Source organism: Neltuma alba, unplaced genomic scaffold (assembly GCF_004799145.2).
Source record: "Neltuma alba isolate B1F8T4 unplaced genomic scaffold, ASM479914v2 tig00012046_pilon, whole genome shotgun sequence".
NCBI classification, from domain to species: domain Eukaryota; kingdom Viridiplantae; phylum Streptophyta; class Magnoliopsida; order Fabales; family Fabaceae; genus Neltuma; species Neltuma alba.
In genome coordinates this window covers 1-72,089 of record NW_021636611.1, presented here as the reverse complement: position 1 = coordinate 72,089, position 72,089 = coordinate 1, and the positions used below count along the sequence as shown (strand labels likewise).

The window sequence follows — 72,089 nt, the reverse complement described above, 5'->3', positions numbered from 1 at the left end:
TGGGAAGTTGCTATGGTGTTGGGAATTGATGAAGAATATGGACCTCGTCTTTATAAGTGTGATCCAGCTGGCCATTACTTTGGTCACAAGGTACATTTCAGATCATGTATTGATGTGATTTAAATCTTAAATTCATTGCCTTACCTTATTGAAAGAAAGGCCAATGCATGGAGACCGAAGTTAATTTAAGCATGGTTCTGGGCTTTAGTCTCTAGTCGATGAATGATGGTCCCATTGCTTCTTTATGATGTTATTCATTAACTGGTGAAGCGGGTTAAATTGTTGATGGATGTATTTGCTTATGCAATGCATGCAACGAGGTAATTTTTTTTTATTTTGAATGCATGATTATTCAGGCTACAAGTGCTGGTTTGAAAGATCAAGAGGCAATTAATTTCTTAGAGAAGAAGATGAAGAATGACCCTTCGTTCACCTTTGAAGAGACGGTGCAGGTATGTATTATTACCTTTCTGATGGCTTAGGTTGAGTCATGTAATGACCCTTGCTTATTCTGATGGAAACATTTCGTACCATAGCTATCTCATACGGTAGTGCATGAGATTTTAAATCTGCTGTTTGTTAATTGTAAGATCATATCATCCTAATCAAAAGCATTATTTAGAAAAACTAAAAGAAAAAAAGGAACTTTTGAAAAAAATAAAAAAGGAGAAATAACTTTGAATTCCCGCGTGACCCCTGGCTTGTTGGTAGCATGAATCGCCACCAAGGGTTAGGAATGCAGGTTTGGTTCTCCCCTCCCCAGTTTAGCAATGTGTAGCACATTCAGATTCGGCTGGTGTTTGGAGCGCATAAAATAAGTGCTTTTGCATTATGAGACAAAATTTCTCCAAGATATTTATTTCGTATAATGCCCAAAATCACTTAATAATGTCTACAATGATTCTTAAATTTCTCTGTTACTCTTCTCAGACTGCTATATCTGCACTGCAATCAGTTCTTCAGGAGGATTTCAAGGCCACTGAGATTGAGGTACCAATTATCTTTTTTTTTCACAGCTGCATTAATTTTATTGTATCATCGTATATGATTCCTTACTTGACTGTCTGAAACCGAAAATGGGTGTGTTTTAGGTCTTTGTGTGTGTGTGTGTGTGTGTGGTTATGATTTCATCTGTTCGAGAAGCATGCTCACTTCTCTTACATAATCATTCCCAGGATCGTGACCATTTCCACGTTACGATGATGCCACAAATGTTATTCTTAAACACATAAAATATGAGTGAAAATAAAATTATATTGTGCATTTTGCAGGTTGGGGTAGTGCAGAAGGACAATGCGAAGTTCAGAGTTCTATCCACCGAGGAGATTGATGAACACTTGACTGCCATAAGTGAGCGTGATTGAGTTCTAAGCCATTGTGAGAGATCTTGGGAAAAAATTCTTGAATTCAATATGATGAGGATGATTGTTTAATTTCATCAGTTTAGCTTAAATTATGGAGCTTGCGAATTCTTATCCCTGATTTTCTCTGATATCTGAATTGATATTTGCCAATTCTCATTCTCCCTCAAGTGTCATAGTTATACATGTCTAAGGAAGGGTCTATATTACGGCTCTTCAGAGTTTTTATAAACCATACAACTTACTAACCTTCTTGCCAGATTCATCTCTGTAGCCTTTGGCAGCCTTCATAAACTTGCATCAGGATCTCGATTCCTGGCAATACAAATTTCAAATTTAAAATTATAGATACAGTTTTAATTACTCTTCCAGTCCTTAGTATAAGATCTATTTAATTAATTTGATTAGATTAAGGAAGTTAAGTAAGTTAGTTAATTATAAGAAATATGATATGTTTTTCCTAAAACATCATAATCATTTTCCTTAATATCCTCTCTTTTTTTTCTATTTAATTACGGTTGGTTGAAGGAGTATCTATAGGGGTAATTTAAGAAAAACTGATAAATATGAGAAATAGGTATTATATTTAAGATTAAAATTAACTTAATAATTAGGTCTTATATTAAGAAAAGGACCGAGAGAGTATAAGAAGAGGTGTTTTTAATTATCCAGTAGTGCCTCCGTCTCTGTCTATGCAATATTTTAAAAATAGTTTCGTGAGTGTATAACTAAATAATTGTATTTTAAAAATAGGATATATAATCGTTTATAATTGAAAATTTTAGTATAATGGATATAAAAGATTTGATACGAGTACTATTCATTTTTGAAAGTTATACTCCTCCGGTCCTAATTATAAGACCCAATTGACTTATTTGAGAAGATTAAGGAAGTAAGTTAAGGTAGTTATTTATAATAAATAAGTGTTGTCATTCCTAAAATATCCTTGCTAATTAAGTATATTGGCTAAAACTATTATTATTAGAAGGATTATCTTGGAAAAAAATGCATAAATATAAGAGACAAAATAGATTGGGGTCTTATAATTGGGACCAAATAAAAAGTCAAATGGGGTCTTATAATAAGGACCGGAGGAGTACATATTTTTTAAATTCAAGTTTATAACTAAATTTAAATGAGTTTTATTAGTTTTCGTAATTTATTTAAGAAATATTTTACAAACTGAGGTTAATGAGTAGGATGCTCTACTTTAATATTACTTCTAGTTCTTAATATAAAATCTTATTTGAAGACTCTAATTTAATTTATTTCTCATATTTATTTATTTTTTTTAGAAATAGTTTTTTTAATAATGATAGTTCTACCTAATAAATTTGATTAACAAGGATATTTTAGAAAAACCAACACTTATTTATTATAAATAACTAACTTAATTTATTTTTTTAATATAGTTAAGTCAATCAACTAGTTCTTACGCGGAGATGCAGCTCAAAAGACTAAGATAGACAAAGAAATACAAGAACCGAATGGTTGGCAGTCGTCGTCACGTACGTTCTTAGTACCTTTTCAACTTGATCCATCTCCCATGCGCCACGTTACCGTTAAACTAACTGTTTCTGCTTTTGATTTGATGCTGCTACCTCCTACGTTCCCAACCTACAATCAACAACCGCTGTATCTTTCTGGTCAAGAAAACAAACGCTGTTTTTATTTCAATATTTTTTATGTATTGAAGCAAAATTGATAATCTCATTCGTTAAAATTAGATATGTATTGAAGTAAAATAGAGTATCTCATTCGTTAAAATTAGATGCTTCAGTGGAAACTTTTCATGCCTTTGGGACCAAACTATTTTTAGCCAAAATCTGATTTTCCAGCTTCTCTCAATTCTCTTTCTCCCATTTTCTATCTTTAGGGGGTTTGAGATTCTGCATCTCTTCATGTTCTTCAGGTTTTTTTTTTTTTTTTTTAATTTGAATTTTCCCTATGATGATTCTGTCTCTTCCTTTTTAATGTATTGTTTGTATTTTTTAAAGTCTTATTTTTTTTTTTAAACATCATTTTCAATTAGTGTGCTGATTGAATCTATCATCTCTCGCGCGCTCTATGTTTCTGCTGTTCGAACGCCTCTGAGATCGGGAAATGTCAGGCTCAATCTCTCTCAAGAACTCTGTTTCTGTAATTATGATTGATGATAATGCAGTTCCATTTATCTTAGTTTATTCATTCGTTCATAGGAAGGAAGATGAAGTATTTGAAGTTGGAAAATGACGAAACCATATGGATTTGTTTTTTCCCAATTTCTTTTGATCATATGATATACCATGTTTTGTCATCTTTTATCAATATATGTAATGGTGGATTGTTATTACAGGGATAATACAATCATGGCAACTGCAACCGTGGCTACGGCGGCCGGTGCGGCGGCTTTCTTATACTATACGTTGAATCGGAGATTACAGTGCTGCACAAGCAAGGGAGACAACGAAGAAAATTTTAGTGTCGATGACGCATCCACAAAGATGCCTATAGGAATTGACCGTGTTTCTCATAGATTAACACAAGCCCCTGCCACGTGGTTGGAGACAATATCAACACTGTCAGAGACTCTCCGTTTTACATATTCAGAGACTCTTGGGAAGTGGCCCATTGGGGATTTGGCATTTGGTATCAGCTTTCTATTGAAGAGACAGGTGAGTGAATTTTTCTTCTTTGCTGGTTCCCTCCTTTTGCTAACTACTTTAAATATTAATATGTCATGGTCAAACTTTGTAGGGAAACTTTCTTGTTGACAGTGTGTTCGCTGGCAGAGATAGTATACGGTTGAAAGGATCTGAGATTAATGCTCAACTTAAATATCTCTTAAATTTGCTGACACTCTGTTGGCATTTTTCAAAGAAGCCACTTCCTTTGTTTTTGGAAGAAACTGGCTACAGTGAAGAGAACGTTCTCCTTCAAGAGCCTAAAGCAGGAGTAAGTGCTTTTTTTTTTTTTTTTTTGGGGGGGGGGGTTTCCAGGGTACTCTCCGCCAATTATGTTATTGATATCATTGTTCACATTCCTTTCTTTTGTGGAAGGACGGATGACTGAAGAGTTCGATGCTTTTTTTTTCTTAAGGGGTAGTAAATGACTAATTGGTTTCAAAGAGTTGTACAATTGTACTGGGAATTCCGAGAGGTCCATATTTTCTAATATCTTTTGGATTCACAGGACTATATTTGTCTGAATTTTCTGGTTATTGTCATGCAGATTTTGAAGCCAGCATTTACAGTAATTGCTGATCATAAGACAAGATGTTTTCTCCTGTTGATTCGTGGCACACATAGTATCAAGGATACTCTAACAGCAGCTACAGGAGCTGTGGTACCATTTCATCACACTGTAGTGCATGAGGGTGGTGTTAGGGATTTAGTCTTAGGATATGCACATTGTGGAATGGTTGCAGCTGCACGGTGGATTGCAAAGCTCGCTACTCCTTGTCTTATTGAAGCACTTGGCAGAAACCCTGACTATAAAGTTAAGGTAAAGATCATTTCCCCTGTAATCATATTGACTTTAATTAATTACTAAGGGCTAATGTTGCAGATGGTCTCCGTGTTCTCGTCTTATCTGGCGATCAGTTGTGGATAGCTAGTGCTTGTGAAGATGTTATAGATTATAGTCACGATTAGTTTGAATTTGTCAATCATATGAAAGAACTGATGACAACGAAGTCTGACAAAAAAAAGAGTTATTTTATTTGAAGTTGAAATTGTTTTGGAGCATATAATATATTATGTGGCTATTTAATTCTAAAATGCTTTAGTTTGATGTTTCCAGGATTATTTTGTTTGAAGTTCTTCTTTTTAGATTGTAGGTCATTCTTTGGGTGGAGGCACAGCAGCACTTCTAACATATATATTAAGAGAGCAAAAGGAATTGTCAGAGACTTCATGCGTTACATTTGCTCCAGGTTTGTCTAAGATACTGAATGTACTGAAGTTATATTCCTTGATTCATAAATGACTCTGTTTATACTCAGATTATATGGATACTAGGCCAATACCCTGAATCATTTGGGCTTATATTGGTTCATCATCTATAACTGTGAAACTGAGTATTCATTCATTTCTTGGTGTTTACTGCATGTTACTCTTGCAGGTGCTTGTATGACGTGGGAGTTGGCAGAGTCAGGCAATGATTTTATTACTTCTGTTATAAATGGAGCTGATTTGGTGCCTACATTCTCCGCTGCTTCTGTGGATGACTTGCGTGCTGAGGTCATTTTTAAATTATACGTTTCATTTTATGCAGTTTTATATGAGATTTGAAAAATGTTGTAGACTTGGGTTATTGAGCAGTATGTCATACCTTGCAATGCTGGATTACTATTTCTATTTTATTGGGAAGACATGACCTTGGGCCGGCTCTTGGTCTGGTTTAAATTATAGTAGTTAATAAAATCCAGAACACTAAATTACTTATGTGATTGTAGTAGGAGATCATAAAGTTAGTGTTCTTGTAGCAATATCAACATCCTTAGGGGGAATAGTGCTGGGCTATGGGAAAACTCTCCAATTTAGTTTTTTAGTTTTGTTGTCAGTGACACATTGATCGTCATGAATTTCTTTAATTTCCCTTAGAACTGTGTGCGAAAGGAGTTGTGGAATATTTTGGAAAGAGTTCCTATGTCTGAAGTTTTAATCATCTCATGAAGTCAAATTCTTTAGCACAAAGTTATTTTGCAGCTGATTAGCAGCCTGAATAAAGTACCAGGCTGAGTATAGTCATCTGCAGGTGACAGCATCAGCATGGATAAATGACTTGAGGAATCAAATTGAGCAGACAAGAATCCTGAGTACCGTTTACCGTTCTGCTTCAGCATTGGGTTCGCACCTCCCATCCATTGCCACTGCTAGAGCAACGGTTGCTGGCGCTGGGGCAATTTTACGACCAGTTTCCAATGGCACCCAGGTATTTTTCTTCTTCTGATATGGATTGATCACTTTCTTACAGCCAGTTATTAATCCACAACGAATTATTACCAAAACAAGGACTCAATAGACTTTCCCTTCTGAAAAATTAAAAGCTTTAGTGTCTTCATTCATAAGCGCGTATGGGTTTGCTTGGCCTGGTTGTATCAGAAGTTTACTTCATCGTCCTCGTTGACTTGTATGCTTTCGGACTTTAACTTTGAGCAACTGTAGGTTGTGATGAGGAGGGCTCATAGTGTGGCTCAGGCAGCATGGAGACGTCCTGCCCTTGGCCTCTCATCTTTGTCGTGTATGGGTCCCCGCTGCCGTGTCATGGTGGATGCACACTCAAACTGCACAGAAGAGGTGAACTCTTCTAAATGTTCAGCCTTTGACATAGAGGAAACTTCTGAACCACTTCTATCTTCCAGGAAGGGCGTGCATGTGGCTGCCGTTCAGAACATAGAGTTGCCTGTTTCTTCACCTGTAGGTAAAATGAATTCAGATTCTGAGGGGGATGTTGATAACGACAGTGATGAAGACCATCACAGACCTGGGAATTCAATGAATGAAGTGGAGTCATGGCAACAACTAAAGCATGAGTTGTGTGACAGAACCGAAGCAGAGGAGGCTGATGTGACAAACGAGACAAGGGAAGAAGAAGTGGCAACCATGGAGGAGGAAACCAATAGCCAAGCCTTGAGTTTGGCACCCCAAGTGAAGGAAGTTCACAGATTCTTCCCCCCAGGAAGGATAATGCACATTGTTACGTTAAACTCTAGTCCCGCAAAGTGTGAAGAAAATGAAGCCAGCCCAACCTCTTCTAGTTCAGACAATAGCCAGCCAGATGAGACCAAGATAGGGATTTTCCTAACTTCAAGGTCTTTATACAGTAAGGTGAGGCTTTCACAGACCATGATAAGTGATCACTTCATGCCAGTTTATATAAGACAGATCGAAATGCTAATCAAAGAACTTGAGGCGGAATAGGATCATAGAACTCCAGAGGTAGCGTTGTGGGTGAATTCACAGCATCAATATTAAATTTAATTCGTAGCTGAGGTTGGGTGCCCCCCCCCCCCCCCAAATCCCAATAATCTCGGAACTAACTCTAGCAGAGGTAGCCTTTTTGAGTTTTTCTGAACCATCAATCTCGTAACTATACTAGAAGTAGGGATTTTTGGAAAGCTGCTCATCGAAGGATTATATTGAGGATGGCGTATGGTCAGGGAAGAGCAATTGTAAATGGTTTCCCAAAGCTCCGGTTCTGTAAAGAAACTGACTGGAAAAGTAAACTAAGAAGATGATTCCATTCTTATCTGAAAGAAATTGTCTGCTGTATCATTGATGTTATAATTGCATGTTTGATTACCTTCATGTCCACCATGAATCATTTGTTCTGAAAGTCCGTGAATTCTTCTGGTTTTTGTCATCATTATGAGGTTGGTGCAAGTTAGGTCATGCTCTTGCATGATTGAGTTTGTAACAAATTCATAATTATTAACTTCGGAAATGGACCCAGGTGAACAATTCTGTGCTGCTGTACCTTCAAAGTTTGTGGAGACCAAGGCTTCCCAAGAAAGATTGTTTCAAGTAGTTGTGACCACACTCAGCTCGAAAAAAAAAAAAAAAACACAAAAGTAGTTGTGACCACACTCTGCTTGTGGCTGTTTAAGAAATAAAATTGATTTCTTGATTGAAACTACCTTGATAATGATGGCAATTCAACAAAGAACCACAATCGGACTCGGGTTCATTCCCAGAACAAGATCTCTAATGAGCACTTAATAATGTCATCACTGAAAGTAATTCTCCATGGTGATTGTTGAAGGATTACAAGTTAGCAAAAATTATAGTCAGAAGCCATAACTTTAGGATTAGTGGCAAGAATTGTTTTTGTTTTGGTAAAGAACATTAGAAGTGAATAGAGAAAGGGAAACAACAGAGTATTGGCCGATATTCAAGCCAGTCGGCTGTAAAAGATTATGATAAAAATTAACTTAAAGCTTATTGAACACTTTGGAATTGGGTATCAAACTGTAAATACATTTGGAAATCATCATCAAGGTAGGAGTGGTTGTCGTATGATACAATGCTTGTCTGACACAGCATATAGGAAAAAGAAAGCAGAGAGCATTAAATATGCGAAAAATGCTGGTGAAAATTAATTATCGTATGGGTATTCAATTACCATCATTATCTTTATTCTCATTCTTAATCATGAACAGATAAGAGTAGTTATAGCAGGGAAGACTGAATTATATTTAAAAGGAAAAATAAAACTATTGACGATATTATTTAAGCAATGTTTCTGTGATACTCTGACCAGAGTTTTACAGATAAGATTCTCTCTCAACATAATATATATATATTCTGTTTCTCCTAATAATTTGTCTGAAATTATGAATTCACTATTTTCATCATTAATATTCTTACTCTGTGACCAGGTAATTGACGTCATAAAATTTTAAGAGTTAGGATTATTAGAGGAAACCTATATCCTGATTATTGCCATAAACACAAAACAGTTCACTGTTGAGTACGGTATCATCATCTTCAAGCTGCTAAGATGCCAAAATATGATCTGAAACAGAAAATTCAAACACAAGCGGTCACAACATATATATTAGTACTAAATGACACTCTCTTCACATTGTATAATTCAACATTCCCGTTAAGCTTCAACAAAATATCATCATAAGCACTCAATCTGAAAAGCCAGCTTTCTTAATAAAGGAAAAATACCATCTTGCGTTACAGAGAGCACAATACATACTCAACTAGAATTCAAATGAAAGAAAGATGTGTGTCTCTTTAGTAATTTTCTTTAACTTAATCCAAGTCTGAAATTTCATGAAATGAATAATCTACTCAAATGGAAGATATTACAACCAGCATATTTGAGTTCTCTTCAAATGAAATGGTCCTAACATGTCCAGACACATACAAAGTAAACCTACTTTGCATACACTTGTAGACAGACTATGATTATAAAACCAGAAGAGAAGCTTAACCATCAGAGATGTGAATTCAAAGATCAAAGTTTAGGTTGTACAAAATTTGGTTTGATTAATTGGTAAGAATGTCTACGTTTGGGCCTACATTGATATAATGATATAACACATGCAGAATAGCCTAAGAACAAAGTAATTAATGGAAGATTTTAAGAGCAGTGATGATATGATAATGCATAGCACGTTGTGTGGCCATGGCTTTGGTTTGATTTAGAGGTTAATGAGATAAGATTGATTTTACATTTGGAAAACAATATCCCAACAACTTTCTGGCCTTACCAAACAAGTCGTACTCCAATTATGCAATTTGCTATATATGCTTGAGGCCACCATTCAATTTATCCCTTTTCAGAATTTATTAGGCCCCAGTCACACTCTGACACACCCATCAACAATTTCTTTTATTAAGAAAAAAAATTAAATTACATAATTTTTTTAATTTTATCAAATTTTTACAAAACTCTTCTATTTTAAACTCATGCAAAATTTTCCTAGAAATAAAGAGTAAAAATATATAATCAATAGCAATGAATTGAGCGGAAAAAACTCGATATAGCTTAAATTGTGTTACAAATTCCCAAATCTCATTTTAATTTTCAAGGGAATCATATTTTATGTGTGTCTGTATATATTGAAATAAAAGAAATACATGTGTTATTTTGATTAAGAAAATTCAATTGACAGAAAAAAGAAGGAAATTAATTGATGGTACAATGTAGTATAGTGGACTAGCTAAGTAATGGTCAACACAAACAATTTAATGATTTAGCTTCTGGCAGGAGAAAATAAAATATCACCAAACTGTTATTCCCTATCGGTTCATAAATCCCCATCACACTACACACTAAATTTCTGTACTTCACTTCACATGCTTATAAATGAAACCACATATTCATATATTAAATGCTATCCGCCATCCCCACCACCACCACCTTCAGTAAGATTGTATAATTGAGATCGAGTTTATATCAAAAAAGAAGAAGAAGAAGAAGAAATGTATAATTGAATTATTGCCCCAAAAAATGTATAGTTGAAGTTGATAATCTTCTTCAGTTTTGGAGTTCGCCTTCTTTTCCCCTGCTCAAACTCTAGATTTGTGTTAGCTCTGCATAACGGAAAGATCGAGTCGGATTAAATACCTTTCTGAACAAGATGGGTTTGGCAGCTTATGATTCAGTCTAGTCCAGCAAGAACTCAAAATTAGGTTGACCTAGATTTGGAAGGTGTTTGAATATAAATGAAACTATAGTTTTAAAAATACTTTTATAGTATATAAAGTAAATATATAGAAGAATTTATCTTAATTTATAAAAATGTATTTTTAAAAAGTACTTTTTAGAGTTATCCAAACACCTAGTTGGTCTATTAGATTGCCTCATTGGTCCATGACCTCAATTTGCTTTTCTTTTTTTTCCCCCTCCTTATGTGAAACACAATTAAGACTATACAAAATACATATAATTATATAAGATTCATCCCAAAATATTAAAACTTAATCATGAATCCGTAAGAATCTCTAATAATACTGAATTCACTAATAAAAAGCAAAATTCAAATGGCAAAATATTTAAAAAAATCACTCATATCAAACCAAAACAAACCAAATGATCGAATCACTTAGTCTAGAACTTGTTGCAACCCAACCAATCAGTCTAGTTCAGTATGGTTCAATTTTATTATATGGCTTATTTGGATGGAATCAGACTGGACTATAGATCGGAGCAATACCATGCAATTTCATAAAATTATATGACATCATTAATTTAAGTATAGCAGGTTTTACATTAAAGAAATTTGACGATTTATTATAACTGCCACTAGTGTCATGGAGGTCAGCAATAATCACAATTACGCTTTAGATAATTTTTTTCCATTTTACTGAAAGCCAAAATATGTTGGGATATTGAAGTAATTATTAATAACCTTCTAAAAGTTGTAAAAAGAAAACCTAAGAGTATAATTAATTCTAAAGCACGTATTGAAGTCATTAAGAAACTACGGATGCGCATGATTATAAGGATATGACCAAATTAATCGCACATATTTTAGGTTTGTCTTTTGGTAAAATAAAAATAAGTGAGAACTTATTTGTCTAATTAAAGAATATGTGTGTGTGTGGAGGTTGACATAATGTCTCTCATACACCCACACGTGTAAGATCAATATATAATTAAACTTTTAGTACCCTCTATTTTCTTACTTTCATTGACTCATCAACTCTTTTTTTTATTTTAAAGAAATTTTTGAAAGATTTAATCAGATATACATTGTACGAAGGTGGAGAATATATTAATACAGGTAATTAAATTGAAGCCTCTAGAATCCTAAATTTGTCCCTTTTTTTGGTCAAACTATATCTTTAATCAACCATATATCAAACAACTAATACAATTAATTAGTTCATTTACACTGTATTAAATCGGCTAACTTCGCTCAATGCGTAAAAATGATATCGTCATTTCAATGCAATTTTTTATTGAATTTTTTAAGTATGATTCATTTTCAGTACGTCAAAAAATTGGATTAAAATCCATGGGAAAATATATAGATTAAGACGATCATTTTCAAAGAATATAAATTAACACGCGACAATATAATTCTTGTAATCCTTACGTTATGTAAATGAAACTTCCATTATTGACGTCAAAAGCATATACCCATACGTGTGGAAGAATATTAGAATTAAAAAAAATCAAAGAGAATTACATCGCTCTCTCTTTTGCTGTTACTGAATGGGATTAGTTTTAATTAATTAATTAATTATTAACCTGATAAGTGAGGGACACATAAGTCGTGATTATAATATTATTGCTATGAAATTAATATTTTTTTTAATGAAAAATTTCATCAGCCACTATGTCATCCCGCAGCAATCGTTACAATCTATACATAGACGAACATGCTAGGAAAATAATCAATCATGGTTTTTAGGTTGACCTAAACCTCCAAGCATTATCAACTAAACATGAAATGAGGAAAGGTTAAAAAAACAAAGATATATAGCAACATCAGTCCTCCTTCTTAATTGTTTCTTTTTGTTGAAAATTGTGGATTTGAAAGTGTTCATTGTATCTAATGCTAGGGCCTATTTAAACACAGCACATGGTTGTTGTAGTTATATAATCAATAATTTACTTCATTAATATGCATCAAAAGGAGGAGTTTCTCTTGTTATCTAGAAAGTCACAAACTTGGGACAACTAGATACATATTATTATAATAATATATATATCATTGTCAAATAAATAAACTTTGAATTTAGAATTAATTTGTGATACTTTTTGTCGTAGTTTTTATATATATATATATATATATATATATATCTCAACTCAGTGAAGAACTACTTTTAACCAAATAATATTAACCTTACATATAGCATATAGTTGAAGGATTTATTTGAATTTTTTCCCAAAATTTATAATTATTTTTTCAAACTATCCCTATTAATTATATGAGGAGAAGACGTTTTAATTTCATCAATCGTGGTGGTTTTAAATAAAAATGATGATTAGAGTAAATATTCTAAGAAACTTAACATACATTTTTTATAAATAATTAATTTAACTAATTTTTTTAATATCTATATGGGAGAAAAGTTCTTCTCTAGATAAAAAATGTAAAAATAGCCCTGTATAAAAACTCCTTTATGAGTACAAATAAGTATTCATATACTTGACACAGTATTTGACTGGACTTATCTACATTCACATGCTTATCTTTAGATCAAAAAGAATGTATCAAAGAAAATTAGATTTAATTTGAGCACATTTAGGTTGAGGATAACATTGATTATTAATTTATTTTAACAAACCGTGGTTAAAACACCTGCGTACGTACTGACAATAATTAATTAGTTTAATTGTAACTAAAATATTTCCTTAACTATATGATCAATCTGTCTTAATTATATTTTTACTTATATTATGATTGTAAAAGTCGTCATTAGAATATATCCTAATCACGAATAATTAACATGAATGCATGTCAAGCATTTACTTTCTAATAAAATCAACATTAATACTCCCACGATAGTAATTTATTTACAATTATAAATCATGAGACCTGTATCTATTATAAATCGTATACACATAAAAAAAAAAGTCTCTATAGAAAAAGAAACAACTAATAGATTATCATTCAGAGTGTAGACTGTGTAGTAAGAAATAATGGAAAGGAAAAAAAAAAAATCAAAGAAGATCGATGGTTTCAAACCTTGTGAACAAAGAAAATCTTGTTAATCAAACTAATTCAATTGGAACTAAAAATATTTGAATTTAACTCAGCAATATCATATATATATATAATTATAGGATCATTTTGCAGGTATTTATACAGTCATACTTTCTCATTATTTTTTAATTTGAAATCTATGTAACATTTTTTTAATCAGATTCTTTAATTTTGTTCTCTTAATACTATTAGGTCTCCATATTTTTTTGTCTATTTGCACCGTTAGCTCTTTTACAAGAGTTAACGATGCTAATAGAGTAAAGTTATAGATTTAATTAAGAGAAGAAAACATATATAGATTGAGAAAAAAGTATAATTAGCTTCAAAATGGTTTTCACACACACAGAGAGAGAGAGGGGAGAGAGAGTTAAGAAGAAGCCTATGAAACCTAGAAGCTGAAACACATGCAGAGATCAACACGGAGGCCACCACTTGCGTATTGATATGAAATTAGGTACACTTGACCATGTGAACACACAGACACACACATTTTCACATACATGATTAATTAATGCTGTGTTTAAGCAAAAAGCAACATGTTCATTCACTCATTCGGCTCTGCTACGTCCAAACCTACAACCACAAGACAAACAAACTAACTAACTAACAAGACACGTACGCATGTAGGAGGAAGATTGAAACAACACATATATTCGTTTGCTGGTTCTTTAATTGTTTGTTTTGGCTGATTCATTAATTTGGAGACAAGGGCTTCTGCTAATTAGTCCCTCTTCAACATCCCATTGATGAGTGAAAATGCGTTAATATATCGCAGTACAATTGCAGCCCTTTAATTTCTTACATTTATTATATTGTCAATTTTTGGTGCGTTTCATTACTCATTACAGTTTTTAAGGATACATATATACATATATGTGTGTGTACCTTTATAGATAGGCATTAAGCATAGTTTCATACCTATAATTTGACTGAGAGACTTGTGTTTTTTATTCTTATATGTGATTCATGTTATATAAACTATAGATAAATATGAGTTCTATATCCACAGACTTCTTTGTTCAAAATTATTATGAATAAATATATTAATTAGCATGCTCAGGGCTTTTTTTTTTTGTATGAGACTTTATTTCGGCCACATAATTTGACTATGACTACTAGAGAGGATAGTACTGGGTTTGGAGTGGTTGGATATGTGATTTGATAAAGCAAGAAATTGCAAAATGTGTAAATTTTAGTTATGAACTTATGATTACACAGTGACTTTAATTATGGCTAAAAAATGTAATGGACATCATGATTAAACCATAATTACATAATTAGCTATAGTTAACCACAAATTACAATAAGAATGAATAATTACTACGATCTATCACTATTATACATTTTGAGTAATATACCAGTGTTTTGGGGGGGAAATAATTGGAAAAATATGTCATTGACATAAATATATTTTCCATATTCTGAAATCTAAATAAAGAATTAATATCTCTCTTTCAATGCAATGGTTTCGCCATCCTTTATATATGTATGTGTAATCCTCATCATGATGAAAAACAACTTCAAAATTCATTTTTGAACCATTTCTGTAGGTTCATTTACTTTATCCAACCAACTTAAAAAAAAAAAAAAAGTGAGAGAGCTCAAATAAGAAAGGAGTGAGTGATTAATAATGGAAGCTAGCTATATGTGGGGGCTATTATTAGTGGTTTGCGTAGGAAACACACTGCTTAAGAAAAAAACATCCAACCAAATTATTATTGAATTCCTCCAAATTTCACCTTTGATTTAATTTCCCATTCTTTTTCTCTCTTGTTCATGTCAGTATGTCACATTGTCTTATCATCATCCCAATATAATACAAACAAGCTCGTCTCTTAATTAATTTGTGATACACATATACGTACATTCTATTTTGGTCTTTATGATACATCTATTATTAGTCCAACATTTTTGCGTGATGTGTTTCTTCATTATGGATCGTCACTTTAATATTTTTTGTCTAACGTGGAATAATATGAATACACAAATATGGATATGAAAACCCTAGCTAGCTAGAGAATTATTAGCCACCAAATGAATAATTCATCATCCACCTTTCTAAAACTACATAAATCAAAAGTGGAAATGTGATCAATTTGATCACGTTGAAAAAATCAGTAATGGTGAATTTGATTATGTTCAGGCTTGATACAATGATTTGATGCTTAAAAGCGCAACTAGCAGCTAATCTAAAATTAGACATTTTATCAATATTAGAAACAAATTAATGCTTAACATGTTTTACATGGCTGTGATTAATTAATTTATTATACTGCTATCTCTCAAATTCTTGATGTAAAAGTTAACTATCATTGAAAAAAAAAAACTAGAAAACTAATTTATAGATATTATAAAAATTAATTAAGTTAATTATTTGTCACAAATTTGTCTTACTTTATCTAAATTATTCTATTTAATCATGTGCATTTAAATAACGAGGAGTCCTCTAATACGTGGATACTCTGGGTGAAAAATTATAAATCTAAAAAATAAAATGAATTAAGGTCTTATATTTAAAATTAAAATAAATTTTTATCTAATTTTTATATGTAGGAATAATATTTTTTTAAAATGCACAAATTCAATTCTCTTCAATTAATGTTGTTTGAAACAGTGTGTAATATTGAAGTTTAGTGAAAGATAATGAACTAAACTTATCGATGTTAATGCGATATTATACTTCGAGAAGGCCCATAGTTTAACAAAAACAAATATTCGCATAAAACAAGATGTAATTCAAATTAGGACGCGAAAATGCAGCAACTGACACCTACCTCACATGATTATATTCACACGTGGCACCTCTCTAATGCTTAATTAATAAGTATGAATTACGGGGTCAAAATAATAATAATGGGTCAAAAAGGAAAACTTCCTCCGAAACAGCACATATTGGCTAAGAAAACACACGCAACTGCAAATCACAAAATAAATAATTAAATAATACGATGCTTAGCTGGCAATCCAATCATCAACGCCCAAAAATCCTCCCACCAAAAAAATGATTGCTGACGTGGACAACACCATTAGTCCATTACACAATCTGCCTCCTTAAAGCCTCAATCATTGGCCTTCTTTCCCTTGCCAAAAATTTTCTCTCTCCAGAAGTTGTGTTCTCTGCTCTGTTCTCCCCTGTTCATATATAGGTGAGTGCGGGATTCTGTGGCGGAGAAACAAAAAGCAATCTCTTTGTTTGCTTATATAAAGATTTGGGTTTCTTCAAAGTTATCACCTTTGAGGGAAAAAAACAATATCTTTTGTTTCTTTGAGGAGATTGAAGGATTCAAAAGGGCTGAGATTTTGTCTGCAATGGTTTCTATGTCTGAGATTTGGTTTGCTGAGCTGGAAAAAGTTGAGGAGGGAGAGTGGGAGAAGGAGAGATAAGAAGAGAAGAAGGAATACCCAGAAAGCTGGGAAAAGAAAAAAAAGATAAAGAAAGGGATTTTGATTTATTTTGATCTGCTGCTTCTGGTAATTTCCATCATATCTATTGTTTAGTTTTCACGACTTAATTTTCCTTTCATTTCTCATCTCTTCACGCTTATTCGTTTTCTGCAGTATCCCATGTCCTTTTCTCAGTAAAGTTTTATTCCTTCCTTCTACCCTGAAACCTTCTTTAGTCCTAGATTCATGCAAAGTTTGTGTTAATCATTTAAGATATTCAATATTGAAGCTTCTTCCTCACTTTAAAACCATATCATTCTTGAAATTCTCTTTTCGGTGATGGGAAAATCATTTCTTGCCTTCTTTTCGCCTATCCTCTTTTCTCGGCAACCAAACAGAATTACTACAGACTATCAACTTCCTTAGGTGTTTGCTGTGATGTGTGGACCATATTTTATGAAAGACCCAATCAAAAACTTGAACTTTTTCCATTGTTAATTTGTTATCTCACAGAACCTGATAGGAAATATAGTTGGAAAAAACTCGGGGCCTATTCATCAGCATCAAGATGTAAACTTTCTGCTCTTTTCTTTCTCACAGGGTGGTCGGCAATGTCTGCTGCAACTATGATCGGCGATTCGATGGTGATATCAGCACCAGAAACTCAACCTGCAGCTACGATACTAGCTTCACAGATTGAAGTTGAATTTGCAATCTGTGACTGTTGTGGGCTGACAGAAGAATGCACACCAGCCTACATAGAGAGAATCAGAGAGAGATATTATGGGAAATGGATTTGTGGGTTATGTGCTGAAGCTGTGAAAGATGAGATTGTGAGGTCTGAAAGGCTTGTGAGTACAGAAGAGGCAATGACCAAGCACATGAATTTCTGCAAGAAGTTCAAAACCTCTGAACCTCCTGCAAATCCAACTGTTCATTTGATTTCTGCTATGAGACAGATTCTTAGGAGGAGCTTGGATTCTCCTAGGGCCTTGAGGTCCTCCTCACCAAACTCTGACATTCCTCATCATAGCCCTGGTTTTGCCAGCTCTGAGAGCTGCTTCTCCGCTCTGTCTGGTTCATGAAAAAGGGGGAATAGTTGCAGATGCCCCCCCAATCTTTGAGACATTTGCAAATATCTCCCTCAAGAAACCGGTGATTTAATCCCTCAACTATAACAATTTTACTCCTTATTGCCTCCTTACTAGATGAAAATGAGGAGTTTAATCCCAGAGACATGACAGTTGAGGGAATAATATTTTTAGTTTTCAAGTTTGAAGAAAACGTTCTGTGAATGGATCAAAATTGAAAGCGGGGGTATCTGCATTTTGCTGTACAAGAAAGGAAGGTATGGGATGGGAATAAAACAAGTCGCTGCAAAGGGGAAATACGCATTTGATTGGTCAGAAGTGTAAGCAAAATAATGGCAATTAAAGACATAAAAAGGTCAAGCTGAAGCTAGATGTTCATTTATATATAGATGTAGCTTGTGCTGGTACAGAGCTTTGATGTGCTTGAACTACAATATAAAATATTGCTTCATTGGTACCAGCTACCTTGTTTTCTGTACTAATTTGATAATGAATAGAATAAACCTTGTGTTCAAGCAAACTGTGATTGAATATGGTCAAAATCAGTTATGATTCTTTTATACTAAAGAAATATCAATAATTGAGTTCTCCAAGCCGGCAAAAACCAGTAATCATTGGTGATATTAATTTGGGTGGTATGTTTTTTTTAGCCTCTCAGTGCATTGAACTTTGCAGTAGCTTCCGGATTTTTCTTTTAATTAACATTCAATCTCGCATTTCAAGGTGCCAATGTCGCCTTCCGTTCAACTTCCATCAAGGACAAGAGAATAATAGATGTCTCTGTTGTGTATATATATAGCAAATCTGCAAAATAGAATACTTTGATGGAGTGTATCTTCCCATGCCATGTATGACAAACAATGAGGCTTGCAAGTTGTCTGCTATATCATATCATATCTTCTGAAATCTCTTGTTGGGATACTGCAAAATAAAATTTGAGTAAAATTCTTAGCAGATCGGTAAAGCATAAACTAGTCTCAAAATCTACATTACGAAGCCTCATGCATACTGAAACTAAACTGTATAGATGACAGAAAATGGTACACAGAAGGCCCATAAGAATAATTATATGCAATACCAGAAAGGAAAGAATGATTGTGCATGAGAAATGTAAAGTGGAGGGAGATCCAAGTGGCTTGTATGATTAGTTTAGGGGTTTTTATATAAAGATACTGCATGCACTAAAGATAGAACAAGATTTTATGCTTGATTTGATTCCATGAATTGATATTTCAGATGATTTGAGGTTAACCACAGACAGAATTGGTGTTTTCTGACTGCCAGAAAGAAAGTTGTAAAATGCATGAAAGTGTGTGTGCATGGTGGACCTTGGCTTCTGCAAAACATAAGAGAGAGAAACGCATAAAGTCTTTCTTTTTCCATGACCTTTGTGTCACCGAATGTGATCCCATCCAACTTACTCTTTCTGATCTTTTGCCCAAAGTTGGTCACGTTAAAAACAACACTTGCTACCGCAGGAACAGTTGAACTTTTTAGGGAGAAATGAGAAACAAGTGACTCATAAGGCAAGCTTCATGTGTTTTAACTTTAAGGAATGTTACGCTCTGTCTTGTGTAATTCTCATGGCGTGACCTGTAATGCAGAGTAAAGTTCATCAAGTGACCCTTTAAAAAAAAAAAAAGGCAATTGGTGAGCCTTTTTGGTGTTAACTTGCTAAAAATTAGTAAGTGGAGGGATAGGAGAGTAGATCAACGAAGTAATGTGATTGTGAAGGAAAGAGGAAAAGGTGTGGGACTTGCCTTTTCCTTGTTTTATGGTATGGATCATATAACCATTGACCAACAATAGACAGAGTCAGTTTATGAATACTCCCTCCTGGTCCCTATGTATAAAATACAGATAGTTGAAATATGTATGTCAAAACCTCGGTTAAAATTTCAGACATCCTTTAAATGGCAATGCATCTTCTAAAGAGGATCATGCTTACCTCAAAAACTGTGTCTCACATATAGGAAGCAGAGGGGGTATTTTCCTTTTAATTGGGACGTTTCATGTGGTCCAAAACAATGCTTTTGGGTCGGCCTCGTTCATGGTTTTCAATGGGTTCTAAATCTCCATATCCTCTGCTCTGCTGGTTTGTGATTTGGACACCAAGGACCATGTGGTTCCATTGGATATGGTCCTAGGCAAATTTTTTCATCAAAAAGCCTTCTAGTCTGGCTTTTCGTCAATATAACTGTAACTTAATTTTATCAAAAGTTAAGTACATACAACATATATTGTGAGATAGCAATGTGTATACGGCTAAAATAAAATTGAAGAGGGGATATATGTTTGAAATATAACATTCTGATCAATTATTCATGTTCTCACTGTCCGTGTTACTTTTGCTGCATACAAATTAACCACAACGGAGCTTCTTGTTACAGGTCAACAAGTATTGAGCTTAGCCTTGTACTTTTTTTTTTAGGCGAAGCAAGAATATTTCTAAGTTATATTGAATTTGAAACTAATCCCTTTCGAATCTAAAGAGGTTAAGGAATAATCCTTCTAATAAATGTGTTTCTCAGGATTTAAATTTGTATTCTCCTTCCTATGAGAGTAAAGCTACTACCATGTCATCTAACAACTTGTTAGTATATAACTTGTACTTTTTTGTTGTAGTGAAGATTATTATTATAACTTGTTCCTGAGTCAAAATAAAATCTCATACTGTTACAAAGGTATAGTCTAGCAAAATAAATTAATTTCTCATAATATGTTACATGGAAGTTTGAATCCTTACAACAACAAAAAAAAGTTCTTACATTCAACGTCAAACAGAATTACTTCGAGGACAAAAAATCTCATGCAGTGGTTCCAAAATAAAATAATAATAAGAAGACGACGAATGACACAAAATGTGATTTGAGATATTTAAGATAAAGTCCTCTATTATTGAGACCTTTCAAAATAACTTATAAATAATTTTTTAATTAAAAATATAAGATAAACATAAAATATGTTTATAAATGTTTTTGGAAGATCTTCTTCGTTAACCGCTGCCGGAGATAGAGTTAGGCTGTGTCATTATCTCTGCTTTTTGGGAAGTTTCCAGTAGAGCGGGAAGAAGGCTTAGTCAAAGACTTTGTTGGAGGAAATTGATCAAAGATAGAGTGAGGCTGTGTCATTATCTCTGCTTTTTTGTGGCCCCGCTTGTAGTATTTGGTAAATGAAACAAACAAATAAATGCAACGTTACCCGACGGATCCCTTTGATCTGAAGCGACAAAAAGTCAAGGTTGATTGGGGTTGTGGGGTAGGGTGCCCATGCGTGGGACCGACGTGGGTCGCGCCGCTGCCTGCCTGAACCTTCCTCCTTGGTCCCACCGGATTTAAGATTCTTCAATCTCCACTCACCTCGTGATAGCCGCCCACTGCTCACGTCGCTCCCTCTCTTACCAAATTATTACTCCTCTGTTTTTTTTTTTGTTTTTTTCATCAGGATATCTGTCGGAACGAGTCTAATGACTAATCCCTCAGGTACTGTCAAGTCTAAGATGGGGTGACCCTCCAGGCACGTTTGCTCCATTCCTATCCCTCCAGGAATCGAACCCCAGAGGCGATGGTTAAGGGACACAACTCCCTTACCAGTTATGCCAACGCGCGCTGGTTATTACTCCCCTATTTTTAATACTTACATCAAAAATCTGGTTATAAATTATTCCAACTACATTGTTAAAAAAAGTGTTTGGATAAGATCAAAATCATAGTTTCAAAAATACTTTTATAGTATACAAGATAAATATATAAAAGAGTTTGTCTCGATTTATGAAAAAGTGCTTCTGAAAAGTGATTATTGGGGTATCTAAACACCCCTAAGAAGTTGTTTGAAATTCTTTATATACTGACATTTATTGAATTCTGATTATGGGAAAATATTTTATAAGTACATTTTATGTAAGTCGAGACAAAACTCTTTTCACATTCTTACTTCTCAGTAAATCATGATTAAAAAACTATTTATAAGTTGTTCAAAATAGACCTTATATCTTTTCTGTTGCACAACATTATTTTAATTTTCTCAAATATTATGCTTTTTTTGGGTAATATTTAATGACTCAAACAAAATTCTTTAAAAACTTTTTTCATGAAAACCACTTAAAAAATATTTTTTACACGCCACGCACAATACATGGAAATCAATAAAATGCTCCATGTGAATAGTAGGGCCCATAAAATACTACATTATACTATTGTGACCTTATACTACTTCCGATTTTAATTATAAGGTTTCGTTTCTAAATGTCAGAGGTAATATTTTATAGCCACATACGTCTTGTCCAGGGAGGCTGTGGCAGAATTGGTGTACTCTGCAAAGGATAAATTGTACCCAAATAGACTTCAAAGTTTGTCCCGCTAACTATATTGACTTCTATTATTATATTTTATTATTAAGGAATAACCTGTTAGGACTCCTGCATCAATTTAATTTTAGTTTGAGACTTCAATTTTTTTTAAATTTCAGCAAACAACTTTTGAACTTTAATAATCATATAAAATTATATGATCACCCTTTTTCCTAAAATGTTTCATATTGAATTTTGTAATTTATCTAATATTGATTTTTCAATAATAACTTTCTATCGACTTATTATCAGTAAAATTAATAAAAAATTGTAAACGATATTTTTCTAATATATGATTTGATTTGATTGATATTATATGGTACTTTGATAATAATACTAGTATATTGATTAAAAAGGGAATAAATCACCACAATGTTATTTGATTTTTGGCAATCAGGTAATTTTATTGTCAGAGTCTTATTCAGGAATTCCCAAACTATAGGATCTTGTATTGTCATTATACAATCACGTATTCCTCTGGAGCAAGCAAGGATTGAAGATTCACCCGCATCTTCCCTTGTTGATAATCCTGGTAAGCGACGATCAGTGGCCATCCCTCCATAAAATCCAAAGAACGCATATATTATGAGGACGCTGCATCACCAAACGCTGAAGTAACCAAGAAGCACACAAATCCGACCCCTATGGCTGTTGTCACTCTTCGCCTACTTTCTTTCTTCTTCTTCCTTTCTCTTGTTTTCTTCTCTGTTTCTTCATACTCATCCTCAGAGTCTCCACAAACATTCATCGTCCACGTTTCTAAATCATCAAAACCCAAACTTTACTCCTCCCATCGTGATTGGTACTCTTCTATTGTCAAATCCCTCCCTCCTTCCTCTCATCCCGCCAAAATCCTCTATACCTACGACTCTGCCGTGCACGGCTTTGCAGTCCGCCTTGCTGCCTCTCAAGCGACTGAGCTTAGCAACATCGCTGGCGTCCTCTCTGTTGTCCCGGATCAAATCCGCCATGTCCACACCACACATACCCCTGATTTTCTCGGTCTGACTGATGGCTTTGGATTGTGGCCGAACGGCGATTACGCCGATGATGTCGTGATCGGAGTTCTGGATACAGGGATTTGGCCGGAAAGACGTAGTTTCTCAGATTCTGGACTCTCCCCTGTTCCGAATACCTGGAAAGGGGCTTGTGAAACGGGTCGTGATTTCCCTGCTTCTGCTTGTAATAGAAAGATTATTGGTGCTAGAGTTTTCTATAAGGGATATGAAGCTTATTTGGAGAGACCTATTGACGAGTCAGTGGAATCGAAATCTCCGAGAGATACAGAAGGCCATGGGACTCATACTGCTTCAACAGCTGCTGGATCTGTGGTCGCAAATGCGAGTTTGTTTCACTACGCTCAAGGTGAAGCTCGAGGAATGGCCACAAAAGCGCGGATTGCTGCGTATAAGATCTGCTGGAAACTGGGTTGTTTCGATTCCGATATCCTTGCTGCCATGGATCAAGCAATTGCTGATGGGGTCCATATTATCTCCCTTTCTGTTGGAGCCACTGGGTATGCACCGCAATACGATCACGATTCCATAGCGATTGGAGCATTTGGTGCTTCTCAGCACGGTGTTCTTGTGTCTTGTTCAGCTGGCAATTCTGGTCCCGGTTCATACACTTCTGTGAACATAGCTCCTTGGATCTTGACAGTCGGTGCTTCTACTATTGACAGAGAATTTCCAGCTGATGTGGTTCTAGGCAACGGTAAGATTCTTGGTGGGGTGTCTCTGTACTATGGTGATGAATTACCAGACGTCAAACTTCCACTGGTCTATGCTGCTGATTGCGGAAGCAGATACTGCTACATGGGGTCTCTTGATCGCTCTAAAGTCGAAGGGAAAATTGTTGTTTGTGATAGAGGAGGTAATGCCAGGGTTGAGAAAGGAAGTGCAGTGAAGCTTGCAGGTGGGTTAGGAATGATTTTAGCTAATACTGAAGATAGTGGAGAAGAACTTCTTGCGGATGCACACCTTATAGCAGCAACTATGGTGGGTCAAATTGCCGGAGACCAAATCAGGGAATACATAAAATCGAGTGATTATCCAACAGCAACAATAGTGTTCAGGGGGACTGTAATTGGGAATTCACCAGCTGCTCCTAAAGTTGCAGCCTTTTCTAGCCGTGGTCCAAACCATGTCACACCTGAGATTCTTAAGCCAGATGTTGTAGCTCCTGGTGTTAATATTTTGGCTGGGTGGACGGGAAGTGTAGGTCCTACAGATTTGGACATTGACCCTAGAAGAGTTGAGTTTAACATAATATCAGGTACCTCAATGGCTTGCCCTCATGCTAGTGGTATTGCAGCTTTGCTTAGGAAGGCTTATCCGAAATGGTCACCTGCTGCTGTAAAATCTGCTTTAATGACAACAGCTTATAATGTGGATAATTCTGGGAAGAACATTCGGGATCTTGGAAGTGGGAGAGAATCGACCCCTTTCATTCATGGGGCTGGACATGTTGATCCAAACAGGGCTCTAAATCCTGGCTTAGTTTATGATTCGGATACAAATGACTATTTGGCTTTCCTTTGCTCAATTGGGTATGATCCTAGTAGAATTTCCGTTTTCATCAGAAAGCCTGCTAGTTTAGACATTTGTGGAGGAAAACTATCCAGGACAGGAAGCTTGACTCGTCCTGGTGATTTGAACTACCCATCCTTCTCAGTGGAATTTTATCCTGACGAAGACTTGGTGAAGTATAGAAGAGTTGTTACCAACGTTGGTAGCTCAGAAGATGCTGTTTACAAAGTGAAAGTGAATGCTCCTCCTGGTGTTGAAGTCAGTGTCTCACCAAGCGAGCTTGTATTCAGTGCTGAAAACAAGACACAGAGTTATGAGATCACTTTTGGTAAAGTACCTGGGTATGCCAAGTCTGCTAGTTATGGTTCGATTGAATGGAGTGATGGAAGCCACAATGTAAGGAGTCCTATTGCTGCGAGATGGACCAATGGGTTGTCTTCATCCATATGAATTGCCTTCAGGAGGTGTTGGGGAGCTGCATTGGAGTACGTCAAGCACAGGTTTCTATGGGCTTTGTGCCTTTGAAACCTCTCTCATATTCTATTGTACAAAGTGTAATATCTTTATTGGGTGTTCTGTTGGATGCAAATCTCATCCACTGCTGTGAGATTGTGGTAGATGAAGGGTTTGCTAATAACTTATCAGGAGTGAAATAGTCATTAAGACTTGAAATAAGCTTTGTACTAATTCTGGATGTTAGGTTTGCAGTTACCCTGTGCAAAAGTTGCATGTGCCTTCTCCACTAGTATTGTTTAACTAGCACGTCACCTATGGTGTAAGGCCCTGTTTGGTTTCTGTTATTGCGTCTTTGACCAGGTTTGTATGTGCGTGTGCATCTGCAAGATGACTGGAAAAAAATGTGGCGATGATCAGTTTAGGAAACTTTTATGGTACTAGAGAAAACCGTAAATTCAAGTGATTTGATTGGTGATAATGCTTTATATTCACGGAAGATTTCGACATGTAATAAAATGACTGACCCAAATAAACACAAGATGTTACTTTGCTTGATTTTAAGAGGTTTTATGGAAGTATAAGTTATAACTCCACGCATTCATGTTTAACTCAAATGACTGTCGACATTCATTTGTGGACAGGAAAACATAGAAATCCATAAAAGATCAGATGTTTAATGCTTAAATTTTAATTGTTCGTCTCTGTTCGTTCATAGACAACATGATAGGGCCTCATAAAAGTGATTCTTGTTTGCCATCTTTTTGTCTCAAAATTCTGATACATGGCTGCGCTTTCACACTGGTGAATTGGGGAGGTAGTTGTGAATTTCAGCGGATCTTAAACTAAAACAAGATCTGTACGGGCTAATATAATTTACTAATCTTGTGGCATTTCTTTAATGCTGTCGAGATAATTTAGTAAACCTGAAATGGAGAATGGAATTTAATAGAACATGAAAACACTCAATATTATTGCTTTTATTACAAGCAGTATCAGATGGGACTAAACTCATGATCTAAACACCCATGAGAAGTGAGATGAACCGTGCCACTAAGTCACATGGCCACATGAACGCCAGCAGTGACACAGTATTACCTTCAAGTTGTGTGTGTCATACTTTCCTGAAGTCAAAATTCACTTCAGCTTTTTATTCGCTTTCCTTTCTCAGCAGAAGTGTGTGCAGGAATAGATAGTGTCCCTGTGTCATTTCTCCTTTCAGTAAAGAAATCTTATCCATGAAGCATGAAAGTCGAAGGAAGCAAAACGTGAATTTGAAGGAAACTACGTACGAAACAGTAATCAAGAAAACCTGACACACATCAGTGGCTGTGACAGAGAAAGCATGTGTACTGTGTACATTGTGTCAGGTTCTTCTGTCTGTATATGGGTTTGATCCGTGGTCGGATCATAATGCGGCCTCAAATCAATGCCAATATAATTATAAGAAAAGGAAAATCACTGCACACCCATTTGAAAAGGCCACGTATTGCTTATTGAGAAGTGGAAGAACTGAGGCAAATGAAGGTGAAAATAGCAGTGTAGTTCAATTATTTGAACCAAATGACTATAACATGATTGTATTTCCTTTCTGAATTTGTGGAAGCTGAACATTATTGAAGGGACAAATAGGGACTAGGTGAAGAGACAAGAGACAACTTGGATATCAGCATTATTGAAACTTCTAAACTTTTGATGATCAAAGACATCTGAGAATCCACAGCATGTCGGCTTCAAGTCTGTGAAGCCACTGATTGATTACAGTGGCCATCAAAATCTCCCCCACACAACAACATATTTATTTGCAACCAGCCAGGATTATTGAAATTGAATTTTATTAAACTTTCATCTATTAAAGTCCTGCAAAGGTGATTCTACTTCCCCCGCCCTCATATCTTTTTATTTTACCTGAATTAATTTTAAAAGATTGTATTCAGTGCAACTATATAAACAAAGACATGGAATGAAGAAAAGCAGATGCATTTGACTTTAAGGCAAATATTGTTAACTTAGTGATAGAAGAAATAAAGAAACTCTAATACCAACAGTGTCAAAGACTGTTGCCATTCTTGCGAAGCTAGAAGGGCTCTTGATCCTATTCGGAAAAGCAATGTCAAATTTTCAATGTGTTAAATCATCGGTAAGGAAAACAAAAAAGAAACAGAAAATTTTCATATTTACTCTTACAACAGAAGAATTGGCTAAAGTTTAACATGCTGTCAGATTTCTCAAATTGATAAAATGGGTCCATGAGGTTGAGACAAATCCCTAGAACATATGTGATTAGAGTACAACAATAATAAGTGCTATACTTTTCTTCTTTCTAAATAGTGTGAAGTTACAATCATTAATTAAGTAAATCAATGATATGGTTTCTCAGCAAATCATGTTCTTCCATCTCTGCACATCATCTGCGGATCAAATCAAAGGATTTTGTTTTTTGGTTACAGATTTTAAAATTGCATTTTACTCCCTCCCTCCCTCCCTCCCTCTAGGAAAAGACACTGCATATACATTGATACGCACTCTAATAAGCTAAAGCCATAAATTAAGCAGCTTCACTCAAAAGAATTCCAGTTTTAGCGAAGGTATTAGACGCTCCCTTTATGTGATTGTTGAATCAGTCTCAAAGAAACGTTTATAATATAAAGCCGAAGTAGTATTTATTATAAAGAAAGAGTCATGTTTACTCATCAACAAGGTTGTTATAAATTAAATAGTCCAATTTTGTTATAAATTAATTGCGAGATAGATTATAAAAACTAAAGCCTTACACTCAGGGATTACTTGGATTAATTAATGACAGCCCCCACCAAAATTATAAAAACTAAATAAGCTTGCTAGCCCCCACCAAAATTAAGGTGTTGTGGGAGGCATGTCATTACAATGATATGTCGATCAGTATATATATATATATAACTACAAACAAAATCAGAATGTTGTTCTTCCGAGGTTATTACTTGATTAATCAAAGCAACACACCAACACTAATTATTATTATCTTATTGATAAGTAGCCAGGTTGGTCAACATCATTTGATGACTACCCTTGTATCATTAAATTAAATCATAGTTTATAACAGAGACGCAGAAGGTCAGGTGGGTTACCAAAGATATAACAGAAAGTTCACTTCTTTTAAACTTCTGGGTTGAAAAGATGACAGATAAAGGAGAGTCTGTTGATGAAAACCAGCAGGAATCCTGGGAAATCCCATGTGACAAGTGCTGTAGATACCCATGTTTGGTGTTTTAGGGTAACCCTGGATCACTCAAAACGACCCGTCACCACGTGGTCTGTACCCTCATTTACTCGTGTCTTTCCAAAACCTTCTCACACTCTTCATGTTCACCCTCATTTCCAAATATTCTTCCTATTTATTCACTCAACCATATCTACTCTCACAGTGCTCAACCTTCTCACCATCAACCATTCATTAATAATTCCCTCTCATGGCTCATAATCCTGAAGGTGATGATCAGAAGAAGCAGCAGGCTGGTGTGAGCAGGGTCTGGCGTTGGCAGCGCCGCCGTGGATTCCCGCTCAGGCGACGTCGGAGGGTGAAGACGCAGAGGCTGGGGGGGAAGAAGCCGCGGCGGAGGATGGTGGCGCTGGTGAACTTGTTCAGGAAGATGAAGGTGAAGCTGAAGTACGTTTACATGGTGAAGAAGAAGCTGAAGGAGTGTTACAGGAACCTGGTGAAAGATATGGCGGAAGCAGGAAGTAGCGTTGAGGTTTTTCATCAGAGGCTTTTCATGGAAACCACTTTCGCTGTTCCTATTGGAATCACCTTCTCTGGAACTTTATACTCTTCTCGTTTTGGACCAGATCAACATCATCATCGTCAACCTAAAACTCTCTTCATGTAATTCAAGCTCTGCTATGTATAAAGTCCCCTTTGTGTTATGTCTTATATAAAATTAAGCTTCGTGATCCTTTCTCTTTCTTCTTCTTCTTCAATGTCTTGTAAGTTGTGTTGTTGTTTGTTATATATGAACCTACAGTTAAGAATAGTTAATCATATGCAAGATCAAAATGTAATTGTACTTAATCATTTTCAGGGCTCGTTTGCAGTATCTTATAAGTATTTTTTTCAATTGTGATTTATAAAATATAAAATAAATACATGAGATGAGTTTCATTTCGATTTTCCTAAAACTTGGTTATAAGTATTTAAATAACCCAACCTGCATCTCTCTTCTCACTTGTTCATTAATGACATCATAAATTTATGGACGAATTCCAACTTAATTATCAAATTTTCAGATTAAATTGTAAGATCAAAAGGTCCTTTTCTTTTAAAGTAAATATCTTAATTTGGAACGCAATATTATTGTCCAAGGCTGTGTTTGAAAACCCAACGTTACAACTTTTGCAGTAAAGCAATTCTCGCTTTTTGATCAAGATGCTTTCACTAATATCAATAGGTTTCGAAACACATGCTGAATAATATAATATCTAACTGAAACTAAAAATATAATGACAATTTAAGTAAATTGAACTTCAGTTGTTTTAATTTTTTCAGTTTCTTATTTATGTTTGTATAAAAATCTATTGTGCGTTTCATACGATCTAAATTTAAATATTTTAAAATAAGAAGAATGATATATAAAATAAAAACCGTTATTAAACAAAGAGGATGTAAATAATCCACGGACATGATCTGCAATGAAGTTAATTAAAGGTGTGTTATGTGTATTCAGTTCACAGAGATTGCAGAGAATCCTGTTTAATCAATTTGGCATCCTAGGCTTTATTACATTTGTTCTCGCTTAGATATAATTAATAATTTGTTGTAGCAAGAGAACTCAGTCAGTATCAAATCAATATTCTTGAGTATAAGATATTTGTTGGATTTTTTTTTTATGGTTCAATAAATAGAAGACACTCATTAAGTTATTGTACAATCCATCCTTAAATAAAGTATATGAATGAGAAATTTGGAATTCACATTAAAGCAACCATCAATTAAGCATAAATTTTATAGGTTTAAAGTATGCATTTAGTCGTCAAAGTTTACATTGAGACTAGAAGGAGTTGAAACTAGAGAGAGTAAAGTTAATTAATGGGTGCAAATAAAAAGGACTAGAGGAGAATAATTGGCAAAAAAAAAAAAAAAAAGGCATCATAATCTCTCAGAAATCTTATTCTATGAGAAGCCGAGAATCTGTGCATGTCACGAGGACAAAAAAAAGTTATTAATGAGATTGAAACTATACTTTGGTTGGGACTTGGGGACCAATGTGTTCTTAATTTCGTATGAAATATGATATTTAAATATACTCTTATGGTCCTTAAGGCTGAAAGAGAAGATTTTTCTTGATCCTATTTATAAGTTACCTCATAAAATAATTTTTAGCATGAATATACCATTTTGTCTTTAATTTATTGTTGTGTAAATTTTTTTTTAAAATTGTAAATATTAAATAGAAATAAAGTTGAAAAGTTGTATTATTTTAGTAAAGAGTTAAGGAAGTTTAAAATTTTTCTTGATCTGTGTAAAATATGTTAGAATTACCTTGTACCAGAGGAGTATGTGATTGAATTAATATTGTAATTAGAATGATCAGATCTTCCTCACCCTTTACTTAATGGGTTAAGGTGCGTCCAGTACCCCGAACTATTTACCCAGGTGCGTCTAGTGGCCTAAAGTAATTTTGGGTGCATCTAGTGTCCTAAACTAATTAAAATGGTGCATCCATATCCTAGGCTAACAGAAATGTTATGTTTAACTGTTACTTTCCTGACTCAGTTTAAAGTTGACCCTAGATATTCTACATGGTAGACACATGGGCACCCGATGTGTATTATTCTTACTCAAAAGTCAATTTATTTAGAAGAAGAGGAAGGAAATAAATTCAATTTTGAGTAAGAATAATACATATCAAATGTTCATATGTCTACCATTTAGAATATTTGGGGTCAACTTTAAGTTGAGTCAGAAAAGTAACAGTTAAACATAACATTTTTGTTAGCTTGGGATATGGATGCACCATTTTAATTAGTTTAGGACACTGGATGCACCCAAAATTACTTTAGGTCACTGGACGCACCTGGGTAAATAGTTCAGGGTGCTGGGCGCACCTTAGCCCTTACCTAATTGATTGCAATACCACTAAGTTTCAATATATAAACGTATGCTCGATCACATTCTCTCAACTCTCAAGATATTTATCCATTTTTCAATTGTTAATTTTTCCGACTTGAAGTTCGCATAAATCCATTAATTAGTAGCTAATAAATATTCCTAATTTACACTATAAAAGAAGTCTTATATTTAGGACGGAATGAGTACTAACTTATCTAATATCTCTTTTTGGAAAAAATTAATTGTTTATGACATAATAGCACGACCATTCATTTCTACGCACGTTATAATGCATTTTCCACCATTAATTTCGGGCCATCGTCGCACGCAAGGGCAAGACGATTTGGATCAGAAGTTTAATTTATTATTTATTGCCATGCATGTCTTGATTGAAGGTTGATGGATTAATAATATTTAATTGAAACAATAATTGTAGATCTCAAAATGGCTTCCTGTTCTTTTTGGCTCTATGATGATATCATCATATAATTCGTAAATAATATAGTACAAGGCAAAAGTCGTTAGACAAGGACACGATAACTGAACCAGTTTGAAAAAATTCATACTGCAAATTGTAAAATTTAGTTAAAAAAATGGAAAAAAATTATTATTTATATAGATTTAACTTTCTTTAAGGAGTGAAAGAAATAGACATATAAATGCCTTCTAAAAATATTAATCATAGTTACAGATCAGTAATTTCAGACATTTAAAAAAAACAATTTGTAATTCGAATTAAAGTTTTTTTTATGATAAAAAAAGATGTTTCTCTTTGATGTTGTCGGGTCCAATTAATGTCAAAACACCTCTAAAGTTATTTGCAGTAACATCAGCATCAAAATTACCGAATTGCCTTGAATTTTTTTTAGTACTTAACTTTAACCATTTTAGTGCTTATTTTTAACCTTTTTTTTAAAGAAATCTTCTTTGACTTTTCCATTACTTGAGTTTTTTATTTTTCAGTATATATTAGGAAAAAAAATTCAAACATAAGTAGGTTAAGTATAATTAATATTTTTTTTGCTAAGCACAAGTAACCTATATATTAGAGGTAATTTTGTTTGAGATATTATCGGGTATTAAATGTGGATACTACTTTCTAATAAAAATATAAGCTTTGGTTTGTCACGTTACGAGGAACTAATGCCAATCCCATTGATAATTATAATTAATATGTTTAAAAGAGAAAGTGCAACCAACAGGAGTTGGGTCTAACGGAAGAGGCTAGTCCTTCACAACATAACGAACTAAGATTTGAATTTCTATTGGAAGAGGTACCCACATTTAATCTCAGATAGTATCTCGAATATAATTGTCTTTAATAGGAGGATACCTAGGGAAGAGAAAGTGCAAATGGATCCAGCATTGACGTGATGCCCCATGAGGCCGTGACTCTCTCCGCCTCCTGAATGGGCTTCGAGATCAAGCAGCCCAAAAAGGGCATGTTCAATTGGTAAGAAACTTTGTTTTTGCGTGTAACAATCGGTAAGAAACTGATTCACAACCACAGAATCATTAATTCAAATCCTGCGTGTCCTAATTTCGTTGAGCTCCCAAGAACCAATTCATATAATTTTCTTAACTGAAAAAAAAAAAACCAGTCTCATGATATTTTATAAAATCTGATGCAGCGTACAAATAATCTATTAACATTACTAATGCACAAGATCCCATATATTAACAACGTTCTTATATTGATACTAAAACTTCCATTCATTAAGCTTTTTAACGTAATACCACCTTCGGTCCTAATTACAATAGCTAATTGACTAATTTGAAGAGATTAAGAAAAAAAGTTAAATTAGTTATTTGTAATAAATATGTATTATCTTTCATAAAATATCCTTGCTAATTAAGTGTGTTGGCTAGAATTATCATTATTAGAAGGACTAGTTTGGAAAAAAATGTATAGATATGAGAGACAAAATGGATTAGGATCTTATATTTAGGATCAAAATAAAAATCAAATAAGATCTTATATTAAGGACCGGAGGTAGTAACACATTATTAACTCTTGCAAAGATGGGCATAAAGCCATCAACCATAAGTAACTTTAAGAACATAAAATGTTAATCAAAACAATCAAATAATGAAATACTCAATTTATCTTGGAAACACATGAAATGAATGGAATTTGTGCTGCCAAATTAAGTGATTTCCATGTCAATAAAGCAATTATTATTGAGAGGATTTACAGTCAGTTTTGGGTGTTAATTAAAGTTGTTCGGTATGGAAAAAAATTGGAAATACGATACCTATCAATTCACTTGATGACCATTCAATAATGTTATATGCTTTTTCTTTTTTTAAATGTTGTGAATATTTTGAGAAATTCAATTAATGTTTTTTGACGTTTAATTAAATTTAATTTGGCCGGTTAGCTCAACTTTCAAGAGTATTATGCGTGTTAATCTCTCATAGATCTGAATATGTTTGCGTGTTTACATTAATACATTTGTTTCCTTTCTTCATTCTTTTTTCATTTCCTACACACAAAAATAAGAATTAAGGCCAAGTAATCTTATATGGACATTCTTCATGTTTCACATTAATGTTGCAATTTCACTTATAATGTCGTCTGAAAACTTCCTTTTAAATCTTTTTTTTTAATTCAGAAGCTTCTTTGATCATAGAAAAAAGAAACTATTTTTATTTCTCAATTTTATTAAGTATTTTTGTAGTCATTTGATCCTTATCAGCATTAGAGTCAGAGAATTGAAATATAAGATTAAAAACCTAAAATAAAACCTTATATAATATAATGTTAAAGAATTAATAAATACACTTTTGCTTAGATAAAATCATAAAAACAGCATTAAATAAAAAGCTAATTTGATTCTCGCACGCTGAAAAAAATAATTTTTTTTTACTGCGTTACAAATTCTATTGGCCAGAAAAAGAAAAAGAAAAAGAATTAGAGAGTTAAGTGTGAACAGATACTTTGCCCTATCTATAAAAAGAGTGATAGTCAAATTCAGAGAAAAATTCTATAAAGCTAGTCAATGAACACAAAATAAATTTGATATGCATTCACCAACCGCACACGACTGAATTCTTAAAAAGGAGTCTATTTTGGGTTTGGGTTCAAATTAATGGACTTAGCCAACCGAAAATTTAGATATGCGAAAATCGAATTAATTTGTTGGATTTAATTATACAACATTGATGGATGTTGATTGATGAATTAATTACTAATTGTTATAACCAAAATTAGGGAAACGGTTCAAAAAATCAAATGTCACAAGTTTGAATTATCTAAAAAAAATAGAAGGTTTGTAATCTTTGACAAGGTATTGACTTTTTTATTTTTCAACCAGGTTAAGCTTTTGACAGCTTTTTCGGTCAAACTCCAATATAACTTACGATCCTAAATATAAAAGCTGGCTTTAGTTTTAAATAATAAGGGGTTCCAATAATTACAATGCGTATAATTTAAAAAAATAATGTTATAAAAAAATTTATTATTTATTTATTATAAATAAATATTTTAAATAATATTTTAAATATTCACATATTAATTATACAGTTTTTATATTGACAAGCGGGAGAGAGAATATTATAAAGAAGTGGACTGCAAAGTTTGTTGCCGTTTTATTGGGTAGGTGTCGTTTCTGTCTGGCGGTGAACGCGTCGTTTGGTAGAGAACTCTGACAGTTTGACTTTCAACCCCCCCATGGTCCATGACTCCAAGCCCTTTTCTTTCCTCTGAAGACTCATTTTGTTTTCAACACGGTTAATTAATCCTAGTACTCCCTCCATCTTTAATTATTATAAAATATACTCTTCTAGTCTTATTTATAAAATAAAAAACAGGTATTTTTTAGTTTTATTTATAGGATACTGAGATATTTTTTATATAGATGTACGCTTTTACCCTTTATTTATTATTGTGTTGACTTTGTTTACATGAAGTATAATACATATTAAATAGGGATAAAATTAAAAATTTATTGGATTTTAAATGAGAATTAATGAAGTTTAAAGTTTTTCTTCATTTATGTGAAATATGTTGGAAGTAATTTATAAATATGATCATAGGAGTAATTTCTTAATTCCTAGTATATACTAAGAAACTAGTTTTTGTCTAAAAATTTATTCTTTATTTTCAATTGTGACCCAAAATTGATAATTGTCATCTTTTTTCTATTATTGCCCAAGGCATATTAAATTAAAAGACATATTTTAACTATTTATAGAACTTTGCGAAGTATGTTATATAAAAGGAAACCAAATCCTTCTGATTATTCAGAGGTATGCTGTTCATTATTGCAACTTGTAAGAGGAAAATCGTGATTTGGAATCTTGAGGTGAAGGTATTTGTTTTGTTTGATGGAAAATCTTAACTATGAGATTTTTTTTTTAAAAAAATCTCGATATATTTATTTTTTATTTTAGCTTTTTAAATAGTGGGATTTACTTAAATCAATAGTTAATTCATAGTAAAACAAATGATTAATTCATTTAAAATTTCCAATCATCGAGGTTAATTAAGTTTTAGCATAATTAAATTATCTAATTCTTTGAAGTAGAGTTTTGTTTATATGTTGTGGTGGGAATAGGATCCGTGAATTGAAAGTTGGAAGTCGAAAGTATTCACCTAACGAGGCTTATTATTCAACTCTGCGAGTGTGGACAAGCTGTATTATTAATTATTTCGCAATTCCCTTTCCCGAAAGGCTTCTCTTCCTCGCCTTTTTGTGGCTGTTAATGTTTGAAATACAGATCAGCCAATAAGTTTCGGTCATATTAAAGGCAACATTAGTCTCATTAATTAGTACTCCTGCAGTTAAATATAAGAGCCTTATACATACTAATATAAGGGTCTTATATTTAGAACCGGAGGAGTATTACATTATTCTGCGGTGAAAATTCAGTTCTGTGTGGGAAGAAAAAAACTATTGGTCTTTAATATAATAGCTAGTTAATTAATATGAGTAGATTAAGAAAACTAGTTAAATTAGTTATTGTAATAAATAGGTGTTTTCTTTTCTAAAATATCCTTACTAATCAAGTGTATTGGCTAAAACTATTATTATTACAATGACTATCTTGAGAAAAAATGAACAAATATGAGAGACAAAATGAATTGGGGTCTTATATTTAGAATCAAACTAAAAGTCAAAGAACTCTTATATTAAAACTAGAAGTAGTATTAATTAAATAAAATAAAAATACTCGTCTAATTTTAATTGCAAGTCAGAAAGAAAAGGTTCTTTTGACCTATTTATAAGCCATATCACTAAATTTTTAACACAAATATATTGTTTATATTTTATTTATTATAATGTAGATTGTTATTTTCTTAAAAAATATATATTAAATAGAGCTAAAGTCAACAAATAAAGTTAAGATTTAATTTTTTTTATACTGATAAAATATGTTAGAAATAATTTATAAATAAACTTAGATGGCTAGATCACAATTCATGATAGGGAAAAAAGTAAGAAAAAAATTTGAAGAATTTATCATAATTATTAGAGAAAATAATCCTAACTACCTAATGTGAATAAAATAACTTATACACTATTAAAAAATTTTTGCCAACAAATTAAATTAATATATATATATAATTAATTATTTGATACTATCCAAATTAAATATGTGTGTCACTCTATGTGTGTTTTATCTAAATAATTGATTGATAGGAAATAATTCCAATTATATTGATCTTCTGATAATTAAACCATAGACTTGGACATATATATTATAAAATTTTCAAAAAATAACTTCAAAAGTAAAATATATAAACACAACAAAATAAACATCATGGTTGTTTCTTGCCTAGTTGACAAAAATGTAACAACAACAATAACAACAAGCCTTATCTCACTAGGTGGGGTCGGCTACATGAATCACACGACGCCATCGTGCTCTGTCAACAACCCAATCCTTAGATATGTTGTTGACTAGGAGGTCTCGTTCTTGTTATTGTTGTGAGTCTCAAAAGCATATACAAAATCAACTTGATCACTTCAAGGTACTCATATCTACGATCTTAATATTCCTTCATCATGTGTTCAGAATTTTGGTCTTGTGTGGTCCTTTAAAATCAATTATATTTCAACGGGATTAATTTTCAAATACAAATAAACATTCATATATTCAAAATAATAAAATAGAGGAGATCTAATGAATACATAACTTCATTTTAAAAAAGAAAATTCTATTTATTTAGAATTGACTAAAACCAAAACTTTATGAAAGATATAATATAAATAAGAATCAAAATGGAATAAGAGAAAAGATAACACCAAAACTTCATTTTTCTAGTAGTCTTATAACCTAGTCATATGAAAGCTCTTATGTAAACGGGAGACCGCAAGTTCGATCCTACCCATAGCTCCAAATTATTAGTACCTGCCTCTACTTACAAAAAAAAAGACTTAATTTGTTGGAGATCATATTAATAGAAAGAAAAGCACATGCAAAATTTCTTATTTGCCTTATAAGTAAGACTAGAATGTTATCATGATCTAGGACATTCCCCCCATCATATTGTGATCACATCCCACAAATTTTTCCCATTTGTATTCATTTGGATTAGTTTAATTTAAGTGATTTTGGACTAAATATATGACAGGGTTTTACCTCATAGAATATAATTATTTTTGGAATTCAAAAAATTTAAAATTAAAATCTTTATTAAATTAACCTAATTATCTGAACGCGCACAGAAATTAACCTAATGAGGAAGATGACGGCCCCGCATCAGAGGCCACTTATTTCACAAATAGTCTTCACCTACAACCTCCTCGTTTTGAGTCAGCAGCCCCTTAAATTTGATTTTTCAAGTGTCCATGGAAAAATCCAGAACGACAATTCAACTTATAAAACCGATTGATTCATTCACAAAATCCAACCCAACCTTCTCAAAAAGAAAAGAAGAACAAGTGAATGCGTTTTGTTTCATTGTCCCACCTTTTTTAAATCTTACTATCACAGATCCCTCCTTCTCATTCATTTCTGATCTTTTTCTGAAGAGTTAGCAAATCGAGAACACAGAAGCAAACCCAAATGGCCCTTGCCGGAGAAATCATGGGCTCTCCATTGATGGAGAGATCCTCTTTTGTTTCTTCCTCACAAATGCTTCTGAATCATAGTTTTCCACAGATTGCCTTGAAGAATACGAGGTTCCTGAGGTTGAAGAAGACTCTCAATGTTCCTGTGGCGGCTGTTAGCGAGGATTTGATGAGAGGCCCTTCTGTGTCGGCAGAAGAAAAGGCTGTGAAATTCCAAGTGAGAGCGGTCGTCACAGTGAGGAACAAGATCAAAGAGGATTTCAAAGACACCATTATGAAACATTTTGATGCTCTCACTGATAAAATAGGAATGAACATTGTTCTTCAGCTTATCAGCACAGAGATAGACCCGAGTAAGAATTTCACCCTCTTTTCCACTTTCTGGGTATGTCAAAAAAGTGAACTTTTTTGGTTCGATAATCCATTTGGTTTCATTCTTCAGGAACAAAGGGTCCAAGGAAGAGCAAAGAAGCAGTTCTGAAGGACTGGTCTGAGAAATCAAATGTTCGAGCAGAGAAAGTGAATTACTCAGCAGAATTCATGGTGGATTCAGATTTCATGGAGGCCGGAGCTATTACTGTGACCAACAAACATCAGAAAGAGTTCTTTTTGGAAACTATAACAATCGAAGGCTTTCCCAGTGGTAAACTTCATTTCCCCTGCAATTCCTGGGTTCAGCCCAGAAAACACGATGCTCATCCCAGAGTTTTCTTCTCTAACAACTTTTCAATTTCACGTTAATTCAGACTTTTTATCCTCACAAACTAATCATATAGCTATGAAAAATTTTTTTTTTTTTTTTTTAATGTCCTGCTTCAAGCTCAGGGCATTTAAAATGAACAGGGTCTTGAAACAGAGCGTGGCCAATCTTGTTGGTTGTTCTGACTCATTCATTATTTTGCATGGAAAGGTCAACGCTGTTTTCTTTATTTTTTTTCTTCTTGTGTTTCCTTTTGAAAGCTTTGGAAAGGACAAGCAAGTTGCATATTTTAATATTCAGATTGTTTTCTTGGCTAGTGATTTCTTATTGATTTATTTGTATATCTTAATCCTTGCAAGTCTTCATCAATGAAGAAAAACTCCAAGTTGTGATTCAACTTCATGAAGTAACAGCCATTAATGACAATATGAAAATCCCTGCCACTTTTGAAATTCCTTATTGACCTATTCTTGGTCTTCAGATATTTATTATAAAAATTTTCTCTCTAGTTTACTCCTTTGATCCAAAATATAAATTAAATTCTATTTTCTAAGCTTTTTTCTGCCCAAACTATCAGTCTTCTTTGATAGTAATATCTAGGGCAGTAATTAGTGTTTTTTTTTTCTTGCGTTACTTACCCTTATGTGCAATTAAATATTATGAGTAGTTACCTTTGAATTTAATTTCGAATAATTTTGTAAAATGAATTAACTTTTTGAAAAATAAAATCAATTAATTTTCTTTTAACTCCATTCGTTGGTCTCCATACACTCAGATAAATTAGACTTGTATATTTTGTACTAGAGGGCGCATTTCATAATCATGAAAAAATTAATTTTTCTTAATATTATAAGAAAATAATTTCAATTCTTAAAATACAATGTACGAAAATTTCTTTTCCTAGCCCTATATACAACAAAGGCTAAAGTATACATTTAATCTTTTAATTTTGTACAAGGTTTTAATTTGATCCCTTAACTTTAAAAAGTATACTTTTAATCCTTTAACTCTAAAATTTAAAAAAAAAATGATTACATTAAAATCTTAAATGTTGATAAAGTATTATCAAATGCTAATATATTAAGTTTAATTTTCAAAATATTTATGATTGTTATAGAAAATCATCATTAAAGCCTAATGATTTTAGAATTAAAGGACTAAATTTATGTTTTTTAAAGTTAAGGGACCAAATTGAAACATTATACAAAGTTAAAAAACCAAATGTATATTTTAGCCTACAACAAATTTGTTGGTGCTGATTTTTAGCTTTGTTGTGTAATTTGTTTGAAGTTGGTGAAAAAAAAAAAAAATTATTTGAGCTGCATAGACCTGTCCAAAACTAACACGATTACTTACTATCTTGAGCTGGGCATAAATTGAGTATATGTCTGATTATTTATTTTCTTAGCAAATAAAACAAGCACAAAGGTTATCTTCTTAACCATGTCTATAATTGATGAATTGATTATGATCAGCCATATCTACCGAACGATACGCCAAGTGGGGTTAGACCACTGAGAGAGAAGGAACTGAAAAATCTGAGAGGAGACAGAAAAGGAGAACGAAAGCTAAGCGATAGGATTTATGATTTTGATGTGTACAATGATCTGGGCCTTCCAGAGTCTGGTCTTGACCTTACCAGACCAACACTTGGAGGATCCCAAGACTATCCGTACCCAAGACGGTGTCGTACCGGTCGTCCCCCAACTGATACAGACATGAATGCTGAGTCTCGTGTGGAGAAGCCATTGCCAATGTACGTTCCCAGAGATGAACAGTTTGAAGAGTCTAAGAAACAAGCTTTCTCTCACATGAGGCTCAAAGCTCTGTTTCATAGCTTAATCCCTGGTCTAAAGGCTAAACTTTCTGATGATAATCATGACTTCAATGACTTCTCTGATGTGGATGCCCTTTATGTTACTGAAGGGTTTCTCCTCAGATCTTTAAAAGATGCAGACTTTGTCAGAAAAATACCAGAATGTAGCCTCAAACTTCTTAAGTTTGACACTCCCAAGATCATTTCCAGTGAGTTCTTATGTACTTGCCATAAATCACTTTGAAAGCACTGTAAAGAAGTCACTAAACAATGATCTAATATAATGGTTGTATTTTACAATTTTGCAGAGGACAAATTCGCTTGGATGAGAGATGATGAGTTTGCTCGCGAAGCAATAGCAGGAGTTAATCCTGTTAACATTGAGAGGCTTCAGGTTTTCCCACCAGTAAGCAAGCTTGATCCTCAGGTGTACGGAAACCTAGAGTCTGCCATTAAAGAAGAGCACATTTTAGGTCAAATTAATGGCATGACAGTACAGAAGGTACCTGCTGCAAAAAGCCTTAATTAACAACTAGTCTTTTTTCTTCATGAACAAGTAGTTAATAGTAGTGCTGATGACCTTGTGTCTTGGAATTTTGCAGGCAATAGAGGAGAATAAGCTGTTTATCTTGGATTACCATGATATATACCTCCCATTTATTGATAAAATCAATGCCCTTGATGATAGAAAATGCTATGCCACACGCACCATTTTCTTCTTGACTCCCCTAGGAACACTCAAGCCTATTGCTATAGAACTTAGCCTTCCTTCCGGGACACCGACTTCGCGATCAAAACGTGTCGTTACACCCCCGGCTGATGCTACCACCAGTTGGATATGGCAGCTGGCCAAGGCTCATGTCTGTAACAATGATGCTGGTGTGCACCAACTTGTTAACCATTGGTAAGCAAAAAGTTGATGTTTCTTTCACTAATCAATTGATACCCTTTTTTGAGTATATCCTAACTCTTTTGTGTATATAATTATGTAAAGGCTGCGCACACATGCTTGTTTGGAGCCCTTTATATTGGCTACTCATAGACAATTAAGTGCAATGCATCCTATCTTCAAGCTGTTAGATCCCCACATGAGGTACACATTGGAGATGAATGCGCAGGCTCGTCAAAGACTAATCAATGGAGGGGGAATCATTGAGGCTTCCTTCACTCCTGGTCCATACTGCATGGAGCTCAGTTCTTCTGCTTACAAAAACTTCTGGCGCTTCGACATGGAGGCCCTACCCGCCGATCTCATTCGCAGGTATTGCATATCCGTCATGAGTCTCACATTAGGAGGGTTACCTTAAAAGAGGAATCTTTCAAGGCTCAGGGCCTTCAACTTCAATAGCTGGCTTTTAGAGGGTGGCTGTTCCAAATACTGCTCGTTACAATGTCCTTAAGCCTCGTTAAGTCTTCCAAAATGTATACAATTGCAGAATTTATCTGACAAGTATTCTGATAATATTGCAGAGGAATGGCAAAACCTGACCCAACACAACCACATGGTCTAAAGCTCCTCATAGAAGACTACCCTTATGCTTCTGATGGCCTAATGATCTGGTCTGCGATTGAGAGTTGGGTGCGAACCTATGTGAACCGTTACTACCCAAGTTCAAGCCTAATTTGCAGCGACAAGGAGCTCCAGTCATGGTACAATGAAGCAATTAACGTAGGACATGCTGATCTTAGCAACAAAACCTGGTGGCCTACACTGAACAAAACAGATGATCTTGTCTCCATTCTCAGTACCTTGATTTGGATCGCGTCTGCCCAACATGCTGCTCTTAATTTTGGACAGTACCCTTATGGAGGGTACGTCCCAAATCGCCCGCCTTTAATGAGAAGATTGATCCCAGAAAAAGGTGATCCAGAGTACGCAAATTTTGTAGCAGACCCACAAAAGTATTTCTTGAGATCATTACCTAGTTTGTTGCAAGCTACGAGGTATATGGCTGTTGTGGACATCTTGTCTCTTCACTCGCCTGATGAAGAATACTTGGGAGAGAGGCGACCGGAATCATGTTGGACGGGTGATTCCGAGATGATCAGAGCCTTCCATGGATTCTCAGAGAAGATAAGAGAGATAGAGAAGGAGATTGAGAGAAGAAACTCTGATTCTAACTTGAAAAACCGGTGTGGGGCTGGAGTGTTACCTTATGAATTGCTAGCTCCTAGCTCTGATTCTGGTATTACATGTAGAGGCATTCCCAATAGTGTATCAATATAATTAGAGGCATATAATACAAATTAGCATATATTTTATTTTGAGGGATGAAAATGTATAATCCCTAAATAATGTTGAGGAAAAAAAAATTAAAAACTCGAGGGCATGTTCTTGCCAGTCCTCTTTTCCTAGTGCATACAAGTAGATAATACTTAGATTAGTGCATGGTGATTGGATATATAGGTTGTATATGAAATAGAGCTTAATTGAGGATGAGGATGTTTTTGTATTTCATAGAAAAGATTATCAATTTCATTTATGCTTTGTTTTGTATCTTTAAAGCATCATGAAATGGGGCCTACTTTTATTTCTTTGCTTCTTTTTTTTTGCCATCTGCTTTTATTTCTTTTAGTGGTTGGTTTTTCAGACTTAAATTTTCACCAGGGATTGTTATACTTATACCAATGCTGTATTTAATATGACCGAGAAGAGGAATAAAATCTTGTTTTATTGAGAATCTTTTGATTGGAATGAAGAAGCCTTAAAACATATTGATTCTGTCTAAAAATTTAATAAGTTTTCGCCTTTACCCTTATTAAATATACATAATTAAACAAAATTAAATAATAGACTCTATAGTTAAATTAATAACAAGTCTTATAATCAGAACCAAGTAATTTCTTTACTATCTATCTTAATATTGGTCAGTCAAGTTATAAAATATTAGTCTGTTCCATTAAAGTCAATCCTATTGACATGTATTTCCTCCAGTCCTATTTATAAGCTTCAAATCTAAGAAAGGATATGGCTCTTTTTTTTTTTTTTTTACAAAATTTTATAACATCACTTCTTCAATTTTTTAAAGTGAGCTCATTAAAATTTTTCCTCTCATTCCTTTTCCTCTATTTCTCTCATACCAAATAGACCCCTTAATGAGGCCTTGCTTCAATAATTAAATAGCTCAAGTCCTCATTTAAAATAATAAACATAAATAAATAAATAAAAATCATTTCAAGTTAGGTAGCCCTTTTCATGGGATGTTTGGATTAGCTTTTCAAGTGATTTTAAGCAAGTATGTGAAATAAATTTTATCTCAATTTGTGTTAAAAAAACTTTTTTTTTTTTTAACTGATTGTGCCAAATACCCGGACAAGAGTAGCAAGCTTTTATTTTGACGGAGAGAGGACGCATGTGGCTTGGAGGCTTCATTTAGGTTGGGTCAGAAAGAGGCTTAATTCATGGGGAAAATATATTTGATGTGTCAGCTTTAGAATTTAAATACGATTTATTAAAAATATTAAATAACTTGTTGGTCTCACCTTTTTTTTGAAAAAAAAAAAAATGTATCACTATTTTTTTTTGGTTGCCCATCCAGTTCACCGGAGCTTTGCTCCGATTACATCTGAATCCGACCCCGTCGCACACCTGGCTGTGGTGGGTGAGTCTCCCAACGGGGATTTCTGCATATGCTGAGGCTCGAACTCAAGACCTCGCTTAAGCGGTACCAAGCTGCTTACCACTTGGACCAACCCCGTTGGTAAATGTATCACTATTAGAAAACACGCTGAAATCCTGGGGATCGATGACGATCTTGGCCCGTGACCCATGTCCACTGTCCACTATTCCTCATCGTTTTGCCCTACTTATTAAACCACAAATTAGGAAGGATTTCAATTAACCCTAATGAACAAATTTAATTTCCAATAGCCTCCCCAACAAATTTGGTGATTTACATTATTTATATTTGTTATAAATCATTGAATTTAAATTATAAAACGCTAGGAGGTATTGAAAATAAAATTTATTTATTATTATATAAATTGTTATTTTCTTTGAAATTATATATATTAAACAAGGATAAATTTAAAAAATTATTAAATTTTAAGGTAGATTTAATAAAATTTAAGATTTTTATTGATTCTAATAAGATAGGCTTAAAATTACTTATAAATAGAATTAGATAAGTATAATTTAAATGGATCCGTGGGTAGACAAAATTTATCTAATCAAAATACTCCAATGATAATTTATTCTCATGGTCTTGAAGTGCCTACGATTCTCTCTCCCTTTTTTTCCCCCAGTGACCGCTTAAATGCAAAATGCTACATCCAACTCTTAATATAAAGATTAGTTGATTAATTTAAATAGATTAATTTTTTAATGAATAAATATTATCTTTTTTAAAATATTTTTACTAATTAAATGTATTAGCTATGATTATCATTACTATGAAGATTATCTTAAAAAAACAAATAAATATAAAAAATAAATAAATTACAATTTTATATTTAAAATAAAAATAAAAATAAAATTAATTACCCAGGTGTAACGGGACCGAATGCGATATTAGGGAAAATTACACTCAGGTCCCATAGAGCACAATTAATATCAAAAAGGTCCCATGAAATCGCGAAATGATTCTGAAGTCCCCAGGGACCTGTGTGTAATTAATTCTAATTGTGAAATTACCTATTTACCCCTGTTAATTTTATTGCAACAATTCGTTTACAATCTCAACAGTGGCTGTTAACAACCCGAGAAGACGTGATTGACAACCTCGGCAGTGCTCATGACAACTCACTCTGTGGAATGCCAGGGGCGTTGTTGAGGTTGTTAACCACCTCTTCTCGGGTTGTTAACAGCCACTGTTGATGTTGTAAATAGGTTCTAATTTTATTGCAGCAATTCGTTTACAATCTCAACAGTGGCTGTTAACAACCCGAGAAGACGTGATTGACAACCTCGACAGTGCTCATGACAACTCACTCTGTGGAATACCAGGGGTGTTGTTGAGGTTGTTAACCATCTCTTCTCGAGTTGTTAACAACCACTGTTGAGGTTATAAATAGGTTCAAATTAACAGGGGTAACTACGTAATTTCACAATTAGAATTAATTACACACAGGTCCCTGGGGACTTCAGAATCATTTCGCGATTTTAAGAGACCTTTTTTATATTAATTGTGTTCTGTGGGATCTGAGTGTAATTTTCCCGCGATATTATCACATGCGTTCCTACAGAAGCCCAAACAAGGACATCTACGGACTCAAAACGCACGAGACAGCAATGAGCCGATGACTAATTTTGCACATCTTTCCAGAGAATTCAATCAAAATGCTAAATAGTACTCTTCGATTCCTTAATATAAAACTCATTTAACTAATTTAATTAGATTAAAAAAGTTAGGTAAGTTAGTTAATTATAAGAAAAATGACACATTTTTCCTAAAACACCATAATCATCTTTCTTAATATTCCCTCTCACTCTTCTACTTGATTATAGTTAAGGGAGTATCTATAGGGGTAATTTAGAGAAAATTGATAAATATGATAAATGAGTATTATATTTAGGACCAAAACTAACTAAAGAATTAGGTCCTATATTAAGGACCGGAAGAGTATTAAATAAGAGTTGGATGTTATATAATTCTGGAACAATATATTTTTTTTATAAGAATTACTCTTTTAATTTTTAATATAAGACTTAAATAATTAATTTAAGTAGATTAAGAATATTATTTAAATTAATTAATATGATATATTTTTTCTAAAATATTTATTTTTTTAATTTCTTCCCTAACGTATTTGGTTATTATTTAGAGAATATCAATAGAGTTAATTTAAAAAAAATTAATAAATATGTGAAATAAGTCTTAAATAAAGAACCAACATCAACTACTAGATGTGAGAATCAAGGCTAGCCTGGCCCTCCAAGGTCAATCCTTCAGAGTTGACGGGTTTAAAAGAGCTGTCTCTTCAGGACTCAAATTTCAAAAATATCTCAATTTATTAGGTCTAGCCCTTAAGCCACAAGGCTCAGGGCCAGCTCGCGGGCTTTCAGCCCGTTTAAAAAAATATATTATTTTTTATATTTCTCATATTTTTATAAAAAAATAAAAATAAACCAATAAAATTGTTAATAAAATACATAAATATAAATAAAATTAAGTTGCAAATATAAAATATCATCATATATAAATATCCATCAATATCCAAGAACATCTAAAATATTTATTAATAAGATAACAATATCCAAAAGTTTTATCTATAGCACAATTGTGCAATAAATAAATACTATCATTGATCTTTTGAAACTTCATCATCATTATAATCAGTTATTCTTCTTCATAAGCATGTTTTTCTTTCGCAACAAAAATATTAAAATTTTCTTCTTTATAGGAATTTTACTTTTAAATTTTACAATTTAGCTATTATTTTACTTTAATGTGAGAAAGATTGTTATTGAAACTTATGAATTTCTAATTCAAATTATAGAATAACAAATTATATAAGTATAAAAATACTCTATTATCACATATATATATAGTTTAAAAATATCAACGCATATAATATAAATCAAATTATTATTAAAGGCCAAATTAACCCACTTTTTAAAAATTTAATTGGATAAATTATTGTCTTAAACTAAATAAATCAAATCATTCTATAAAATTTAATTTTAAAATGATAATAATAACTAAATATTTGAAATATTATTAACAATATAAAAAATTAATAATATTATAATTATATAAAAAAATTTAAAAAAATAAAAAAAATTATAAATGGGCCTAAATGGGCTGGTCCTTTTAAGCCCTGGCCCTCCAAGGCTTATTTTTTATTTAAGAGAAAAAATTTTAAGCCCGGTCCTCATAATTTCAAGGCTTAAAAGGGTCAGCTCGAAAGACTCGGCCTGTTTTCTCGACTCTATCAACTACCTCTTAAATATAGAGCCAACATCAACTGTCTTAAGAATGGAGGGAGTATTTATTTAGGATTTAATAATTTCAAGTTTTTTCTTTTTTGGATTCTCTCTATAAATTATTCTTTTTTTATTAAAATTTTATGCATGATTCATTATTGATGATCATGGACTTCCATATTCTTGTAAAAACTCACATCATTTATATATTAAATTGAGAGGATTACAATAAGATCTTAAAAAAATAATTACAAAATAAATCTCAGAAATCGTTGTTTTCTATATCAAAACTTATCCTTTTTTATTAAGATTTTTTTAGTAATTTTTTTGTGATTTTATTGTAATTCTCCCTGTTAAATTCTGTATCTAATTTCGTATAATGTAATAATAAAAGTCTGATGACGAATGCGACATAAGTTTTAATATACTCATAGAATGTATAAATACTCCTTCACGCGAAGGATTCCCCGGGGGGGGGGGATCATTGCTCTACGTATTGGGTTATGCGCGTTTACTCTTAGATAGGGTCTTTATTTTTTATTTTTAAATCAAATTAATTAATTAAATCCCACATCAAGTGCAGGTGTCAGTCCATGTGTGGCTCGGAGGTGTGCGCGCAAAAGAAGGCCCGTTGCGTTACTGTTAAGATAGATACTGTCCATATGAGACGGGAACAGGTTAGGTGGCAACCATTTTATATGCATGCACATTTCAAATTATCAAGTTATAGGCGCTAAATAATACTATTTTCAGTTTTAATTATAAAACTCTTTTAATCCTTTATATAGGATTTAATTATTAAATTAACTTTGATCTTAAATATAAGATCTATTTCGTATTTATCAATTTTTTCTAAATTATCCCTATGAATACTCTTTCAACCATAATCAAGTAGATGAAGGAGAGAGGATATTAAAAAAGATGATTATAGTTTTTAGAAAAATACTCTTCCGATCTTTAATGTAAGACCGATTATTGAGTTGGTTTTGGTCTTAAATATAAGACTAATTTATCATATTTATCAATTTTTTCTAAATTACCCCTATGGATACTCCATCAACCATAATCAAGTAGAAGAGGGAGAGGGTGTATTATGAAAGATGATTATGGTGTTTTAGGAAAAACATGTCACATTTTTTTATAATTAACTAACTTACTTAACTTCCTTAATCTAATCCAATTAGTTAAATAAATATTATATTGAGAATCGGAGGAGTATTTTATTTGTAATTTAGAAATGATGTCTTATAATTAAGATGTGAGGTAATATTCTATAATTGTTTCAGTAATTGTTTCTTTATTTATTTTTGTTAGAATTTTACAAAAAGGGGCTACAAATGTTTTTAATCAGTAAATGATAAACATGGAGTGCTAAGTTTATTGAAGGCTTGTTAAAATTAATGTCCCTTAAATTGACTTTTATTCCGCCGAAGTTTTATAATCTAGAATTGACCGTTAGTATAGTTTGATTTATATCTAAATAAGGTTTTACGGAAAAAAAAAATCAGTTTAACGAACTAAAATTTATTTGAAAAGCATATTTGACTGGAAAAGGATATTTTTAGATATGAAATGACTAAAAATCACATGAGTTTTGTTAAATACACGTAGTATATTATAGGTATATGATGTAATAATTTTTTAGAGAAATATAAAATTATAAAAAGAGCTAATATGTTATTGAAAAAATTTAAAAATACCATGATATTATAAAATTAAACTTATAAAAGAGCTAATATGTTATCGAAAAAAATTGAGAATACCATAATATTAAATTAGATACATTTAATAGGTAAAAATATATTTAAAAGACAAATTATACGACAAAAATAATATTATATAACTAGTTAGATTAGCGGTTCCAGACAATTGGTCTCTAAAGATTACCGGTTCTATACAATTGGTCTCTAATTTTTATAGATGCATTCAGAATCAAAGTTTCATTATGAAAATAACGAAAATTATATAAAATGAAAAAATTGTTGAGTACTATGATTACTTCTTCTTTTTTGGCGCCAACAGCTGAGTACTATGATTCCTTTTTTTTGTTTGACCTGCTGAGTACTATGATTACTAGAAGAAGAAAAACTGAATAATGACATGTTACGGCTTAAGTTTGCATTATGACATGTTAGCCCTTAAGCATGGTTGTTGAGAGCGAGAAGGTGCTTGCTTCGCTTAAAAAATATTATTTCTCCTGTCCTTAAAATAATATTTATTTAACTGACCTGATTAAATTAAAAAAATTAAGTAGATTAGTTAATTATAAAAAATATGACATACTTTTTTTTCAAAATATCATAACTAACTTTCTTATTATCCCCTATCTTATTTGATTATAGTTAATGGTATTAACAACAATAATTTGAGAAAAACTCATAATTATAAAAAATAAGTCTTATATTTAACATCAAGATCAACTCATCAATTATGTCTTTGATTAGGGAAGGGAGGAATAAGACTTAATTAACTAATTTGAATAGATTAGTGATGTTAATTAAATTAGCTAATATGATATATATTTTTATAAAATACCTGAAATATCTTTTTTGATTCTCTCTCTCTCCCTCTCCTATTTGATTAATGTTAATGAAACATCAGTATAATTAAGTTGGCAGAAAATTGATAAATGTGTAAAATAAATCTTACATATAGGATCAATATCAATTTCTCAATTAGGTCCTTATTAAGAACCAGAAAAGTAACACCAAAGTGATTTTATGCATATGCTTATTTTAAATGTTTATAAATATTTTTTTATATAAACTGAGACAAAAATTCTTGCACGCTTATCTTATATTCTGTAAATAATAATTAAAAACTCGCTTATATACTATTTCAAACAAATTCCAGACAACTTAGAGAGTGCGATTTTTAAAATAACCATTTTATTTTATTTTAAAAAAAAGGCATACTAGTTGCATTTTGTGGGTCAGGCGTCCATCGCAAATTGAAGAAAAGGTGCATGTGGAAAATCATTAGTTTTGTAATGGAGCAAGAAAATGGTTGTTGTAGACTAATCAACGATCATGGCCATAAAGCAAGACAGTACTCGTGACGCACACTTCGGAAAAAACACAAAATAAAAAACAATTAAGTATACACTGATACTATAAATTAACATGAAGTTGAATTAAATCCTTTAAATAAGCAGACTCATCCCTGTAAGAAAAGAAGCACAAGTGCGAATCCTGAGAAACGTATTTGTCAGAAGATCATATGTGAAACTTTTTGTGTTTTAAGCCTCAAAAGAAAAAAAAAAAAATCCTTGATCAAATAAGAAATCCTTGATTAAATAAGACTGATTTGTAAACATAGAGAGAAAAATTTTAACAAAATGGCTTATATTAAGGGCTGGAATGATATATTTTTAGTTTTGTTAATTATATTACCATTAATCTTATTTAACAACAAAATTTTAAACTAAATACTCCCTCCGGTCCTAAATATAAGAAATTACACTACAAAATAAGTCTTATATTTAGGATCAGAGGAGTAGATTTTAACGGTATCTCTCTAATTAAATGTGAGCAAAACGTGCTTTAAATTTTATAATAAAAAAATGCTTTAAATTGAATGATCAAGGACGCAAAGCGTAGTATGATCAAAGAAAAGAGGAGGAAAGAAAGCAAGTTGCGTGGCTGTGTGGTGCTGATTAGAATGCCAAATAATCAATGCCAGCCAAAGTTAATTCTGTATCAATTTATAAGAAAAATAAATTAGTTGAAAAAATTAATAAATATAAATAATCTAATAATTTTTAATATTTCGAAATCAATTAATAAAGTCTCATATTAAAAACCGAACATAATACAAACTAGTTATGAGAACCTTGTTTAAGAGATGAACACATGAAATAAAATAAATTTAAAAAATTGAGTTGGACCAAGTCATATTATTAGAATCAAGTTATAACCGAATTAAAATTTTAAAGAGTAAATAATTAATTTTTTTTTCCTAAATAAAACGGGAGGTTCGAGGCAAGGAGGAAGGCAGAGAATTGCGAAGAAGCAGGTGAGAAAGATGAAGGGTTACTAAAATAAAGTAAGTAAAGGACAGTGACGGTCTTCGGAGTCAACAAGTCTTCTCCTTAAGAGGGAGCATAACATGCGCCTACCAACCTCAATGCCATATACCCTATCTTTTTCTTTTTTTCCTCCGACATTTAATGGCCTCTTCATTCTTGCTATATATTCAACCATATTAATTTCAACTTCCATATGTGTGTGTCTCTGTGTGTATGCTGTGGAAATTTCAGTAAGTAAAATTAATATCCCCTTTTCTTTTCTGTGCTTTCTTTGACGATTTTCCAAGTCAGCCCTTTTTTTCCGCCCTCCATAATTTCGATATTTTTCTTCCCATGACGCGCTTGATAATTTGTAAAAGGGGAATTAATTATAGTGGTAGGTTATTTGAAAAACTTGTGTAGAAACGAGTAATAAAATTTGTAAAATTTTTAATTTAAATAATAAAATATCATATGAAGATTTGTGAAGATTCCTCACTTAAAAAATCCTGAGCTATAGAGTGAGGAAAATTTTTACAATTTTTTGTATACAATAGAATTCGTCTTCCGGGATCGGGCCCACAGGACAAAAGAACAGAGGCAATACTGGAAGTAAGTTGCCTCGTCGCTTCTTATTCTTTTTTTATTTTTTTTGGTCGAGTGACCTGGCGGCCGGTCACTTCTTTCTTCCCCATTTATTTTTGTTTGACCTGGTTCTTGCCCATTATCTCACTCTCCAATTCTATGCTGCTTCCCAGAAATTCATCAGAGTTTAAATTTTAGTACATGATAGTAATAATAATAACTAAAAAGAGCACGTGTCTCAGCCTCTTTTGAAATTTATTGCCCTTTTATTTTAAATTATTTTTATTGAAGTTTGATTAGCTTATTTTTTATTTATTTATTTTTATTAATTTCAATATTTTCATAATTTTTTTGGGGGTTCGCTGGCTCACCAAAACTAGAATATATCTGCAAGTTTCAAAAATGTTTATAAAAATACTTATAAATCGTTATCAATAAAATCTTCACATCGTTAATAAGTTAGTTATAATTTCGCAATATTAAATAAATATAGAACATTGTGTCTTGGGAGAAAAAAATGCTTTTGAAATGAGTTTCAGGATCATAAAAATAAACACAATGCATCGCAGAATTAAAAAAAAGACGCTCCGCTTATCATTACATTTTTTTGTTATGTTTTCTTGTTATCTTTAATATAAAATTTAATTGATTAATTTAAGACAATTAATAAAAATAAAAAAATTACTTAATTATAATATATATTACATAATTTTTTTAAGATACTTACATGTATCATTAAACTGGCAAAGTGGATCTAAATTAAATTTTTCACGAACTTTTGACCCAAAAATAATTAAACTTCCGCGAACAAACCTGATGACTAAAACCTGTAAGAAACAGAAAACGACAAATTTTTTTTTAGTTGTTTGTTGCCACCAATAAACTTTCATGCTCTATAAATACCTGCGATTGCCCAACACGGAGTTACGACACAGCACAAAATCACACACAGCATTTCTTATTTCAAGCTTTAGCTTGCCGTTCTGTAACCCCAAAAAAAAAAAAAAAACAGAAAGAAAAATCATACCCAGCATCACCCAATAACTATGGCAACGGAATTGGTGGCAGGCCTTCCAAGCGCAGCCGTATGGCTCGCGACCACCGCCGTCCTCCTCCTCTTCGGCCGCTACCTCCGCCGCCGGCAATACAAGCTGCCCCCAGGCCCACGGCCCTGGCCCATCATCGGTAACCTCAACCTCATCGGCCCCCTCCCCCACCAATCCATCCACGCCCTATCACAAAAATACGGCCCCATCATGCATGTCTGGTTCGGAACCAAACCGGTCGTCGTCGGCTCCTCCGTCGAACTGGCTAGAGACTTCCTCAAAACCCACGACGCCGCCTTGGCCGGCCGCCCCAAGTTCTCCGCCGGCAAGTACACCACCTACAACTACTCCGACATCACGTGGTCTCAGTACGGCCCATACTGGCGACAAGCTCGCAAAATGTGCCTCACCGAACTGTTCAGCGCTAAACGGCTCGAATCCTACGAGTACATCAGAAGAGAAGAACTTAGAGCCGTTCTGAAAGAACTCTACTATTCAGCGAACAAAACCATAGTACTGAAAGATCATCTCTCTACTCTGAGCCTGAACGTGATCAGTAGGATGGTGCTGGGGAAGAGGTACCTGGAGAAGAGCCAAAACGCGATCGTTTCGCCGGAGGAGTTCAAGAAGATGCTGGACGAGCTGTTCTTGTTAAACGGAGTTCTGAACATCGGAGACTTCATTCCATGGATTCATTTTCTGGACTTGCAGGGCTATGTAAGGAGGATGAAGGCGTTGAGCAAGAAGTTCAACAGATTCATGGAACATGTTCTGGATGAACACAACGAAAGAAGAAGAGGGAATCCAGATTATGTAGCTAAAGACATGGTGGATGTTCTTCTTCAGCTTGCAGACGATCCTACCCTCGAAGTCAAGCTTGAGAGGCATGGAATCAAAGCCTTTACTCAGGTAATTAATTTCTTTATTTGTTTATTCTTCTTAGTTAAATTAGGAAAGGGTATATATGTCATTTGATATCGTTTGTGAAGAAAACAATGAGCCGCCTTAGGTAATTCGTTGATTGGGAAGTTTAGTTTTTGTTTCCTAGTCCTTGTCCATCGATCCCGGTGAGATTCACAGGTTAAACGAAATATATTATTCATAACAACACTTTTAATTAAATAGTATTAAATTTTTATTATAGTTAAAAATATTGATAATATATTTTTTCAAAAAAAAATTAAACGCATAACTTTAAAGGATGGGATATAAGGGTAGCAACACGTTGGTGACATTTTTTCTTTTATCATTAACGGAAGCATTCATACTATTTTTTATTGAGAGTTTTACGAGTTTGAATTTATAACATCAACTCTAAAAGCCGGTCAAAAAAAAAACTCTAAAAAATTATAAAAGAGATGTTTAAATGTCTATTATTAAAGATTTAAATACCAACGAGTGATGCTGGTAAAAAAAAAAAACAATGAGTGATGTGATGGCTCGCATATTTAAATTGGATGATTGTTCGCTATCTTATGGTCATCGTTGGGAAGAAAAGTCCAAATCGGCACATTATTTGAGGGAAAAAGATCAAATTTGCAGAAGATAAAATAAAGTGGTTGAATCATGGAAGAACGAGTTACATAGTGCGTAGTATTATTAAAAAAAATCTAGTCCTCATTCGGTCCTCTTCCCTAGCGATTAAACAGAGTCACGTACAGAACTGCGGGTTGAGCGACCGAAATGATTGAACCTAAAAAACGGAATTAGGAAATGACCTAAACTTTTGTTTTTATTTTTTGGCCTTGAAACTTTTATTTTGATGACACGTACGAAATGTGAAGAATCATAATTATATTAATTAAATAATCTTGAAGTGAAATATGGTTTAACATTTGAGATATTATGTTGGTCTGTTTTTATTTGATTTTATATCCTACTCATCCGTCAAGTGGGCCTTACCTTCATTATTTATTTGACTGTATAATTATCTGTGACGGAGGAAGTATCCACGTGGAAGGAGGGCTCGTTAGAATAATCTCTCATCACTCTTAACTGAACATTTCTCGGCCGTGTGCGACTTTCTTCACCATGTTGTGTGCGTGTGTAATTGTTTTGCTTTATCTTTGTTGTTAATTAATGCCTGTTTATATTGGGGACCGAGTGACTAAAAAAAACCTTATATATATGTTTTGTGAGTTAAAAATACACTTAAATAAAACGATGAAATAGCATTTCTTAATAATATTATTTCTGATCTTTAATATAAGAGTTTGTTTGATTTTTATTTTATACTTAAATATAAGACTCTAATCCACTTTGTCTTTCATATTTATTAATTTTTTTGTAAGATAGTTTTTCTAATAATAATAATTCTAGCCAATACATTTTATTAATAAGAATATTTTAGAAAATACAACACCTATTTATAACAAATAACTAATTTAATTTATTTTTTTAATTTATTTAAATCAATTAATTAATTTTTATATTTAGGATTGGAATTAGTACTGAACAACTTAACCTTATTTATAATACCTTTAGCGCCCCTTGTACTATTTTTTCATCCTAAATGATAAACTTTTTGTTCACAGTAATTGAAAAAGTGTTCCAAAGTCATTGAAGTGATAAAGAAATGCTCCTGCTCCTGGCTTCTCTGTCATCATGATTTCACATCAATCATATATATTCTGTTATTTTGATTTCTTTTAAATGAAATCTATCACGTGGGATGGCAGGACTTAATAGCTGGAGGCACAGAGAGCTCAGCAGTAACGGTGGAATGGGCAATCTCGGAGCTTCTGAGGAAGCCGGAGATATTCAAGAAGGCGACGGAAGAGCTGGACAGAGTGATCGGAAGAGAGCGGTGGGTGGAAGAGAAAGACGTCCCCAACCTACCATACATCAACGCGATCGCCAAAGAAACCATGAGGCTCCACCCGGTGGCTCCGATGCTGGTTCCCAGAATGGCCAGAGAAGACGTGAAGGTCGCCGGCTACGACATCCCCAAAGGAACACAGATCCTGGTCAACACCTGGACCATCGGAAGAGACCCTGCAGTATGGGAAAACCCTAACGACTTCGAACCAGAGAGATTCTTGACAAAAAACATCGACGTGAAGGGACATGACTTCGAGCTGTTACCGTTCGGAGCAGGAAGAAGAATGTGCCCAGGTTATCCTTTGGGGATAAAGGTGATTCAGGCGAGCTTGGCGAATATGTTGCATGGGTTTCATTGGAGACTGAAGGATGGCATGAAGAAGGAGGATTTGAGTATGGAGGAGATTTTTGGACTCTCAACCCCAAAGAAATTTCCCCTTGAAACTGTGGTTCAGCCCAGACTTGCTCCTCATCTTTACTAATATATATATATATATATATATATATATATATGCGCGCGCTATTAGCTACCTATAATATAAGTTTCATCTCCAATAAGGGTAGTGAGCGTTTGAGAGATGGAGTATTATTGTAACTCAATCAATATGATGATTATGGGCAATACTATATTTCTGGGTTTCCTTACATTTCCTATCTTATTCTCTTGAATTTTTTAGATAATTAATGTCCCGGGAAAAGTTAGCATTTCATGAAAAAAAAAAGTTGGAAAAATTACCCTCAAACACCTATTCAGAGAATTAAGTTTCTGAAATTCGTAAAAAGTGTGTGTGTGAGGTTAGTTATATATATATATATATATATATATATATATTATGAGGTTTTTGAGAGCAGGGCATGAAGACATATGTTGAAGTTAAGTAGGAGATATTGAGCTATTAATTAATTCTTCAACCAAATATTTATAAGCTATCTTCCCAAAAACAATTAATCTAAAATAGTTTTTGGTAAAAGAGTTGTTCATTCTTTTAAGGGTTAACGTTCAGGGTGTTAAAAAACCTCTAAAGCTGAAAAGAAATATTTTAATAATAAATTACAAAATATTTGAGAATATTAGGCATGCTTGCAAAAATATTTGAAAATGTTGACTGAATCACTAGATATTTTAGACTATCGAGTGCACTTGAAAAGATACCTTGAATTATTGGATAACATTTAACCTTTTGTAATTGAAAAAGCAAACGTCTCACCTACGACGGAGCATCACACTATTAAACTTCAAAAGCCTATGGACTTAAAAAAGATCGACAAATTAATCGAAAGCTGGTCAAGTAAAAAAAATCACGAAAAAAAGTCAACGAGGGCGCAGGGAAAATGGTTTGAGATGGACGGTTGCGATTTAAGGAGAAGCGACGGCCCAAATACGATCACCGACGAGCCTACCCGTCCCACGTCACGGTCCCGTCAGGTGGGAGTGGGACCAAAGACGAAATTATCACATGCTTTCCTCCCCAAGTTCAAATAAGGACACATACGGACTCAAAACGCCAAGGGCCAGCTATGAGGCTATGATTAATTTTGTACATCTTTGTATATATGCGAATTATTAAAATTTTATATATGATTCATTACTGATGATCATGGACTTCCATATTCACTTGAAAACTCACGTTATTTATTATTAAATTCTGTGCGATCCATATCTAATTTCGTATAATATAATAATAAGAGTCTGATGATGAACATAACATAAATTTTAATATTACTGATAAAACGTATAAATAATCCTTCACGTGAAGGGTCCGTTTTAAGAAATAAATAAATAAATAATTGCTCTATAGATTAGTTTATGGGCGTTTACTCTTAGGTCGATCGTGTCTTTATTTTTTATTTTTAAATTTGTTATACATTGGAGAGGCAGCTGGAAGATCGTTTTTTTTCCAATGTAACCCAAGTTTACAACTTAAATGAATTTTTCATGTCGATGATAGTGATTTCGTTAATACTTTATGAGAGATTTAAGTAATGAAGTTTGAAATTTGATTTATGGATGAGGATGTGAAAGTCAAATACAAATTCATGCAATTTTATTTTAATAAAGACCAATATTTATAAATAATAGCAAAAGCATTAAGTAAAAGATGAATAGTCAATAACAATACCACCCACTATACGCTTAGATGATGTAACAATAGCGAAAGATGAACATCATCTTTTGTTTCTTTCTTTCTTTAATATCATGCAATGCAAATATATATTAGGCAACTATTCTAGATGAGAAACTTGTGTTGGAGACTCAAGAATGAGGGCCATTTCAAAACTATACGTTTTCAATATTTAATTTCATTTGAATCATTATTACACGTGCATACTAAAAAAAGTTATTATTGTTAAACAATTATTGGTTCAAAATATAAGAATAAGATTTTTAAAGGGGCTTGTCTTTTACAAGCATCAATTTGGTTTTCCTAATCATTTAATGCTTTTTTCATTTTTATTCCTAATTAATAATTATGTTTTTGTCATTTTTTCTCTCACTCATTTTGTCTCGTATCTTTTTTCTCATCCTCTCTTCCATTTACTCTCTTCATAAATAAAGGTATCTTAGAAAAATAAATTATACTTTTTTTTTGTATATTTATTGTCTTTGACTAATTTTAACAATTTTTTTGAGTTGCATAATTTAATTGTTTGATGTTTATATTTTGAACAAGAGGAGTATATATGATATGGTTAAAATTTGCTCATAAGCATGTTAAATAAATAACGGACAAAATAATATCAATATTATAATAACTAGGAAAAATTAACTTAGAAGTCCTTATAAATTTAGTCAATTTTGAACCAAGTCCCTGGGTTTTTTTTTTTTGGGTTTTTTATTGGCTCCTTTAACTTTTTATCCTTAAATTCGTAAGTCCTTCTGTTAAATAAGGAGAAACTCCGTTAGATGTCTCTACCTGATACATCACTGCTCTTTCTTCCGCCATAGCTTGTTTAATATGACCACTGATACGATATGTAATTATTCATTTTCATTCTATGCTTTGATATAATTAATCTATTGATGAAATTTTGTTTGTTCATCCCATAGGCGCTGGAATCCGCGACAACGATGGAAGAAGGGATATGTCCAAATATGCTGATACGATGGCTTTGGTGGTTCTGTTTTCCGATGATGGTGTCGCCGCCGATGACACCAATGGGAAGGAACGGTGAGGTAGGGAGGATGGGAAGGAAGCAGAAGATGATAAGGAATGAGGGAAGTAGTGTGAGACTGAGAGCTTGCTTTGTGGCGGAGGAGAGAGGAGGAGAAGATGTATCAGATGGAGACGTTTGGTCTTGGTTTTTAACGAAATATTTAACAGGGTTTGTCTTTATCTATCAGAAGGACTCATAGATTTAAGTGGGGAAAAAAAAGGGCTCAATAAAAAAAAACTTAAAGACTTGATTTAAAATTGAGTAAAATTCTAGATTAATTTTCCCTAACTACTATTACCATTTTGTGGAAAAAGAACATTAAAACACCAACCATACAAAAATAATATTCCCTCTGATTTTAAATATAAAACTTATTTTATAATATAATTTATACTATAAAATTGATTTTATATTTAGAATCAGAGGAGTAATTATAAATAAGAAGCATTTATGTCATTATGAGATGTAAACCCTCTGGTCAAATGAGACAGCATAACGCAAAACGGTATGTATGGGACGAGATGAGACCAGAGCAGGCCGGTTTTTGTTGGAATCAATTTCGATACTCATACCTTTGATAAGCATCATAACTTCATTAGACCTGGACCGTTCATATTTTATTTGGATGGTTTAAATTTGATTTTTTATTTTTATTTATTCAAAATAATTATTTTAATACGTATAAAATCTAAAATAGTGATGATCTTTTAACTATCATTTTTTTAAAAAAATAGTTTTTTCTATTTAAAAATAAATAACTAAAGATTTTAAATAAACGGTTCAGATCTGATAAGTTTAAAATACTCATTAAAATGATAAGTACTGAAAGTCCTGAATTGATGAATAGAGATGGAAAGACTTTTTTCTTTTGTGTCCCGATTCCTAATGAGAAGAGACCTCTTGCCTATTTTGGGCCAATTGAGTATGGATGAATGTTTTTTTAATATCGTAATGTTTCTTTTTCAATCTGGGCTTCTTCTTTCTTTTGGTATTTTTCCTTCCCATATATATAAACATTGTTAGGATGCATTTGTAAAACTTTCCTCAACTAATTATGCAATTTTTATATTTTACTAACAAGTTCGCTAATTAAAGATAATGTTTTCAGACCTTTTCTTTAACAATCTATCTAAATATTTAATATTTAGTTGTTAATAGAGAGCACAGTAGAATAATGCGATTCTTTTAACTAACCGTATAGGACTTGTTATTGTTGTTCGCAGGCCAACACTTCGTCCTTTCAAAACAGAGGCTAATTCGTTTATGTTGACAAGGTTTAATTTTGTTCATAACTTGGGTCCTTTCTCATGCTATATACTGAGACTTCACTTATCCTCCCAAGTAGAGATAGGAATTTTAGAACACTAACATATGGAAGTGACAGAAAACTGACTGCAAATGGATTCAGGGAGGGTTAAGCATTTAAAGAAAAATAATATAAAAAAATTTGAAGGAAAAAAAAAAAAAATCCTGAACGAGACACCCTCGTCCCGTTTTCCGTTCTAAGACATTTGTGTGGTTCCAATACGACCCGGACGGGGGACCGGGCAAATTAAGCACTCCTCTACCATTAAAGGTATCAGGATATAAATGGTTTGGTGATCGACAAGGCAAACCACATGCCTTGACTTTTCAGTTTGGTAACAAATAATTGGAGAGCAAAAGCAAAAGGCCTAATATATGGCTAGAAATTAAGAAGGACATCAGGTTGGACCCATACAAAAAGTTGTTGTTTAAATAAAAGAGAATTATAAAAAAGTCTCACTTAAGAGAATTAAACATAAAAAAATTTCTTAAAATCAGTAAACTATTATGAAGTCCAAAAAAACCTTATTTGAAGAGATTCTATTTGTTTAATTATCAAATTATTCTTATCATTTTTTTAATATATGTATTGATAATTGAAAGTGTAGTTGTTAACAATTTAAGATGTCATGATTAACAACTATCACGGCAGATATTGACAACTCATGCATCAAATTTTTGTGATACGCTGAAAAAATGTGTTGTTAATATGCATGCCGTGATAGTTGTTAATTGTTATGCCTTAAGTTGTTAACGACTACTTTTTTAGTTGTTAATACATACTTATCAAAACATAAGGGAAATTTGGTAATTAAATAAAGAAAATCCCTTGCAATGAGATTCCTTGAAACTTCAAAATAATTTGATGATTTCAAGATATTTTTTTAGTATTTAATTCGTTTGAGTGGGATCTTATTACAATTTTCCCTTAAATGAATAGTGGTTCCATTGTATATATACTACCTCTGGTTCTAATTATAAAAGCTAGTTGACTAATTTGAGGAGATTAAGGAAAATAAGTTAAGTTAATTATTCGTAATAAATAAGTTTTGTCTTTTCTAAAACATCATTACTAATCAAGTTTATTGGCTAGAACTATCATTATTAGAGGAACTATCTTGGGAAAAAAAACACAAATATGAGAGACAAAATGGATTGAGATCTTATAATTATAACCAAAATAAAAATTAAACGAGGTGACTGGAGGTAGTATTCTGTTCACCAAACTTGTGGTGGATGTACACAAAAAGAATAGAATCTCAGGTTGATCTCACTACTAATTTTAGGCTGTTAATGTTAAAATGAGTGATCTGACTTGGAAAACAATACATATTTGAAGGTCACTGCAGAAATCTTTATAAAAATATTTACGTATCATATGCACCAAGCAGGAGTGTTACAAAGTGTTTATGGGTTTGCTTAAATTTACTATCTCATTATCTTGAATTCTTTAGATAATTAATGTCTCGGGATTGGAAAAATTAGCCTCTGATACCTGTTTAGAGAAAAATAATTGTTCAATTGTGCCCGAATTTTTTTTTTTTTTAAGTATGAGCTTACGAGGTCTTTCAGAGTATCGATATGAAAACATATGCCATTGAATTTAAGGATTATTGGACAATCAATTCTCTAAGCATGTATTTATAGGTTGTTTCATAAAAAAAAAATCACCTAAAATTTATGAGAGATTTAAGTAATGACGCTTGAAGTTAGCCTTAGGTGTATGGATGATGATCTGAAAATCAAATAAAAATACATGCAAATGAATCAAGAATAGACATTTAGTCCAAAAAAGGAATAAAGAGCACAGAAAAAACAATAGAGGCAATGGGGAGGGGGGACCCTCTAAATGGGGGAAAAAGTCCTTGTAGGCAGGCTGTCAGAATATTTTTAAAATAAAAAGATATGTTTTTTGTAAATTTATTAAATCAATAAATTTATATAAATAGTTGTATCCTCGTATAAATTAATATATATATATATATATATAAACAGTTATGTAGATGGTTACAACATAAAGTTGCTAAAATTGTATTTTTTTTTTATTTCTATAGATATCTATAGAAAGCTATAGTAACCTACTTATTGAAATGTTATCTTAAAGCATTCTTAAATATTTTGACCCAAAAAAGAAGCATTCCTACATATTAAAAAGGTGTAAATTTTTATGAACAAGATTGAAATTTAGTTGGTTTATAAATCAACACAGGATTGTGACTTTTAGTTGAAAATGTATTGTTTCAAGAAGCATCTCTTCATTATATCCTTTCATGGTTTATACATCTCCTACACTTTCGCCACATTTGAATAACAATGTCAAACTCGTTGTCTTTATTTTTGTGTCTGGGTGCATGTATAGAGGCAGAGTCATTCCATCAAAAAACTTGATCCCCAAATAAAAATCATGGTTTGATCGGACACTGGGCCAGGAATAGAGTTGGCAAAAACAAATAAAGAGAGAGAAGAAGAATGAAAGAAAGAAATAAAACTGGGCTAGAAACAAGGAGTAATGGTCCAAATACTATGATAGGCTAGCTGAACACGTGGCGCATGGCTCGGCTTGAATTATATTTGCACGGTGCTTGTTTGGGATAACGGTAGAAATCCTTGTAAGCAAGTTTCACGTAAACTGAAATAAACTTTTTTTTCATATTTTGTCTTGTTTTCCGTAAATTACTATTAAAAAATTACTTATAAACTGTTTTAAACAGCCTAAATCAAAGCTTGTACGTGGGAAGTTATTAATTAATTGACATTTTTTTTAATTTATTGTCGGCAGTGAAAAAAAGTAAGAACTTGTAATTTAATTACTAGTAGCTTGTTTGTGGCTTAATTTATGAAAACCGTATACAGGAGGTCAGGGGACAAAAAGAACACATTTTCCACAAAAAAAAAAAAGTTGAATAATGCTTCTGCAAGTCAAGGTCGTGTCATACTTATAGCCATCAATTACTTTTTTTCCCCCAAAGAAAAAAAATTTGCCGTCATAATAACTTCTTCTCATGCTCTATAAAAGTCTTCATTGCCCGACACCACATCATGCCCATCATCACCCAATAACTATGGCAATCGAATTGGCGAGCCTTCCAAGCGCAGCCGCATGGCTTGCAACCATCGTCGTCCTCATCCTCTTCCGCGGCCACCTCCGTCGCCGACAATACAAGCTGCCACCAGGCCCAAGGCCCTGGCCCATCATTGGCAACCTCAACCTCATCAGCCCCCTACCCCACCGATCCCTCCACGCCCTCTCGCAAAAATACGGCCCCATCATGCACGTCTGGTTCGGATCCAGGCCAGTCGTCGTCGGCTCCTCCGCCGAAATGGCCAGAGAGTTCCTCAAAACCCACGACATTGCCTTGGCCGGCCGGCCCAAGTTCGCCGCCGGCAAGTACACCACGTACAACTACTCCGACATGACGTGGTCTCAGTACGGCCCATACTGGAAACAGGCTCGCAAAATATGCCAGACCGAACTGTTCAGCGCGAAACGCCTATAATCCTTCGAATACATCAGAAGAGAAGAACTAAAAGCTTTGCTCAAAGAACTATACGATTCTGCCAACAAAACCATAGTACTGAAAGACCACCTATCTACTCTGAGCTGAACGTGATCAGCAGGATGATGCTGGGAAGAAGTACCTGGAGAAGAGCCAAGACGCCGTCGTTCCGCCGGAGGAATTCAAGAAGATGCTGGACGAGCTGTTCTTGTTGAACGGAGTGTTGAATATAGGAGACTTCATCCCGTGGATCAATTTTCTGGACTTGCAGGGTTATATAAAGAGGATGAAGGCGTTGGGCAAGAAGTTCGACAGATTCATGGAACATGTTTTGGATGAACACAACGAAAGAAGAAGAGGGAATCCAGATTATGTAGCTAAAGATATGGTGGACGTGCTTCTTCAGCTTGCAGACGATCCTACTCTCGAGGTCAAGCTCGAGAGGCATGGAGTCAAAGCCTTCACACAGGTATATGTACCTAAAGATATGGTGGATGTTTTCTCGGTCGATAGATGTTGATTTATCATATAGCTTTATAAAGGTGTTTGATTTTTCTAAATAAATAAATATACTCCTCCGGTCTTAATATAGGACCCAATTCTGAGTTGGTTTTGGTCCTAAATAAGACCCATTTCTCATATTATCATTTTCTCTAAATTACCCTATGGATACTCCCTTAACCATAATCAAGTAGAAGAGGGAGAGGGGTATTAAGAAAGATGATTGTGGTGTTTAGGAAAATGGTCACTTTCTTATAATTAACTAACTTACCTAACTTTCTTAACTAATCAAATAGTTAAATGGGTCTTATAAAGGATCGGAGGAGTATTTAAAATCAAAAAATGCGTCAGATAAATACTTAAATAAAACTTTAAATAAACTACCTAAACCAATCTACAAGCTTTTATACAAGTATGAAGGACAATATGAGCATCATATCGATTGACGACGATGAATTTGTGTGGTATATATGTCAGGACTTACTAGCTGGAGGCACAGAAAGCTCAACGATAACAGTGGAATGGGCAATCTCAGAGCTTCTGAGAAAGCCGGAGATATTCAAGAAGGCGACGGAGGAGCTGGGACAGAGTGATTGGAAGAGAGCGGTGGGTGGAAGAAAAGACGTCCCCAACTTACCATACATCAACGCGATCGCCAAAGAAACCATGAGGCTCCACCCAGTGTCTCCGATGCTGGTTCCCAGAATGGCCAGCGAAGACGTCAAGGTCGCCGGCTACGACATCCCCAAAGGAACACAGATCCATGTTAACATCTGGGCCATCGGAAGAGACCCCGACATATGGGAAAACCCTAACGACTTCGAACCAGAGAGATTCTTGACGAAGAACATCGACGTGAAGGGACATGACTTCGAGCTGTTACTGTTCGGAGCAGGAAGAAGAATGTGCCCAGGTTATCCACTGGGGATAAAGGTGATTCAGACGAGCTTGGCGAATCTGTTGCATGGGTTTCACTGGAGGCTGAACGATGGCATGAAGAAGGAGAATTTGAGCATGGATGAGATTTTTGGACTCTCAACTCCAACGGAACTTCCTCTTGAAACAGTAGTTCAGCCCAGACTTGCTGCTCATCTTTATCAATCCCCTCTGGTATTCGTTACGGCATCAAGTTTAGTTTCATCTGTAATAGGCGAGAGGGTTTCAGAGATGCAGTACTGTAACTTAATCAATAATGATGGGTATCAATGTTTCTGGGTTTGCTTAAATATAATTTTCTCCCACATGAGATGGGAATTTATATTTATTGCCTAAGCTTTTAATCAAGCTTTTGTGAAGAGTTAGTATGGTTAACTATTACTGCCTCTGGTTCTGAGATGCTGTTTTGTTTTGGTTTGGGCCACGGCTGTGGCCATGAATCTTATCCGTACGTAAACATCTCCTATTTTCTCCCAGTTTTGCAGAGTACATGCATAAATAATCCTTCATGTGAAGGTTCGATCATAAACATCTCCTGTTTTCTCCTGTTTTTCTTAATGTGACTAAAGTTTACAAGAAGTTAAATAGATTTGAAGTTGAAGACAATGATTTAGTGAATAATTCACGAGAGATTTTAGTAATGAAGTTTGAAGTTTGATTTATGCGTAGTGATGATGTGAAAGTCAAACAAAAATACATGCAAATGAAACCAAAAGGACGTAGAGGGAAAGAGATAGAAAGCATGTGGAGGACATTAAGTGAAAGATGAATATGAACTTAGATGTTGGCATCTTTCCTATCAAACGGTGAATGATGAAACTAATGAGGGCCAACATTATTGACTAAATAGACAATTCATTTGATGAATTGGAATGCTACCTGTCAGCCGCGGAGGGTATGGCCTTGAGAATCTCTCAAGGCAAAATACAGCCTTTCCCATGAAACTACCAAATCTGTATTGGGTGCAAATTTGGAGAGAGAAATACGACTGGTAATGGCAGGAGAAATCTCTTCCAAATACCAATCCTCATAATGCTTCATATTCTGGAAAAGTCTAGCCCAGATCTGGAATTCATATGGATCTGAGAATGATTTGGAGCCCAGATGATGGCGATATGTTCAATTTGGTCGGATCATTGGGTTGGGGAGCTTGGACCCTTGAAGAAATTGCATCTGATGCCCCACTTGATGCACGTGATCTGCAGAAAACCTTGCATCATTTTGCACCGGATGATCGAGATTGGAAGTTTGAATCACTTCTCCCATACTGCAACAAATAGCCCAGATTATTGTGTACATTTCAGGTATCCACCATATGGAGGACTTTCATCAGGAGTTTTAGTCCCAGCCACGCCATCCTCTCCATATTAGAGTGCCAACGAACACTAACAACACAAATAGTGTTATTAGCCCAAACATAAAAGGGCTTACGGAAGTTAATCAGGCTTATTGGGCCAATGGATTGGTCCGGTTATAAGAAGAAATTGATCCATACATATGATATAGATCCTACGGTCACGCAGCTCGGAAAAATCCTATGGCAGTGGCTTCTCCTGGGAACTCTGGTGGTTGGTCCATAACCGCCAAAGGATCATGACGTATACTTCTTGGGGTTACTTTGAATGTTTTATTCATACTTAGCATCAAAATAATTTTCTTGTGTATATTTTATATTGGACAGAGATAGTATTATTTATAAGAAAATTAGGTCAAATTCTTTCTATACAATCATTTGTAATTAGAGAATTTGACATGATGGACATAAAAAACTTGATGTAAGTATTGTCCAATTTGTAATTCACAAACCACTTAGTCCTTAAATTCTATATGAAAAAACTTATACTATTTATGTTTATATCATATACAATTTTAATATAGTTTATTGTATTTCCTATGAGTAACCAAGTATTCCAACTTTTAAAAAAAAAAAAAATTGAAAGAGACAATACTTATGTCGGGGAAAAGAACAGTAGTTTTCATGAAATAATGAAGTAAGGACATCACTATCAGCAAAGGCAGGGCATGACATGGATTGTTGAGCACTCTAAAGGGATGAGAATGATTTAAGGTCACTTCAAAGATTGCCCCCAAAAAAAAAAAATCACTCACTCTACAACAAGCCTTCCCATTCTAGAAATGTTTAGTACAATGTTGTACCATCTAAACTTGTCCGAGGTCACATAAATTAGTACACAATTTTAAATGTTCTATATTAAAAAAAAAAACTTGAAGACACATTATATAACACCATTTCTTAAAACAAAACATGATTCTACCTATAAGCATTTAAGAAAATGTTTTCATATAAGCGTTGATAAAACCTACTTGCATGCGTATAATCACTTTTAAAAAGTTCATTCAAATACAAACTTTAACGAAATGATTCTCAATTTTCGTTTAATGATGAGTTAATTGTTGTTGTTGTTACTTTATTATAAAATATAGATTAAACCGTCACACTTGTACAACATGAGAGAATACAAAAATCTACATCTGGTCTCCAAACAGAAGCTGTGCCGCGATAGAACAAGCTAGCGGAAGTACGGTTTTTTTTTTTTTGTTGGAGGAAATACCAATTGTTTATATATATATATATAAAGAAGGAAATACCAATCTTATTATTCTGATGCATTTATTTATCTCTAAAAGTTAACAACAACGGTTGCTCATATATTAGCGATTATTTTATATTCACTACATCTTTTTAGTTTCAAGATTATGCCATAAAAAAACTCATAGTTTATTTAATGTCATTTTGATCTTTTATAAAAGGAAAAGAAAAGATTAGATTGCGTTGAAAATTAAAAGGAAAAAAAAAAAGCTTGAACAATATGTACGCAAATATATCAATATTGAGTTTGGACTCGAAACCTCACCCAAATATGATAAGTAGCCCTATTATTGGAGCACCTTGCTGTGGACAATGTCATACATTGAACTTAAAATACGGTAACATGAGAAATTTGTAAAAGGTTTTTTTTTTTTTAAGTGAATGAGACATAAAGAAAATTAATAAATCTCATATACTTAAATTGATCATCTTTTTATTTAATGTCCTCCATCTTTTGACTACCGTCAGGTATTGGAAATTATGATTTTGATTCAAATTTGAGCAAATAGTCCAACACTAAATACTTAAAAATTTATTTAGTTTTTGAAAGTTTGGGAATTTCATTGATAACAATGTTAAGAACTAACAAGTTAGTGTGGATGCCCGAATTGAATTTGTGAAATTCTAAGTCTAATTTGTGGGCATCAAAATTCAAGTCAGATCATCATTAACACATCCACTATTGACTACTTATTAAACAACATCCCTACACAAAATCTTTCAAAAATATTATGTCTTCCTAAGTAATCATTCAAATACAAAAACCAAAAAATAATTAAATTATTTGTCATTTCTTTCTTTATATCCCTTTTCCCCTGTACTTGTGATATCCAAATGTTACCTTCCAAACCAAGGAATTTAAGGCCATGGGGTTATGTCAATGTTTGTAATGCTTATGTCATTCAGTCATTAAAATAAGCAAAGTTATATTAATTAATTAAATAATCAAGATGTGATAAGGACTGCCTCATGAGACATGAACGTTGGAGAATTGATAGTCTAAATTTTTATCCATTATATCCACAGATGATTGTATTCTCAGATTTTCAACTTTCATTAAAATATCAAAAAATAATACTTTTTTGTCAGGTTGTATTTCCTTCCAACAACAAATGACCACTTCCTACCCATGTGTTTTCCAGCATGTTTTAAGCAAATAAATCATGTCAGGTCATATTATTTAATAAGGGAAATATTTTGGGGGTAAGAGTATGATAAGACAATTTCACCATAAGTGCCACAATTTGTTGAATATAAAAGCTTGTTTTCCACAATTGGTACTACGGGGTTTGTTGATTTGTTTCTGATAGATTTCATTTACGAATTAATTTGGTCTTGGTTTTGATTTTTGATATTTCACCAGAAGACAGATGTGGACTTTTTATTTGTGATTTTGTTCAGAGATTCCACTAATTTCAATTTGTTGGGGTTGGTGAGTGAAGAAGATCGATCACACACTTCTCCAAATTGTTCGTATAAAATCACAGATTTTTCTTTGCTTTTTTTCAAGTTTGAATTGAGCCTGCCTGATATGATTGTATATTAATTTATTCAATTGGTAAATTCAAATAATTTTTAACCATACGGTTTGTGTAATTCAACTTAGTGGATGGTATTTGATAGCTTGGAGGACTTTTTTTCCTCCCTTTTTTTAAATCATACCACCAAATCATATTAGACTCTGATTAATCTTGAGTAAAGTTTTTTTTTTTCAATAATTGCATATTGTGAGCTTAAACCTAATACTATCAACTAAGTTTTTATAGCTTTATTGGTTGAGTTGCATAACTTCATAAAAAAAAAATAACAGAGAAAAACTGCTGAAATTGAAAAAGTGCATACAAAGATCCGTCATAAAAATGTCAAAAATAGTTAATTATTATTGTCAAGACCCATACTAATATTGTAGTGGGTCCTTATTTGTAATTTTTTTTATTTTGACGGACTTTTTTTACAATTTTTCCTAACTTTGTCTTTATTTTAACTTACAAAATAATAATTTGAGTTGAGTCAAGTAAGATCATAAGATGTCAAAACTTTCTTATAAAATTTAATGCAATTGCACAAGTCAAAGCTTAAACCTGAGATCACTAATTAAGCTAGTACTACTTTTTATGACTGAGCTACACATTTATATAGCAACTTCATCTCTTATTTAACTTGAAGAATAATTATTTATTAGAATGAAACGCAAACAAGTCATAACAAAAGATGGACATATTACATCTGATTTTAAATATAAGATTTAGTTTTAGTATAAATTATATTACAAAATAAATTGTATATTTAGGATTGAATGTAGTAGGATTTGTAAAGGAAAAATATGGTGCAGTAAAACCTAATGGTGACGAAATCAAATAAGGGTCTGTATACAGTGCTCATCAGGTGATGAGCACTTGGGGCTCATCACCTGATGAGCCATCTGAGCGTCCAGATTAGATCTGGACGGCCCAGATTTAATATTTTAAAATAATATTTTAAATAGAAAAAAATATATTTTAAAGAATGATAGTAAGAGATTATCTTTATTTTATTCCTATACCTATTAAAATAATTATTTTTAAAAAAATAAAAATAAAATTAAAATTAAATATGGACCGTCCAGATCAGATCTGGACGGTCCAGATCAGATCTGGACGGTCCAGATCTGATGAGCACTTGGTGCTCATCAAAACTGATGAGCACCCAATGCTCTCCGATCAAATAATGGGAAGAGCCATGGATTTGGAAAATGGAGGGTAGGTAGAAAGGACCATTTGTCCAGGGAAATTAAAGCAGAAGTCAAATGGACAGTAAATTGGGCTTATTCCAAAATTCAACATTTAATTTTTCAAATGAGCTTCTTACGTGGGATGGTAAGAATTACGGAAAATGAGAACAGAGTTGGGTACCAGCTACTACAATCATGCTCTTCAATCCTTATTTACTTCCTAAATGGGAAAGCAGAGCAGAATCCACTAACTCCACATTTCTCATAAGATCATTAAAATAATATAAATAAGCCCAACCACATCACATGAAAGCATCTTTAAATTGACCAATAAAAATTGATGTTCACATATTTAAAAGGACAGTGACACAGACAAATAAAACAGTAAATAAGTTTTCACTCCTTTTGCGTTTACTTTTTACACATAATAATCATATCTTTCCAGCCATACTACATGTAACCATTGACACGGTAGAGATATCTAAAATTACAATCTTTAAAATAAAAGAACAAACCTATCTAACACCTAAAGTTTTTCCCCACTACGAAAAAATACATTGGAATTTCTGAACATTTGCCATCAAAACAGAGGCAAAAAAAAAAAAAACAACTGTATACTTGATGTGCACTATGACTCTCTTTCTATCTCTGTTTCTTTTTTCTATTCTTGTTCTACCTCTACACTTTCTGAGTAAAAATGATGAGAAACTGAGGATGAACCGTATACTTTTATGGCTGTTTGCTTGAAATTATGGTTCTTGCTTTGGAGAGTAAAGGTTAGTGCCAAGGACTTTGTACAGAGCAGTGTCTGAATGAACAGAACCAGATGATCTCAGCAGTTTAATCTGACGTCTTCTTCTTTGACCTTTTCGATTTCCGTGAACATCCTCCATCTTCTTCTTCTTCTTCGTCTGCTCCATGTCTTCCTTCTTCTTCTGTTCACATTCATTCCCATTTCTTCCAATCTGACTATCCCCACATTGAACTGGTTTAATTTTTTCAGTTCTTCGTTGGGGACCACATAGACAAAGCATCCCACTGGTATATCAGTTAGGTTCATGAGTGGTTCCAACGTCTTTAACACGGCTCGCATGGAGGGTCTAGACTGG

General features: G+C 33.3%; 6 protein-coding genes and 1 pseudogene across 7 annotated transcripts in view; all 7 read left to right on the top strand.

Moving 5' to 3' along the window:
- LOC114721581 (proteasome subunit alpha type-6) overlaps positions 1-1,593 on the top strand; it is a 3,908-nt gene extending 2,315 nt beyond the window's left edge. The window contains exons 6-9 of the mRNA XM_028907437.1: positions 8-90; positions 357-452; positions 931-990; positions 1,272-1,593. Of these exons, the coding sequence (XP_028763270.1) occupies positions 8-90; positions 357-452; positions 931-990; positions 1,272-1,364 (332 nt within the window). The 3' untranslated portion in view covers positions 1,365-1,593. The remainder of the gene's footprint in view (positions 1-7; positions 91-356; positions 453-930; positions 991-1,271) is intronic.
- A 1,655-nt stretch (positions 1,594-3,248) lies between these two features.
- On the top strand, positions 3,249-7,581 carry LOC114721580 (uncharacterized). 2 transcript variants are annotated; one of them, XM_028907436.1, is made up of 9 exons: positions 3,249-3,273; positions 3,394-3,466; positions 3,697-4,015; positions 4,098-4,295; positions 4,572-4,844; positions 5,172-5,274; positions 5,463-5,581; positions 6,099-6,275; positions 6,509-7,581. In XM_028907436.1, coding segments are annotated over exons 2-9 (1,947 nt in total). In that variant the 5' UTR covers positions 3,249-3,273; positions 3,394-3,464; the 3' UTR covers positions 7,265-7,581. The 2 variants fall into 2 exon arrangements, with proteins under 2 accessions (XP_028763269.1, XP_028763268.1); XM_028907435.1 differs by lacking the exon at positions 3,394-3,466 and having other exon boundaries at positions 3,261-3,273.
- Positions 7,582-16,614: 9,033 nt separating this feature from the next.
- Positions 16,615-18,547, top strand: LOC114721579 (uncharacterized). Its single transcript, XM_028907434.1, has 2 exons — positions 16,615-16,989; positions 17,503-18,547. Exon 2 carries the CDS (start codon positions 17,514-17,516, stop codon positions 17,985-17,987), a length of 474 nt encoding a protein of 157 aa, XP_028763267.1. The 5' UTR covers positions 16,615-16,989; positions 17,503-17,513; the 3' UTR covers positions 17,988-18,547.
- Positions 18,548-22,819: 4,272 nt separating this feature from the next.
- Positions 22,820-25,628, top strand: LOC114721578 (subtilisin-like protease SBT1.4). The gene has a single exon (XM_028907433.1). The coding sequence runs from the start codon at positions 22,986-22,988 to the stop codon at positions 25,317-25,319; it is 2,334 nt and encodes a 777-aa protein (XP_028763266.1). The 5' UTR covers positions 22,820-22,985; the 3' UTR covers positions 25,320-25,628.
- A 12,597-nt stretch (positions 25,629-38,225) lies between these two features.
- LOC114721582 (linoleate 13S-lipoxygenase 3-1, chloroplastic) lies at positions 38,226-43,458 on the top strand. Its single transcript, XM_028907438.1, has 7 exons — positions 38,226-38,779; positions 38,869-39,147; positions 40,600-41,151; positions 41,251-41,444; positions 41,545-41,846; positions 41,937-42,203; positions 42,413-43,458. Exons 1-7 carry the CDS (start codon positions 38,422-38,424, stop codon positions 43,167-43,169), a joined length of 2,709 nt encoding a protein of 902 aa, XP_028763271.1. The 5' UTR covers positions 38,226-38,421; the 3' UTR covers positions 43,170-43,458.
- Positions 43,459-53,331: 9,873 nt separating this feature from the next.
- On the top strand, positions 53,332-56,916 carry LOC114721559 (flavonoid 3'-monooxygenase). The gene is made up of 2 exons (XM_028907394.1): positions 53,332-54,353; positions 56,123-56,916. The coding sequence occupies exons 1-2, from the start codon at positions 53,445-53,447 to the stop codon at positions 56,744-56,746; spliced, it is 1,533 nt and encodes a 510-aa protein (XP_028763227.1). The 5' UTR covers positions 53,332-53,444; the 3' UTR covers positions 56,747-56,916.
- Positions 56,917-63,786: 6,870 nt separating this feature from the next.
- LOC114721561 (flavonoid 3'-monooxygenase-like) lies at positions 63,787-66,939 on the top strand (annotated as a pseudogene).
- The last annotated feature ends 5,150 nt before the right edge of the window (positions 66,940-72,089 follow it).

Bases quoted from the DNA above. Each gene is read 5' to 3' on its own strand.
- LOC114721559 (XM_028907394.1), top strand. From the start codon at position 53,445: ATGGCAACGGAATTGGTGGCAGGCCTTCCAAGCGCAGCCGTATGGCTC. The intron at 54,354-56,122 runs GTAATTAATTTC...GTGGGATGGCAG, and splicing joins GAATCAAAGCCTTTACTCAG to GACTTAATAGCTGGAGGCAC.
- LOC114721580 (XM_028907435.1), top strand. The intron at 5,275-5,462 runs GTTTGTCTAAGA...TTACTCTTGCAG, and splicing joins ATGCGTTACATTTGCTCCAG to GTGCTTGTATGACGTGGGAG. The intron at 6,276-6,508 runs GTATTTTTCTTC...GAGCAACTGTAG, and splicing joins CAGTTTCCAATGGCACCCAG to GTTGTGATGAGGAGGGCTCA.
- LOC114721579 (XM_028907434.1), top strand. From the start codon at position 17,514: ATGTCTGCTGCAACTATGATCGGCGATTCGATGGTGATATCAGCACCA.
- LOC114721582 (XM_028907438.1), top strand. From the start codon at position 38,422: ATGGCCCTTGCCGGAGAAATCATGGGCTCTCCATTGATGGAGAGATCC. The intron at 39,148-40,599 runs ACTTTTCAATTT...TTGATTATGATC, and splicing joins CAGAGTTTTCTTCTCTAACA to AGCCATATCTACCGAACGAT. The intron at 41,152-41,250 runs GTGAGTTCTTAT...ACAATTTTGCAG, and splicing joins CACTCCCAAGATCATTTCCA to AGGACAAATTCGCTTGGATG.
- LOC114721578 (XM_028907433.1), top strand. From the start codon at position 22,986: ATGGCTGTTGTCACTCTTCGCCTACTTTCTTTCTTCTTCTTCCTTTCT.